The sequence below is a fragment of the Grammomys surdaster genome, unplaced genomic scaffold, assembly GCF_004785775.1.
Source record: "Grammomys surdaster isolate TR1022 unplaced genomic scaffold, NIH_TR_1.0 126013, whole genome shotgun sequence".
NCBI classification, from domain to species: domain Eukaryota; kingdom Metazoa; phylum Chordata; class Mammalia; order Rodentia; family Muridae; genus Grammomys; species Grammomys surdaster.
In genome coordinates this window covers 187330-259418 of record NW_021620828.1, presented here as the reverse complement: position 1 = coordinate 259418, position 72089 = coordinate 187330, and the positions used below count along the sequence as shown (strand labels likewise).

The following is a 72089-nucleotide window of genomic DNA, read 5'->3' as shown; positions in this document are numbered from 1 at the left end:
GGGTTCCTGTCCTGACTTCCTTTGATGATGTCGTGGAAGCCTAAGACAAGTAAAAGCTTATTTTTATTTCCTTTCCTCTCCAAGTTGCTTTGGTCATGCTGTTGGGTTACAGCAACAGTAACTCAAACCAAGGCAATTACTTTCTGTAAATGAGAGAGAAAGGTGTAATGGGTCTGGTTGTTTTTGTCAAGAGTTCAGAAACTGAATGGGTCTTTCCCCTTTTTGAAGGCTGACTCTACCTGTGGTGACATTTGGAGAATCAATTGTAGACACTAAAGTATTTGCGTTTTTGTGGTGTGTTGTACTTAATCATCACTGTCTTTATTCTTAAGATTTATTTATATTGTGCACCATGTTGGAGGAAGTGTCATGGGGGTAGGCTTTGAGGAGGTTTCAAATGCTCAAGCCAGACCTAGTGGCTCACTGTCTCTTCCTGCTGCCTGCCAATGCAGATGTAGAACTCTCAGCTCCTCCAGCACCATGTTTGCCTGTGCATTGCTATGCTTCCCACCATGATGTTAATGGACTAAATCTGTAAGCCAGCCCCAGTGAAAGAGTTGCTATGGTCATGGTGTCTCTTTGTAGTGATAGAAACCTTAACTATGACAGAACTAGATTCTGGTCTTTTGGGAGAGCAGCACGTGCTCTAAACTGGATCCATCTTTCTTCAAGCTCTGTCTTTAATAATTCAGAATCTCCTTCTCCTCTGAGGCTGAGCCTTACTGCGTGAACCAGGATGACCTTAAACTATAGAGATCTGTCTGCCTGCCGAGTTCTGGGATTAAATGCATGTATCATCCACTGCTAGAATGTATTTTTTTTAAAGAAAAAAAAAAACAAATAGAATGAATTATATATTAGATGCGAGGGAAATATATTCCCCGATTTTTTTCATTCTTTTTCTTCTCCTACCCTCTAGTAAAAATACAAAGTTAAGGACAACAGAAAAAAAGAAGCTCTATCTTTTTTTTTTTTTTTTAATAAAAAAAATTGTATTTACTTAGAAGCATTCAGAATGTCAACAAAACAGCCGCAATTTTTTTTTTTTTTTGCAATTACAGAGTGGTATTCAGTTAACAGAACAACAATTATCTTCGTATAAGCTGCATCAGAGACAACTGAAGATGGAAAAAAAAACCCAAAAATAAAACCAAAAGAAAAGAAAAACAAAAACCAAACTACTGTCCCCATATATAACTAATTTGTGCTGTGCACCAACAAGAACCTGCTTTAAATTTCCATGCCAATTTACAACCCCCAGACTGTACCAGGCAAGGTTAGTGGCTATTGAAAATACCACCAGGACAGGGCTATCTAAAGACACATTCGGTAGTGTGTTAACTATACAAAAAAAGACACTGTACAGTTTAAAAACAAATCTTACACAGCCTTACATTTCAATTTTTTTCTTTAAAAGGAGTGAGTTGTGTACAGGGGGGTTAAATGCTTTATAGACAAGAAAAAAACTGCGCTAGAACCAACTTATTCATCATCATCATCTTCTTCTTCATCTTCATCTTCCTCTTCTTCCTCCTCTTCCTCATCCTCTTCATCTTCCTCATCATCTTCCTCTTCCTTCTTTTTCTTGCTCTTTTCAGCCTTGACTACCCCCTTTTTTGCTGCATCAGGTTTTCCTTTAGCTCTGTAGGCAGCAATATCCTTCTCATACTTCTCCTTCAGCTTGGCAGCCTTCTTCTCGTAGGGCTGCTTGTCATCCGCTGCAGTGTTGTTCCACATCTCTCCTAGCTTCTTTGCAACATCACCAATGGATAAGCCAGGATGTTCGCCTTTGATTTTTGGGCGGTACTCAGAACAGAACAAGAAGAAGGCCGAAGGAGGCCTCTTGGGTGCATTGGGGTCCTTGAACTTCTTTTTGGTCTCCCCTTTGGGAGGGATGTAGGTTTTCATTTCTCTTTCATAACGAGCCTTGTCAGCCTTTGCCATATCTTCAAATTTCCCCTTTTCTTTAGCAGACATAGTCTTCCACCTCTCTGAGCACTTCTTGGAGAACTCTGAGAAGTTGACAGAAGCATCTGGGTGCTTCTTCTTGTGCTCCTCCCGGCAGGTTTGCACAAAGAATGCATATGAGGACATTTTGCCTCTCGGCTTCTTAGGATCTCCTTTGCCCATGTTTAGTTGATTTTCCTCCGCGAGGCACAGAGTCGCCCAGTGCCCGTCCGGCTCTCGCTTGCCCCGGTGCTGTCTCTATGGAGCTCAATGTACTGCAACGGCTGTCAGAAGCTCTATCTTTTAAGTTATCAAATTTTACAATTCTCTTTTTTCTCTTCAGTAAGATGGGAGTGATTCTGCTGGGGGAATCCTTATTGCTGGATATTAGGTTACCATTCTGATTTGGGGGATAGGCTACCAAGGCTGTGATTATCCACACGGAAACTTTGAGACATCAGAAATGGGTCTCACAGAAAGACTTAGCCTACATTTGTCAGTAACTGACATGGGACTTTATTTGACTTCCTCTCTGTTTCTGGTAAAATCATCCTATTTAAATATTTTGAAGTGAAGTTCTCCATTTTCTGTCTTCATGTATTGTGCAGAGCTCAGTAGCTACCATATTTGGCAGTAATCTCATGTGATGTCGGCCAGATAGCACAACGCCTGTGATGTGGCTTGATTCTAATATAAACATTTTGTGCTTTTCACCGATGTTTGGGAATGTTTGCAACTGGAGTCCTTTGAAACTGTTTGTTTGTTTTTCTGTCATTTTGCTTCACTTGCAGTTGAGCCATATGTCCCTGTGTTTCAGGATGTCTTCTTCAGGCCCCCGGGAAAGAAGCTCCAAGGAGAGAATCAGCTGGTGGGAGAGAAGACAGCTCAGTTCTGGTGAAAATAGTAGGAGACAGGACCCAGGAAGTCTGCCCAATGACACCAGTTTGAGGTGACCACATCTGTGAGGTGTCTTGACGTCCCTGTCACAGAAAAATGCTTCTAGCATCCTCATTTGTACTTAAGAGAATGTGATAATAAAGATTTTGAGCATCTTAGAAATTATCAGTTCTTTGTTGAACTTCTATCCTTTTTTTTCTTCATCCCATGAAATCAAACCCCTAATAACACTCTTGCTGCAGAACATAAAGTCTTATGGAGTGACCTGTTTTGTTTTCCCCCTCAAACAATACTTAGTTTTAAGAACATACCTTTTAAAAAGAAGAGGTACGGTCAACTATACGCTGTGTTTTTTAGTTTTTCCTGGAAGCAAGTTGCAGCTTTGCAGCTGTTAATCAATGAAGGTCTAGCAGAAATGGTTACACTAAATTATGTCACCAGTGGATAGAAGAAAAGCTTTCTTTGTCCTTGGGCTGGAAATGGCTCCAAATGAGATCAACTTAGAAGATCTGCTTGGGAGAAGTGAGGGAAAGACTTTTCTACCCAGGATTCTTAGAATGTCTTGTAGAGCAAAGGCCATAAACTTAACTGCCCCACCCCTATATGGTCCTCTGTAAGTGATTTGTACTTTCTCTCCCCAACACTTTTTAAAAATAATCTAATAGGTAACCCTAAACTGCTGAACAAGAGGTTCAGAAAAAAGTCTTAGCAACAAAATCTTGTACTGTTCACATTGAGGGAGAGAGAGAGAGAGAGAGAGAGAGAGAGAGAGAGAGAGAGAGAGAATGTGTGTTTGGGTGTGGAGGCAGGAGTGGCTGTAGAGAGTTCAGACAACAACCTCAAGTGTCAGTTCTTACCTTCTACTTTTAGTTTAAAATATATAAAATTGTGCGTGTGCATGTGCGTGCATGCATGCGTGCATGTGTGTGTGCACCGGCTTACCACCGATATGAGCATCACATACGTGCAGTTATCCAGACAGGCCAGAAGAGGGCATAAGATCTCCTGGAGTTGGAGTTACAGTTGGTTGTGAGTCACTTAATACCAGCTCTGGGAACAGAACCTCAATTTCCAAAAAAAAATGCTATTGATAGTTGAGTCATCTCCCAAGTGCCCACCATGTTTTAAGACAGGGTGGTTTCCTGTTCACAGCTGCCTATACTCAGCTAGTTGGCCAATGAACTTCCAAGGATTTTCATGTCTCCGTCTCTCTTCTTGTGGTAGGAACACTGGACTTCTGTACATGCTATCCCATGTCTGGACTATGGTGGGTTCTGGTGATCCAAATGGCAAGTGCTTTACTCACTGAGCCATATCCCCAGCCCTACTTCTCTGTAAACAGTAGTCTAATTTGGTAGTGCTAGACAGCAGGTCCCTTATCTCATCTGTTTTAGTGAGGGTTCTCTAGATGAACAGAATAGTATGAATATATTTGGCTTTATTAGAAGGACTTACAGGCTACGGTCCAGCCAGTCTGACATTGGCTGTCTACCAACAGAAGGTCCAAGAATCCAGCAGTTTAGTGTATGAGGCTGGACATCTCAATTGGTCATCAGTATATGTCAAAATCTCAAAGAAGTAGGCTCTAATGCTAGTAAAGAAATGGACTTGCTATCAATATTGAGAACAAACAGGCAAGGGGAGCAAGCTTCCTTCTTCCATGTCCTTTATGTAGGCTGCACAGAAGATGTGGCCCAGATTAGAAGTGGGTCTTCCAGAACACAAAAGATCTGGATTAAAGGTGTGTTTTTCCATGTCAAAGATACAGATTAGAAGTGAATCTTCTGGCTTCAAATGATTTGTGTAAACAAAAATCCCTCACAAGTGTGCCCAGTTCTATTAGGGTTTTAGATGATTCCAGAGACAGTCAAGCAGACCACCAAGAACAGCCATCACGGCATCTGGATTTTCTGCTCCTCCTTTTGCCAATTGTGTGTATCTGTTCCAGAGAACAACAAAGAACATGACTGTGTTGGGAAGTAGCCACATCTTGATTGTTTGCTGGTGACAGCAATCATGTGCTTACACTTAGCTGTAAGGAATGCAAGGGATGTAGAGGATGTAGATGACTAAAAAGATGGCTCCTTGCAAGAATAGGATAGACTATTAATAAGGTAAAATAATCTTATCAATAAGGAAGGGAGAACATCTACGTGTACAACACTGGATTTCCTAGGCTGTAGGTCTGTCACATCTTGCCCATTTGTGGTCATCCTTGGTTTAGGTTGTAATGTGGTATTTAGTGTATTTTGCTAATGAGTCAAACTGTCTGCATTTCAGACTCTGTTCTTTGTTGATAAGCCTGGAGACCGCCAAATTATTTTTCTGAGCCGTGTATTTCAGTTACTAAAAGTGAGAATTCTAACTCTGCCTTCTTCATAGAGTTACTGACTTTTATGTAAAGTGGAGTCTACAAAGAACTTGGGAACAGGATTGCAGTAGTTTGGATGGAAGACTGAGATTTGGATATCTGCTCCCCGGTGGGTGGCACTGTTTAGTGAGTTTAAGAGCTGTGGCCCTGATGGAAGTAGTTATTGGGGGTATAATGGGAGCAGGCTTAGGGAATTGAAAGTCTTTCACCAATCCTCGTTCATTCTCTCTGCTTCCTGCTGTGGTTGAGGATTTGAACTCTTGGCTTCCCATTCTGGGCACTGTGCCTGCCCACTGCAATCCTCCCTGCCATGATGGACTCCATAGCACAAAGTTTAATTAAAACTTTCTATGGCAACAGAAACATATTGAATACAAGGACTTTCCATATAATAGAGTTTGGTACTCAGGTTAGAGAAAAGCTTGTGGACCCTCACAAAATGATATAGTCTAGGTCCTTGTTATTGCTTTCTTGTTTTCAAGTAAAATTATATCTTTAGACTTGGCATTTTGAGTCAAAATGTTAAGATTTTAAAGCAATTAATAGCGCAGAGTGTTCCCACATATCTTTCATGTAACTACCTCCAATTTTAACATTTTACATACTCATGCTGTTTCTCTAAAGCAGGTAACACAGGTTTAACATTATCCCAAGCTATAGATATGTTCTTTTCACTTGAAGAATCCATTTATTACCTCGGCTTTCCCTGCATTCTTTATCCATTCTCAGTCTATACAACTTTTTCTAGGGCTATAGATTTGTGTCTTGTACGTTTTGATGAAAAAAAACCACCCTGATATTTGCAGGTTGAATACCAGTTGCCTATGAATTATAAATCCCAAGAACAAATTGTTCTGTCAGAAACAGTGACATATTTGCTCATCTTCGTCATGTTACTAACTAGAGCCCTCAGTTCACCCTTACATAAAGATGCTGTGTTCTGTACTACCAGTGGCATATTGCAGGAGTAACTCGAATGTAATGGATGTTTCTTCAAATTAGCAAGTTTCAAGATATTTCTCCCTAGATATTTATGTTTTTATGTCTTCAATCTTAAAACATTCATGGGCAATGGAAACTCTTAGATGCTTACTGAGATTTGAAAGGCTTTACTGTGAAATAATTTGTAATTTTTCATTACAACAGTTATGTTTGAAAGATGAAGTTGAGGTATTCTGGCAAATTTATAAGGCTGGGTAAAAAAAAATATCAGAAACCTTGGTAATTGGATATGGCTTACACAGTAAGAGTCAGAGGAGGTGGGAGAATGAAAACACCCAGAACTTCCACATTCTCCGAGTCTTGCAGTTTCACGGACGTATATGAGTCACATAGGGAGGGGGAGACACTAACTCATAAGTGTGTTGTTAGCAACTGGCATAGGACACCTGAGCTTCTCTATGGATATGTGTTAAATAAATATTCCATAACAAATTGAAGTAATTAAAATGAAACGCTAAGCTGGGGAGAGGGGCCACACTTTTGAAGCAGTTGGGCTTTTGCTGGATTTCTTCAGAGAAAACATCTCTTCACTGGGGAACGATAGGACCCCACCTCCAGCTGCTCCTATACAGGACGCTGTCAGAGATTCCGATGTAGCTCATCCGTAACCTCTTTTGCCTTTGCTCCTCGCATTCTTTGATGGTCTTAAAACTGCAGATCCCAGGGAAGAACGCTGCTGTATTTTCCTTCTCTCTGTACAGCAGAGGCTGAGTTCTAGTTTGCCTCTCTGTGATTGTGATAAACATAACCAGGAAAAGCTAACTGGGGAGGAAAGGACTTACTTCATGTTACAACTCTCAGGTCACAAACTGTCATTGAGGGAAATCAGAAAATGATCTGGAGGCAGAGATCTGGAAGCAAGAACTGAAGCAGAGGCCACGGAGAAAAGCTACTTACTGGCTTTCTCAGCTTGCTTTCTTTTACAACCCGTGATCTCAGATCCAGGTAACCGGTAGCTCTGATATCAGAGCTGTGAAACCTCTTTCTGGTTGACGTCTTTTTCGTAGACGCGCTCCACCTTTGGCCAACACCAGGGGTCCAACCTTTTCCATCTTCCAATAGGAGACCCCTGTGGAAATTTCAATTTCTTTAGACCCATTGTTTCAATAGTCTGGGAGTCAAAAAGTGGGGGAGCACACAAGTCTCTTTGGACTATCTTCATTTCTGCCAGAAAGATCATGTTGGGGAAAGAAAAGGGTTGAGGCCCTGGTGCCAACCAGGAGACTTTATCACTATTCTGATAGTTCTTTCAGATGAATTCACAAGAGACAATGGAGTCCAGAAGATGATAATGGGTGGAACCACACCTTGACCAGATTTTATGTCTGTTTGGGGCAGTTTAACTTTTTGGAGGTATTTTGTTCTTCTATCTTTGGTCCACACTCCTTCATACCCAGTTTTACTGCATCATCTGCCATCACCTCCCTTTGTCTATACTCATCTACCCAGGAAGAGATACGTGGCAGGTTTGATGCGCTGTTTGACCATAGAGGAATGAACAATATATTCTTGCCCAGCTCTGCCAAGAAGTTGTGGCTGATTTAACAAAGCAAAGCAATCCCTGGCATTGGTTGTGGAATAAATGCTGCCTCTTGGGTTTCTGATGGTTTGCCAAGGCTATCCACTTTTCTCCAGTCTCATTGCCAACTCCTCTTCTTCGGCCTGTCTTTGTAGACTACATCCAGTGGACCCTACACTACATGTGTGAGAGAGAAGGGTCCGTGGAGATGGGCAGAGGCAGCATGCAAGCAAAGGGAATGAGAACCCATCCTAAGAGTAACTTGGAGACTCCAAGGAAGCTGACTTGGTGGAGAAAACTCATGTTTTAGAAGGATAACTTTGGAAACAAATGGAAAGACTAATTCCTAGGGACTCATAGAGGCAATTTTCTGTTTCTTTACACAAGGTTTACAGGAGCAAACGTACATGGGATATTTGAAAATAACACCATCTCTGGAAAAGATGTACTAATTGTAAGAGAACTATGCTAATTGTACTGCTATTTGTATTTTTACAGGCTAGATGAAGTTGAAGTTAAAATGAATGTGCTTAATTCTAGACAATGTAAGCAGAATCCCCAAAGAAGCCATAGAAGAGGAGCTGTGAGGCTACACCAAGCTCACCTTAGCTGAGCAGGGGATGGTCCAGGGGCTATTCTGGGGTGCTCTGGTGGATATGTAATTCTTTTCAGATATTTCGAGATGAAATTCACCAGAGACATGTATTTAAGAATGAATATCCTAAATATCTTATCGATTCTGTTTTATCATCATCATATTTGATTACTAGATTTTCTATTAGATTGGAAACAGAACCAACATTGCTACAATCACTACTATGCCCATGCATGTTAGAAAAATACTCAAAGTCCCTGGAACATCCCTACAGAACCAGAGGTGGGAAAACAAGGGTAGAATGGGCAATTATCGCTCCATTCTCCCTGTTTCTACTGTCACCTAAAACTCCAATTTTTTTGTTACTTTTTATTGTCAATGAGAGACTAGTTACACCGAACCTCACCAATTATCCCAAGAGGCCATTGATTTGCCCAACTTGCTGTAGAAAATTCTGAGAAGCCATCTGTAGCAGTGGTCAGAACTTAGGATGAGCTATGAGGAAGTAATTAGAGAGCTCTGCCACCAACACAGGAAACAATCTCGGGAAACAGAGCCCCGATGCAGTTTAAGGACCAGGGAACTAACCAAGGTATAAGTGGCAGCAGATGGGAATCTCTACAGTTAATACAATCTTGTTGAATACAACTTAGCTTTCTATCACCTCTTCTAATAATCGGATAATCAGATGATGTGCTGAAAGTTAAAAAACAAATCAAAACAGTTACCCTTCATGGAGCATGCTTGCTGCATGAAGGGTGCTCGTGCACGGACCTTTATTAGATAAAACTGTTCATAGCTTGAAAGCTATGGAAAGCCTTTCTCCAAAAGGAACCTTTGAAAACTCCTCAGAACATCTGCTCTGAATTTGTAGAAAATTTCCAGTTTTCAGTCACAGCAGAAAACAAAGTTGGTTTCTCCCAGCGTTACAGTAGGTGTGAAACAGAGTCAGTGGCGTGCCTTCCAATGCCTGGACGCTGTTCAGGCATCAAAACCTCCTCCTGTCCTATGGTCGGTCACAATCCCTTTCCCACTGTTTGTGTACTGTAAGTTTAAAGTCACTACTTGTAAAATTTATCCCCTTTAATTTAACTAATTTTTATACCAATAAAGACACGGGGGTAGTAATCTGAGGTAAAAAATCTGCAAGCTCAGAGAGGTAACTTTATTTTCATAACTATATTCAAAATATCTATTTGCAAGTCTGATTCTACAGATAGCTAGGTCTTCAGAAACCTCTTTCTACCTACCGTGTAAACCTATCTTTCTCTTGAGTTCCTCCAAACCCGAGGCTTCTTTGTTGCAGGATATTTGATCACATTATGAACCTCAAGATTGTGTTATTTACTGGAAAAAACCCCTTTTCTAGTTCTGATGTAGTCTCAGCACACACCTTTTATTCCTCTGGATGGAATATAGACACCTTTAATCCCAAACAATGAATCAGAGAATGAGAAGGAGCCAGAAGATTAGAACAGTTTGCTAGAGTTCATTTGTCATCAAGCAAATCAATTCTTGGCTCCAAGCCAAGTCAATAGGGGCTGAGCCAGTTCACCTTTTGGGGTAGTTCAAGGGTACCCAACTGACTTTGCCTTGGGTTATAGAGCAAAGACCACAAGACCTTTCCCAAGCAACTTGTCTTAAAATAGGCAGTAACTTTCCATTTTTTATTACTCTTATCTATGGAGGCTTTTAGAGCCACAACCAAGCTGCATCTCTTCAGGACACACACCTAGCTGCATCTGGTGCCTGTATGTTTTTATATTTTGCTCACAACCAGGTTTTCTATGTATAGTCATCAAATATCCTGCAATGCTACCGTTTCCAGATGTGTGTCCAGTTATCTCTTAACTGGAACAACTTCTTCCATCTTTACTCTTCAGAGATGAGAAATATTTTTTGTTGTTGTTGTTGTTGAGTTTCAGACAAGCAGCTGAGTTGCATATTTAAGATACCAAAGTAGACCTGGCCTTCAAGTTCTCCCAGTATTCCTCAGTCCTTACCTGTTACTGGGCATGGCTGGCATACCCATCCTCTATAGTGAAGTGGGACTGGGCTTCCCCTCCCCAAGAACCTCTTCCTTATATAATCCAGATATTTTGGTTCTCTCTCCACCTTCTGTTTCTCTTTTCTCTGTGTGTGTGTGCACGTTCTCTCTTTCTCTTCCTCCTTCCCTCTGACTCCCTCTGTGTCTTCATTGACACACCCCCCCTTCTGTGTGGTTGGTGAACTCCTCTGCCTCAATAAACCTGTCTTCATATTTTAATTTGGCTTGAATTGGCTTATTTCATCAGTGGAGAGTACCAACAGTTGTTTGGTTTGTTTATTTATTTATCCAAATGTATTTACTTCACTTCCTTACTTACTTTGTAATGGGAAGATTGAGGGTTTGGGTTTAGCTGCTCTTATATTTAACTTACATTTTAGAATTTATTATATAAAGCTACATATATCAACTAGTCTTTAGAAATGCCCATGTTCTGTCCATTAACAGGCACAGTGTTGGACTGGAGAGATGGCTCAGTGGTTAAGAGTATTGGTTGTTCCTCCAGAAAACCCAAGTTCTATTCCTAGTACCTCATGATAGCACACAATTATCCATCCTCTAGTCCTAGGGGATGCAATGACCTTTGTGGATATCAGGCACAGATCTGGTACACAGACAAACTGTAATCCTAAAGAAGGGATGAGAAAGACCACTGATCCAAATCATCATGGCTAAATTAATTAAAGCAAGCAATTCATTAATGCAAGCTTTTAAATTCATGTTCATGGCTGCTTTCCTCTAAGGTAGGGCTAAAGAGGTCAAAAATGGATGTGAGGAAGACAAGGTTTTATTATCTCGGGGTAGGGGCTTTCCAAATGTGGGAAACTAGGTGGAGTTACAGGAGCAGAACATAAATGTAACAAGTTAGTCATAATGACATGATTATGAGATATCATAAGGTAGTCATAACAATGTAGTCATAACAACAGGTAGTCATAACAACCCTTTAAAACAAAGGTAGTGTTCCAAGATGGTTATAAACAATTTCTTGAAACAAAGACATGGTTACTGTTTCCTGAGACAGGTGTTACAGAACTGTTTATAATTAAGGTTAAAGGCAGAGCGTAGCCCAGTCCTTTGGAAACAGAGGTTTAATCATAAACAGGAATGAACCTAGTTTATCTTTACCTTAGGTCGCTTTTAAGCCTAAGATGGAGGCAGGCTGGCTCATTAATATATCCAAGTGAAACACACACACACACACACACACACACACACACACACACACCCCAAAGGTTACACTGAAACTCTACAAAGCATTTCCATCCCAACCACTAAGGAGCAGTCCCTGAGCATCTCATCCCCATCTTTTCATTTTCCTGACTTTGTGTCCTCACAGAACTTCTCATCTCCACATCTTCATCTTTGTTGGCTACTCGCCATTTCCTGTTTTGTAAGTCAAGCTTCCTTGTGGTACTGCTGCTTCTACAAACTCCACGGGCTTTTCAATTTTTTAAAAATATTTCTTCCTATTTCCATTCTTACTGTATAATATTTGTGCTGACCTGTTGTTACACGTATTTCAGCCACAGTCTTCATCTCACAGGTGGCACAGCAAAGTCAGAGCAAATCCTTAGTCATCTACATGCCAAGAGTTCTGAGGTACTAACATCATGGGCTCATCCTGAATTATTAAGTAACTCTAGTGTCCCAGAAGTGCACTCATGAGTCAAAACAGGTCTGTTCCTTGGAAGTGAGAAGAGAAAGACATGGAGTTAGTTGTACCAAGAAGGAGAAGTCATTCCAAAAGCTGAGGCTGTTTTTGCTTGTTTACTTCCTTATGGTGTTAGAATATGGATGTCAGAGGATGTTAAAGAATCTTCCAGGAAAAAAAAATCTTATAGACCAAAGGGAAGAACGTACTGTCTTGAACTTTCAATTTATCTCCCCTGGTTTACAGTTTTGAATTTCTGTCCCATAAATTTCATCTTGTAGTAAGAAAATTTGTAAGACACACATAAAGTCACCAGATTTGTTTTCATGAGCAAACATGTGACATCACTCTGTGTTAAAATGACCAAAGGAATTTCCTACAAGCTTAATATTTCTATGAAAGTTTTGACAATATCAAGACAGGCCTAGATAAGCACGTAGCTGAATGTTCCATGTTTATGGCTTCCATGAGATTCTTTGAAAATGAGCATTTAAACATGATTTACTGAATGTTTGGCTGTGGGTCTCTGTATCAGTTTCCATCAGTTGCTGGGTGAAGACTCTGATGGCAGTTATGCTAGGCTCTGTCTGCAAGTATCGCAGAATATCATTAATAGTGCTAGGAGTGGGTCTTAAGCTGGGCCAATCATTGGTTGGCTTTTCCCTCAAATCCTGCTCCATCTCTTACCCCTGGATATCTTATAGGCAGGACAAAGTGTGGGTTGAAGGTTTTGTGGCTGGCTTTGTGTTCCAATCCTTCCATTAGAAGTATTGTCTGGTCACAGGAGATGGCTGGTTCAGGCTCCATATTCCCCATTGCTAGGAATCTTAGCTAGGTCTCCCTCATTGATTCCCAAGAATTTGCATTGTCCTAGGTTTCAAGCTCATCCCAGAGATCCTCCATCCAATTGTCTCTCCCAGTACTCTCTCCCTCTGTCTAGAAATGTCAGAGCTGCTCTTGTCTTTTTTAAAAAACAGCCCTTCTAGTAAGTGTGAGGTTCCAGCTTACTATGGTTTGAATTTTCATTTCTGTGATGACCCATGTTCTTTCATTTAGTTCTTAGCAAAGCCTATCTCCTTCCCTTCTCTTTGAGAAGTAGGTATTTGAGTCTTTGGACCATGTTTTTATTAGCTCAACCAAAGAATAAAGAAAATATGGTACAGTTACACAACGGAGCATTACTCAACTATTAAAACCAATGATATCATGAAATTTGTCACAAATGGATGGAATTAGACAAGGTTTTCCTGAGTGTAGTAAGCCAGACCTAGAAAGACAATCATGGTATGTGCTTACTCATTAATCGATATTAGCTATAAAGTACTGGATAACCATGCTGTGAGCCACAGACCCAAAGAAGCTATGTAACAAGGAGGACCAAGGTGGAGGATGATGTAATCTCACTGAGAAAGAGAAATAGATTAGACATGAGGACTGGTGGATGGGAAGGAGTTGAGTAATATACCATTGTGTAGATGTTCTACATTTTCTTTATTCTTTGGTTGAGGGTTGAAGTTGTTTCCAGTTTCTGACTATTGCGAATAAAGCTGCTATGAACACAGTTGAACAAGTATGCTTGTGGTATGGTAGAGCATCATTTGTGTATATGGGGGGGGGGAGACTGGGAGGAGAGCAGGGAGGGAAACTTTGATCAGGATGTAAAGTAAATAAATAATTAATAGAAAACGTGTACATGTGTGTGTGTGCGTACACAAATGTATATGTATGTGTATATGTGTGTGTGTGCACATACATGGTATGGGTGTATATGTGTGTGCACATGCTGTTTATGGGCGTGTGTGTATGAGTGTGTGTATGTATGTGTGTGCACATGCATGTGTGTGTGTGTTGCTTTGTGAATATTCAGCAAGCCTTCTACCACTAAGGTACATTTCCAGTTACTTTTGATATCTAAAGTATTTCATCTTTTCATATCAGTTTTAGAGTAATTTTTTTTCATGAGAAACAACATGGGAGAACAGAATTCAAGAAAGAAAATATTATGGCCAACTGATTTTTGACAAAGACACTAAGGATAGACACATAGGGCAGGAAGAAAATTTTCTTTAACTAACATTGGGAAAACTAGACATTCTTAAGCTGAAGAATCATGCTCAAAAATTGACTCAAATGGAAATAGAATTTAGAGGTAAAATTTGAGATTACAAAATTAAGAGAAAACAGCAAAGTAGAAATATCTTATGATATTGACAGAGACAAAGATTTCTTTTAAAGACTATTTTATTTTTAACCATATGTATATGCACAGATATGCATACATACACATGCATATGTGTACTCGTGTGTGTGTGTTTGTGTGTGTGTATGTGTGTTTGTGTGTTTGTGTGTATCCATGAAGTCCAGAAAAGGCACTGGATCCATTTGATGCCCTGTAGCTGCATTTCAGGTCCCTGAGCTGAAAGATGCTCAGAACGGGTGCTGGGAACTCTGCAAGAGCAGTACTTGCTTTTAACTGCTGAGTTCTCTCTCCACCCCATAGACAAAGGATCTGACTTCAAAGTCATGGATCTCAAAAACAGAATAAATAAGGGAATAATGGTAATCAACAAAGACTCCACACAGACAGAAAAATAATAGAACTTTCCACAAGGTTGTGGAAAGTTATTTGTGAAATGCATATCTGATAATACATAAAATATACATGGTGCTAAAAGAACTCAATACTAAGAAAATAAATAAGAATAAAAAATGAGCCCAGGACCAAAATATTCACTTCCCAAAGAGAGGGGGAATAGAGATTGGCAAGAGCTAAATGAGAGAACATGGATCATCACAGAAAAGTCAAACCATAATGAGCTGGGACCTTACGCCTGCTAGAAGGGCTGTTGTAAAAAAGCAGCTCTGACATTTCTAGAAGTCAAACACTCATAGCAAACTTCATGATCCCCTGGGTCTCACAGTCTCTCTGCTTCCTCTTCCGCTCTGATCCCCAAGTCACAGGTGTAGGGATTGCATGACGTAGATCTATCAATTGGGTCTGGGTACCACATGGTCACTTGTTCCCTGTATTTTGAGAAACATGCAGTCTCCTTGGCATGACTGACCAAACAGACATGACACCAGTAGACATGTGAAGTAAAAACTCAAGGGTTCTTTTGAAAGTCAGTTGCGTTAGAAGGTGTTTTTGCTGGGGCAAACACGTGAAGGAGTGTTTTCCTGAAGTGGACATGGGTGAAAGGCTAAGGAACATTTCACTAGAGCAGACACAGGAGAGAGGATGTTCTGCTAAAGCAAGCACATGAAAGGACACGTGAAGGATTCTTTGCTAATGATACACATGTATTAGCCCACCTTACACTGCATAATTGAGCTACATTTGCCATTCTCCATAGGGAGAACCGCACCAAAAAACTTCTGGTGGTGTGCTGCACTTTCTTGCTGCTTCCGCTGACTAGGGTTGATTGGCAGAGTGATGTCAGCTGAGACAGATGCACGTGCTGCGGCAGGACATATGATGAGGCAAGGCCCGTGGAGGGCACTTGTTGGAGAGAGTTTAAGCAGAACTTGATGGACAGTGGTGGAGGCTGACCTAGCTGTGCAATGCTTGTGGGTCTTGCATCTTCTCTGATCTTCACTTCCCTGAGAGAGGCATGGCTGAAAACTTCTGGTGTCCCTGCTGGTCCCTCCTGCTGACTCAAGCAGAGGCTGAAGCTTGAAGCCAGCTTGCTAGGTCGTGCCACTGCTGCTGATTCGTGTTTGCTATCCGGACTCTATCAAACTGTTCTGCTGGAGCATCTGTAAAGTGTCTGCAAGTGGACTGAGCTGCCACTGCTAACCTGTGAACTGAACTGTCAATTTCCAGACAACACAGATGGGAGTTGCTCCAGAGAACCTTTCTAAGCAGGTCCACTCCCCCAACTCCTCCCCCCATACCCTTTCTTTTCCACTACTTTTGGTGGGTGGTGGGCTAAAAGGGAGGTTAAAATGTTTAAGAACCATCATTAAAAATAGGGCTTGAAAAAATTAAAGTTACAGGCATGTTAACACAGAAGGGGGAAATCTCACCGGGCCTCAACGTTAGACAACGAACTACAAGCAGCTTAGGAATGATGAGAGCTAGGGAAAGAGACTTCTTCCAGGAAACCGAAGTTGGTTATGGAATACCAAGCAGTCATCTATGCGTGCAAACAGCTAACTTTATATAGACTGAGCAGGTTGCACTTATTTTAGGAACACACACACACACACACACACACACACACACACAGATAATAAAAATTAAAGAAATAGTGGTCATGAATTTGAGAGAGAGAGATAGATCAAGGAGGGCTACATGAGAAAGATTGGAGGGAGGCTAGGGAAAGGGAAAATTATATCATTATATTTTAATTAAAAAAATATCAAGAGAAAAAACCCAAAAGCCAACAGACCAAAGTGTTTGTGGAGGTGGGAAAGCAAACTAATGCAGCGATGACAGGAAAATGGGCAGGGCTTTCTCAGAGCTGTGGGATGGCCGTGTGACGTCACCGTTCCTCTTCTGGTTTAGTATGTTGAGGAGATAGCTCCACATCCATTGTCCCTGCAGCATTACTTACAATAACCACAATGCAGAACCAACCTAAACAAAGTAATATTTATTCACAGGGCACTACGGTTCGTCAGTCTTTAAAAGCAATGGAACTTTTCACTTGCATCACGGATGATGCTGGAGGAAATTATATAGCAAGCGAGATAAACCTGGCAAGGAAAGACACCACACCAAACACAGTCTCATGTCAGAGGAGAATGTAAAAATATTGAACTCAGAAGAGAGAAGAGTGCTGGCTACCAGCTTCCTTAAATGTGTTGGGATGTGACTCAGTTAGGGTTATTATTGCTGAGATGAAACGCCATGTGAAAAGCAGGTTGCATGGGGGCTAAGGGAAGGGTTTATTTGACTTACACTTCTGTAGCACTTTTCATCATTGAAGGAAGTCAGGAGAGGAAGTCAAACAGCAGGAACCTGGAGGCTGGAGCCTCTAGGCCGCCTACTGACTTGCTTGCATAGCCTGCTTTATTTTAGAACCCAGGACTACCAACCCACAGACAGCTCTTCTATAGTGGGTGGGGACCTCCTTGTCAGTCAATTAGGAAAACGCCCTACAGCTGGATCTTATGGAGGCATTTTTCTCAATTGTGGCTCTCACAGGTAACTCTAGCTTGTGTCTACTTGACATAAAACTAGTCAGAACAGGATGCCAGTAAAAAGGTACAAAATTTCAGCCAGGTAAGAGGAATACATTCAAGAAATACGTTGTTTAACATGTGGCTGTGGTTCATAACAATTTACGGAGCCTTGAACATAGATGAGAAGTGTTCCAGAGACAACTTGACCCCCAGGAGTTCTGAAACCCCAAGGCTCACAGGTGAGTCCACCACTACTGCCCCAATACCTGGCCTAACTGGGACCCCTCAGGCCCAGGGGACTCAGCAACTCCCATCAAGCCAGTGATGCATGTTCCTCTTGGTTCACATCTGCACCCAGGAGTGGATCCTATGCTCCAGCCTCCTCCCCACCCCACCCACACCCAGAGACTGCTTGACTCCAAGGAGTCCTTACACAGACAGGCTCACAGATCAGGCTCCCCACACCCACCTCCATTCTCATAGATAGCCTGACCCAAGGAGGCCCAACATAACCAGGCTCACAGAAAGGACAGTTTCCAGTCAGAGACAGTAAGGTTAGTTAACACTAGAGATAATCAGATGGCAAGAGGCAAGCGCAAGAACATAAGAACAGAAACCAATGCTACTTGAAGTTATCAAAACCCAGTTCTTCCACCATGAAAAGTCCTGGATCCCACAAACACACCTGAAAAGCAAGATTCTGATCTAAAATCCCATCTCATAAAGATGATAGAGGACTTTAAGAAGGACATAAATAACTCCCTTAAAGAAATACAGGAGAACACAGGTAAACAGGTAGAAGTCCTTAAAGAGGAAACATAAATCTCTTAAAGAAATACAGGAAAGCACAATCACACAGGTGAAGGAATTGAATAAAAATCTCCAGGATCTAAAAATGGAAATAGAAACAATAAAGGAATCACAAAGGGAGGCAACCCTGTAGATGAAAAACCTAGGAAAGAGAGCAGGAGTCACAGATGCAAGCATCACCAACAGAATACAAGAAAAAGAAGAGAGAATCTCAGCTGTAGAAGATATCATAGGAGACATTGACACAACAGTCAAAGAAGATACAAAAAGCAAAAAACTCCTAACCCAAAACATCCAAGAAATTCAGGACATAATGAAAAGACCAAACCTAAGAATAATAGGTATAGAAGACTGAAGATTCCCAACTTAAAGGGACAGTAAACATCTTCAACAAAATTATAGAATAAAACTTTCCTAACCTAAAGAAAGAGATGCCTATAAATGTACAAGAAGCCTACAAAACACCACATAGATTAGAACAGAATAGAAAGTCCTCCCATCACATAATAATCAAAACACCAAATGCACAGAACAAAGAAAGAATATTAAAGGCACTAAGGGAAAAAGGTCAAGTAACATATAAAGGCAGACCTAACAGAATTGCACCAGACTTCTCAACAGAGATTCTAAAAGCCAGAAGATCTTGGGCAGATGTCATATAGACCCTAAGAGAACAAAAATGCCAGCCCAGGCTAATATATCCAGAAAGACTAGCAATTATTATAGATGGAGAATACAAAATATTCTATGACAAAACCAAATTTACACAATACCTTTCCAATAATCCAGCCCTACAGAGGATAATAGAAGGAAAAGTCCAACACTAAGAGGGAAACTACACCTAAGAAAAAGCAAGAAATTAATCTTCTCACAACAAACCCAAAGGAAGAGAAGCACACAAACACAACTCCACCGCTAACAACAAAAATAACAGGAAGCAGCAACCATTGTTCCGTAATATGATATCTCTCAATATCAATGGACTCAATTCCCCAATAAAAAGACATAAGTTAACAGACTGGATGCACAAACAGGATCCAGCATTATGCTGCATACAGGAAACACATCTCATTGACAAAGAAGGACAATACCTCATAGCAAAAGGCTGGAAATAAATTTTCCAAGCAAATGGTCCCAAGAAACAGGTTGGAATAGTCATACTAATAGCCAGTAAAGTAGACTTTCAACCAAAAGTTATCAAAAAAGATAGAAAGGGCACTTCATACTCATGAAAGGAAAAAGTCCACCAAAATGAACTCTCAATTCTGAACATCTATGCATCAAATGCTAGGGCATACACATTTGAAAAAGAAATGTTACTAAAGCTCAAAGCACATATTGAACTGTACACAATAATAGTGGGAGACTTCAACACTTCACTTTCAGCAATGGGCAGTTCATGGAAACAGAAACTAGACACAGAGACAATGAAACTAACACAAGTTAAGAACCAAATGAATTTAACAGACATCTACAGAACATTTCACTCTAAAACAAAAGAATATACTCTTTTCTCAGAACCTCATGGTACCTTCTCCAAAACTGACCATATAATCAGACACAAAACAGGCCTCCACAGATATAAGAAGACTGAATTAATTCCATGCATTCTATTGGACCACCACAAACTAAGGCTGGTTTTCAATAACAACAAAAACAACAGAAAGCCCATATATACATGGAGGCTGAACAACTCTCTACTCAATGATAACTTGTTCAGGGAAAAAATAAATAAAGACATTAAAGATATCTTAGAATTTAATGAAAATGAAGACACAACATATCCAAACTTAGCTCGGAATGCCTTCATAAGGAAATTGGAGGGACCATGCACTAACAGCTTAACAGCACACCTGAAAGCTCTAGAACAAAAAGAAACAAATAAACACAGGAGGAGTAGAAGGCAGGAAATAATCAAACTCAGGGCTGAGATCAACCAAATAGAAACAATGAGAACTATACAAAAAAGCAACAAAACCAGGAACTGGTTTTTTGAGAAAATCAGCAAGAGAAATAAATCCTTAGCTAAATTAACTAGAGGGCACAGAGACAGTATCCAAATTAACAAAATGTTCAATGAAAAGTGAGACATAATACCAGAAACTGAAGAAATCAAAAAATCATCAGATCCTACTACAGAAGCCTAAACTCAATAAAACTGGAAAATCTAGATGAAAGGGATGATTTCCTAGACAGATACCAGATAACCAAAATTAAATCTGAATCAGATAAATGATCGAAATAGTCCCATAACCCCTAAGGAAATAGAAGCAATCATTAAGAGTCTCCCAAGCAAAAAAATCACAGTGCAGAATTCTATCAGGCCTTCAAAGAAGACCTAGTACCAATACTTCTCAAACTATTCCACAAAACAGAAACAGAAGGAACTACCTAATTCATTCTATGAAGTTACACTTATGGTGATACCTAAACCACACAAAGACCCAACAACGAAAGAGAACTTTAGACCAATTTCACTTATGAATATCGATGCAAAAATACTCAATAAAATTCTCACAAACCAAATCCAAGAACACATCAAAATAATCATTCATCATGATCAAGTAGGCTTTATCCCAGGGATGCAGGGATGGTTCAGTTTATCAAAATCCATCAATGTAATCCACTACATAAACAAACTCAAAAAGGAAAAAACACATGATCATTTCATTAGATGCTAAAAAAGCCTTTGACAAAATTCAACATCCCTTCATATTAAACGTCTTGGAAAGATCAGGAATTCGAGGCACATATCTAAACATAATAAAAACGACATACAGCAAACCAATAACCAACATCAAACTAGATGGAGAGAAACTTGAAGCAATCCTACTAAAATCAGGGACAAGACATAGCTGCCCACTCTCTCCCTACTTATTCAATATAGTATTCAAAGTTCTAGCCAGAGAAATTAGACAACAAAAGGATGTCAAAAGGATACAAATTAGAAAGGAAGAAGTCAAGATATCATTATTTTCAGATAATATGATAGCATGTATAAGGGACCCCAAAAATTCCACCAGAGAGCTCCTACCAGGATAAAAAAAACCCAGGATAGCAAAAACTATTGTCAACAATAAAAGAATTTCTCAGATACTCACCATACCTGACCTCAAGTCGCACTATAGAGCAATAATGATAAAAATGGCTTGGTATTGGTACAGTGACATGTAGATCATTGAATAGAATTGAAGACTCAGAAATAAACCCACATACCTATGGTCACTTGATCTTTGACAAAGAAGCCAAAACTATCCAGTGGATAAAAAGAGAGCATTTTAAACAAATGGTGCTGGTTCAACTGGAGGTCAACATGTAGAAGAATGCAAACTGATCCATTCTTATCTTCGTGTACAAAGCTCAAGTCCAAGTAGATCGAAGACCTCACATAAAACCAGATACCCTGAATCTAATAGACGAGAAAATGGGAAAGAGCCTTAAACACATTGGCAAAGGGGAAAATTTCCTGAACAGAACACCAATGGCTCAGGGTAAGATCAACAATTGAAAAATGGGACCTCATTAAATTGAAAAGCTTCTGTAAGGCAAAGAAAGCTCTCAATAGGACAAAACAGCAACCCACAGATTGAGAAAAGATCTTTACCAACCTTACATCTGATAGTGGGGTAACATCCAAAATATACAAAGAACTCAAGAAGTTAGACCCCAGTGAACCAAATAGCCCTATTAAAAATGGGATACAGAGCTAAACAAAGAATTCTCAACTGAGGAATCTTGAATGGTCAAGTAGCACCTAAAGAAATATTCAACATCCTTTGTCATCACAGAACTGCAAATCAGAATGAGCCTGAGATTCCACCTCATACCAGTCAGAATGACTAAGATCAAAACCACAGGTAGCAGCAGATGCTGGTGAGGATGTGAAGAAAGAGGAATACTCCCCCATTGTTGGTGGGATTGCAAGCTGGTATAACCACTTTGGAAAACAGTCTGGAGGTTCCTTAAAAAATTGGAAATATTTCTACCTGAAGTCCCAGCTGTATTATTCTTGGGCATATACCCAAAAGATGCTCCAACATATAACAAGGACACATGCTCCTCTATGTTTATAGCAGCCTTATTTATAATAGCCAGAATCTGGAAACAACGCAGATGTCCCTCAATGGAAGAATGGATACAGAAAATGTGGTACATTTTATACAATGGAGTACTACTCAGCTATTAAAAACAATGATTTCATGAAATTTGCAGGCAAATGAATGGAACTAGAACATCTCATTCTGAGTAAGGTAATCCAGACACAAAAGAACACATGGTATGTACTTACTTTTAAGTGGATATTAGCCCGAAATCTCAGAATACCCATGATACAATCCACAGACCATAATGAATCGTAAGAAGAAGGAAGACTAAAGTATGAAAGTTTCAATCCTACTTAGAAGGGGAAACAAAATAATCACAGGATGTAGAGGGAGGGAGGGACCTGAGAAGGATGGAGGAGGGGAAGGGAAAAAAGTGAGGGAGGATCAGGTATGAGAAGGAACAGGAGAGAAATACAGAAGGTCAGGAAATTGAATAGAAATATGTAGCAGTGTGGGATGGGGAACTGGTGGTAGCCACTAGAACATCCTATATCCCAGGGAAGCTAAAGGTTCCCAAGACCCAGTGGGGATGACATTAGCTGAAATACTCAATAAATAGGAGATAAAGCTTGTAGAGTCTATCTCCAGTAGATAGGCATGGCCCCCAGTTGAGGGATGAGGCCACCACCCATCTCAAAAAATTTTAACCCAAAATTGTTCCTGTCAAAAAGAAATGCAGGGACAAAAAATGGGGCAGAGACTGAAGGAAAGGCCATCCAGAGACTGTCCCACCTTGGGATCCATCCCATCCACAGACACCAAACCCTGTCAGTACTGCTGATGTCAAGAAATGCTTGCTCATAGGAGCCTGGTATGGCAACCCCTGAGAGACTCTGCCAGCACTTGACTAATTCAGATGCAGATACTCACAGCCAACCATTGGACAGAGCCTGGGGACCCCAATGGAAGAATAAAAGGAAGGACTGAAGGAGTTAAGGGGATTGCAACCCCATAGGAAGAACAATATCAACTAACTGGATTACCCAGAGCTCCCAGGGACTAAACTAACAACCAAAGAATACACATGGAGGGATCCATTGCTCCAGATACATATGTAGCAGAGGATGGCCTTATCTGACATCAGTGGGAGGGGAGGCCATTGGTCTTGGGAAGGGTTGATGCGCCAGCATAGGGGGATGCTAGAGAGGTGAGGCAGGAGTGGGTGAGTGGGTGGAGGAGCACCCTCATAGAGGCAAAGGGGAGGGGGGTGGGATGGGAAGTTTGTGGAGGAGAAACCAGGAAGGAGAACACCATTTGAAATGTAAGTAAATGAAATAATCAATAACAAAAAAAGAAAACAGCTGAGAAGTAGGTTTTAACATGTTTGCAGGACAGAAAAGCATGCTTAAAGAAATGTGTATTAATTAGCTTGAGCTAAGCCATCTCACTACATATGACTTTGAAAATGTCAATTTTTCATGATAGGTATGTATTTATAATTTCTAATATAATTAATCAAAAAATAAGTTGTTCAAGAGACTGGAATATTCAACAAATTTGTAGATGCTAAGCAGCTTAGTATTGAATTGAATTAAGCATTACTGTCTTTGTGTTAAGATTTATCATTATATTTATGTTAATATGGTTTCTCATAATATTTGAGCTTAATTTACACTAGTTGTACTTGTAAAGAATCCTCATAGTTTATGTGTGGATTTAGTGTCTGTGATATTTTCCTGAGGACTGGATAACTAAACCACTGAGTCTTTTTCCTTATCAAGTACGTTTATGCATTTCATGTCAGCTAGCAGAATTATAGCCACAAAAAGGATTGGCCACAGGACAGCTTGCTTTCCATTCCTTCCTTATTAACATTTTTGGACATGTCCTATTTGGACACGATGCACTGTGACCACATGAGTCTCCTACTTAGCCTTTCATCCCCCTCCACTTCCTCCAAGCCTCTTCTCAATCAGTCCCCACTCCTACTTTCATGCCCCTCCCCCTTCTTCTATTTTATTTTTAAAACATTTTTTTGAAGGCCTCATACTGGTCACAGCTGCTGTGTGTGTGGTCACAATGACCATATCCCTTTATTAAAAAATCCAAAGTGAAAATGAAGTTACTTGACTTGGTTATAAGGAAATTATTCTTAAACTCAACTATAAGGAAGTTTATAATATTTGAAAATTAGAATGACAAATGAAAAGACATCATTTACATTCACGAAACCCTAAAAAAGTCAGAAAAACCCAACCAGAAATTTGTAAAATCAAGACAAAATGGTTAAACCACATGTGATGGTACACATAGTTAATCCCAGCACTTGGGAAGAGACAAGCAGATCTCTGTGAATTCTAGGCTTGCTTGCCCTCTATAGCCATCTCCAGGGGAGCCAGGGCTACATAATGAGACCCTATCTCAAACAAGCAAACAAAACAAAGAAACCATGGAATAGCAATATTGTTTATTTAATTCCCTCAAAAGTCTTCCATCTCTATTAAGTGGTCACATTCACAAATATGGTTTCTGTAGGTTCAGTAGAATACCAGGTCACAAAGGACAGCATGAAGATGCAGCTGTGGTCATCTGTGCTGGATGGGCTCTTGTTCCTTTTAGCTGGCTGTCATGTCAAGGTTTCTTAAATGCCAACCTAATCCGTAAGTAGAAAAAGGTCATTTCTGTTTTTACGTAGAAGAATGCATCATATCATCCCATATATGTCCAAATTATTTGTACGAGAATACATAGTACCTTTGCTGAGGAGAGAATTAAATGCAAAGAAGTTTGAGCCTTGGTGTGTGTGAAAATCACTTTTGTTCCATGGTGGGACAGTAAGATCAAGAAATGACATTCAAAATGTCAGACACTGTGGTGCCACCTGTGAGCCTACAATTCATGAAGTTGAGACAGAAGGATTGTTCTGAGTGTGAAACCAGCCTGGTCTACGTTTTGAGTGTGAATCTAGCCTAGGCTACAGTGTAAGTCCTTGCCTCAAAAGAAACAAACAAAACAAAGTGAAACACACACACACACACACACACACACACACACACACACACACAAAACCCAAGAAGATAAAAAAAAATGCCATTCCAAAAGGCCACACCCCTGTGATCCTGCAGCAGCTGTCTCACAGTGATCGCTGTGTAAGAAGGAGCTGTCACCCCAGGAAATGTTAATGTACTTTGAGGGTAAAGGTCAGATTTTTAGAGTCTCTGTCTATAACATAGTTCAAATTGTAACAATTTCTACCTATACAGAAATGTATTCAGTCACCGATACAAACATTTTACTTAATGTGTGAGCAGGATCATATTTAACAGTTGGGCGATTGCCCTCTTTAGAGTTAAACCAGAGGTTTTCCAGTCATTGGGCTGTCAGTTGACATTTGCTTTATTTTTATTTATTTACTTTTTGGCCATGAGTGACAATGTTAAATGACAGCCTCTGACAAAGGTCTTTATATTCGTGACTTGACTTGTATGGGCAGAGTGCTCACAGGTTCATAGGTGGACCGAAAGGATTTATAAAGCTCTCCGTCATTTCACTGTCTAACGGGGTCAGTAGATTGTGCTCTTGAGGGCTCTGTGTCTCTTCTGGCAGCAGTGGTTTAAATGGCTTAAATGGTTTAAATGGCTCCTCTCAGTTCTCACCGGCAATAGGTCTTGGTGCTGTTTTAAATGTTTATTAGTCTGAGTTACATGAAGATCTCATTACAAAGTAGTTTCCTACTCATTCTATTCATCTGCTTACTTTTTATCAGTTGTGTCACACTTGCTAATGTGGGTGTGTGCATGTGGGTGCACATGTGTGTGGAAACCCAAGACTGATGTCAAGTGTCTTCCCTGTGTCTCTTTCCATCTTAAAGTGTTTTGAGGAAAGGTCTTCCCCTGAATCTGAAGCTCATGGATTTGGCTAGGTCAGTTAGCTATTGAGTCTCAAGGATAGGCCTGTCTCCTCCAGTGCTGGTCTTATGACTTTTAAACATAAATTCTGGGATATGAACTTAAAGATGTCCTCTTGCTGTATGGCAGGAACATTACCTACTGAGTCATCTCTCCAGTGCCTTCAGATTTTTATTTCAATTTATTCTGTGAAAAATACTTTTGCATAGCTTTACTTGACTGTTCCTTAGACACCACACACAGGTGTATATATATGCATAATGAGCATAGATATACCTTAACACTAATCACTGTTTGTGCACCGTAGAAACTTTAAGACCTTCATGTGTCTTAAAGACACACGCGCGCACACACACACACACACACACACACACACATGCACACACACATGCAATTCCTTATATTTTGTGGACATTAACACTTCACAGTATAAGCATTTGCCTTTCTTTTCATTATAGAGTTGGTGTTAAACTCGGAACCTGGTACAGACCAGACAAGTGCTCTACCCCTAAATGACACCCCAGCCCAACACCTTATATTTTATAAATGTTCCAAGAGTTCTACCTGTTACTCTTTGTCTCCATTTAAATTTCTCACAAGTCATATGATATTTATATAAAACTATATTCCTTAATTACTTAAATTAGAAAAAAACCAGAAAACTGTATCTACTAACTCATTTCATCAATCTTTTAAAAATGTAAATCTCAACAAAACTTCTATTTTTTAAATTTTTTTCCATGTTTTTATTTTTTTATTTTATTTTTTTATAATTTATTTTTTTTCTCAAATCGTAATTCATTCACACAGGGGTTATAAACACAGAAAGGCAGGATGTGGGGAAGGGGATGACAGAAAGGCAGGATGTGGGGAAGGGGATGACAGAAAGGCAGGATGTGGGGAAGGGGATGACAATGGAGTGTGGGTGTTCAGGGGGAATACAGACATCTTCAGAACTGGGTATTGGCTGGGTGAAGGTTCAGGGGACAAGTCACTATGACTCTGCCTATGACTCGCTTGTCCTCATCTAAGTTGGTATTGTCTGCCAAGGCTACCTATTTACAAGGTCTATGACTACTCAGGCTTGTAAATTTCCACAAAAGCTGCCTGTTTACATTAGCTTATAGCCATCTGTTTCAATGTTTTTCCACTGAGACCCAAGACTTGGTGTTAGTATACATGTATGACAGGCCTATTGCTGATTTTAGGCCTATGGCTGATTTTAGGCCTTCAGTCAACAAAACTTCTAGTCTTTTTACTTTTTAAGTTTTTATAATTTTGATTGAACTCTCTTTATGGAAGACAATTTGTAAAATGTGAATTCAAACATGTCTTGCTTAAGCATAGATATAAATGTGTATAATGTGTTCATTTGAGTGGAAGCCTGTTTCCTCAAAGTGCGACTATCATCTCTGTCTCTATGGTTTGTACATATTATACCCTTTCCTGGGAAAGATTTATGTTTCACCTGTGATTAAGATTTAACTTAAATATCACATCTTCTTATAATCTCTTGAAACCTTCTAAATGGATTTTCTGTCATTTGGAGTGTCTTGTATAATCTTTATCATAGCATAAATTATACAAATGTTTTAATTGCCTGACAGGATCCCTGTAACATTTCAAAATATTTACTTACCCTGCTTTTCCTTAGCCTTATAGATGTTCTTGATAAGCACACACACACACATACATACACACACACACACACACACACATCTTAGCAATGGCTGAGTCATATTTACAAAGAGTGGATCTATATCTGAACACAGATACGTATGTATAGACATATACACATTTGCATATTCATCTGGAAACACATTTATATGCAGTCTTTTCTTTCTAAATCAAGAGGAGTTGTCTGTCTCCAGAGGAGTGTGACTGCTTTGAATAATGATGAATAAATTCTCACTCACCTCAGTGGATTACAAGTGATCATTTTCCTTTTCAGTGTGCCTCTGAATGGCCCCTTTTTTATTCCAGAAATAGGAAGATATTTAGACAAAGACGTTAGTCCATCAGCATTAAAATCATACGAATCATTGGAATTTTCTGGAAGGAAGAAGGTAATTACTGGGAATATATGCCAGCCCTGGCCTCAAGTGTCTGAGAAGCCCTTTAAAGCATATAAATATTGCCTGTCATCAGGCAGCCAAAAGGTGTGAGCTAAGAGGCCCAGCACCATTCCTGCTCCTTAAATACACATCTGACATAGCAGCAGCAACAGACTGAAGAACCAAGGCAAGTCCCTCTCAGAAGGCTCCCGAGGAGCGAGGACAGTGAATATTAGGGCATTTCTTCTGGAATGAAAGCCAAGGCTGGTCCTGGGGGCAGCTATGGTGTCTTGCTAGATGGACTATGGAAAGTTTGAACTTTTAAACTTTAAAATCAAATTCAAGGACAGATATAACAGGGAGTGGGAGTGGATTCTGGAAGGAAAAGACACAGGTGGCGGGATGCAAACAAAATGAGCACTGGAGAGTGGATGTAGGCGCTCCCGTGCAGCACATGCGCAGTAGCGATAACACGGTGCCGTGTGTAGGATTCCTATGAGACTATGGAAATGCTTGCTTGCTTTTGTTTAGTAACTTTTATAGCGCCTCTGTGTTCTCCATAACATCGTGTTGCAGACCTTAAGTATACACAGTCGAATTATTTTTAAAAAGAGAAAGAAAAGAAAATTTAAACAGTCATCATAGCAGTGTTTTAGAAAATGGATGTCTGTTTCAGCAAAATGAGGTCCAAGGCATAGTATGCTGCTTGGTTGGTGCAACCCTCTCAGGGATCGGCTTCTCAGGCTAGATAGACTTCCTTGTGGTTACAATTTATGTTCTCTAAAAAGAATTTTCAGCTCGCGGCTGCCTTTCTTGATGTTCTGGTTGTGAGACATTTATCCCGCCCCTCCTTTTTTTTTTAAAATTTCCTATGCATCACAAACTTCCCATTACAGGGTTCTAGAACTTTCTCAACTAGTAATCGAAGTAGGATGCTCAGCCTCAATTGCGGGCACTTGTTTAAGTGCCAAGCTTTAGACTTTTACACAGTTCACTGACCCGAGGATTTCAGCAAGTCCAGATCATCCGTCTTCGAATCCATTTCTTGGTACTGAACTTGATGTATCAAGACCTCTCCTCTTGAGGAAACTGATAACAGAGTTAGGGATCAGTAGGCACCCATGAAACCATTCTTTCTTCATCCGAGCCTCTTACCAGCAACGTAAACATACCCAGTCATTACCTACGCTGTTGTTTTCAACCAGCCTACTTGCATGAGATAGGAAATTGTCTACATCAAGGTGTAATGACTCGTTCTCCTACCAAGGAAGTCAACACTGCTCTGTGACTGACTGAAAGTGCATCCTCTTCCCCTCATTCTTATTCTAAAGCCTTTTCCTGTTCCACGGGGCTGCTTCTGTCAACGCTGTGGGCCTTCTCCAACCTTTCACTCATGCGCTTGCTCAAAGTTCTTTCGAAAGCACAGCTTGATCCCTTCGCTTCCCTCACAGGTACTCCTAACGAACAGGCAATGTTGGCCCCTCAGATACAAGGGTTTCATAACTTGTTCCTTCCTTCTTCTCTAGCTTGGCAGACAGCGTCTTTACTTGATCCTCACTTCTCTTGACGAGAACAACTGTGTCATCTTTTATACTTTCCTGTACGTGCTCGTATCCTCTTTCTCTGGAATGTTTCTTGCTCAATTATCTGAACTCTCTTTAAAATCTGTCTCCAAGAGGCTTCTCAGAAGCCCCCCATCCTCCTTTCTACTGCAGATAACCTCTCTCTTCTTGTCACTTTATTCCTCATTCATATTAATAGAGCACTGCACTGCCATACATCAATACTCTCCTAAACCAGAAGTTCCATGAAACAAAAATATTTTATTATTTTATCATCCCCCTTCTCACCTTTAGATCCTAGCACATGGCTTGATAGAATAATTCAATTTTACATTAAGGTTGTTATGGTTGGAGAAAATTAAATATGGGCAAATCTTCACCTTAAAGCATAAATTGTATATTGATTCTAAACTACCAGTTCTGTTAATTAACTACACCAATTAAACATATAGAATGCAGAGTCCATTATTGTAGCCAGAGCTTCTCTCTCTGCTTCCCCCCCGAAGGAAATTTTGCTCCTTGTATTCCAAAAATCTCTTCAAACCTCTCGTAGCCTCCTGCTTTCTAGTCACTTCATACGTGAGTAATTTGCTTATTTATAATTATTCGAAGAATCCCTTTATCCCATGGATATGTTAGAGAGCTCATCACTGGCTCAGACCTGTAAGCCGTTGAATCTGTCGTCGCTTCAGAGTCCACAGGAGGAAGGCAATGAGAAGGACCAACAGGATGGCGCCACAAACCAAGAGCGCAGTGAGAGTGGAGTGACCTAAGCAGGGCAAATATTTAGAACGATGATAAAATCTCAGCTTTTTTTTCCGTGGCCCTGAATTAAGCTCTAATCCTCAGGATTCCTTCTGACCCAAAGTTTTCTAAGCAAGAGGGATTCTATTTTTATTAATTATTAATCATTATTGTTATTTTCACTTATTATTATTATTATTACTACTACTTATTCACCTTACATCCTGCTCACTGCCCCCTCCTGGTTATACCCTCCCACAACTCTTCCCCCTCTACCTTCCCTTCTTCTCTGAGCAGGTAGGACCCCTCCTGGGTATCTCCCTTCCCCTGAACAAGAGGGATTCTAAATCGCACAGTCCCATGCTTATAAATTAATTCCACATTTATAAATGTCATTGACATACCTGTGCCATGCTGTGATTCTAAAGTCATTCCTGCAGGGGAAGAGAGAATGGTACTCAATTCTGGGGGCCATGAACGAAGCAAATATCAATCTCTTTGTATGAACCTTCACAGCCGCTTAAGCAAGTGAAGCTCACTTTCCCACCTTCAAGCCTGCGACTCCCAGTATCTCTTCTGCACACAGATACATAGGTTATCTGCCTGTCTTCTGTGACAGCCACTGTATAACAGTAAATGTTTTCTCACCCTTCCTTTAGATCACAATCTGGGGGCCACATATCAGATATCCTGCATATCAGATATTTACATTACGACTCACAACAGTAGCGAGCTACAGTCATGAAGCAGCAACAAAATGATGTTATGGTTGGGGGCGGTCGCCACAGCATGAGGAAGTGTGTTAAAGGGTTGCAGCATTGGGAAGGTTGGGAACCTCCGCTTTAGGTAGAAACATCACAATTGTCCTCCCATCAGATCCTCTTGTTGTCGGATCAACCATTCATACACCACACTTTAAAGCCTGACTCATCCCTGCTACTAAAGAGTCCAGCTCAAAGCAGGTTGTGGACACTCACTTGGGAGGCACTGCACAGAAGCGTCTTCTTTGTGCCCACAGTCGCTGTGACTCCACGGTCTGGCAGGACAATCCCACAGGGAAGACTCATTCCCTCTACACTTCACTTCATTGAGCCATATGGGTCCAGTCCCTGGACCAAACGCTGCTTCTTTTAGAGCCTTCACAGCTTTGCCACAGCCCAGCTGCTTACATACAACTTTAGCATCATTAAGATCCCAGGAGTCATCACACACTGTCCCCCAGGAACCTTTGTGCCAGATCTCCACACGTCCAGAACAGTCTGTATGCCCTCCCTGTAGTCTTATTTTGTCTAAAAAAAAAAAAAAAAAAAAAATCAGAGACATCTGGCTTATTCCTGAGGAGCTGAAAGCTTCTGAAAAGCTATAAAATAGGAAGATTTGAGTGCTTTAAAAACTATTTAATGTGCACTGGTCAAAGTGCAGAGAGTGACAGCCATACATGAGACATCGATATTATACTCCTCTCTTCCAAAGCTTGGGGAACATCTTAGGAAGAGAGGTAGAAGGATTGTAAGGTCCAGAGGTTGAGAAAGACAGAGGCAAAGCAATCTTTTCTGGATATGGCAGGGCCACTGAATCCACAGTAGCTGTGGCTACTGCAGAATATCAAGCCAGTCAACATTACAGTGTGGGGCAGGGAAGTCATGTGCCCACTCTAACTGAGGAAGTGTTGGCAGCTGACAGCTGTTGGAGGCCTGTAAGTAAGTTTTCTTTGGGAATGTGATCCCTGGTAGGTTAACTTTGTTTCAATAGATGGATCTACACCCATGAGTACATGGGCAGCAGACTGGACTCAGTGGGTTGATAAAAAAAAAATTAAAGATGACATGAAGTTGGAAGGGGAGTTATGGAGCTGGATCTGAGAGGAGTTGGAGGAGGAATGGAAGGGGTGAACATAATCCAAATATACTGTATACATGCATGAAAATCTCCAAGAATTAATAAAATGTATAAAAAGTAACGCAGGGTTTAAAAATCACACTGTTTATAAAATTTCTCTTTTATAAAAGTACATGTCCTTTCATCAAACTGGATGACAAATGGGACCACACAAAACAGAAAACTTCTGTACAACCAAGTAGGCCATTATTATGGTGAAAATGGAGCCAGCAGCAGAGGAAACAATCTTTACCAGCTATAAACCTGACAATGGACTAGTATCTAGAATACACAAAAAAACCCAGAAAATTAATGTCAACAAAACAAATGACCCAATTTAAAAAACAGGGGAAGGGACAAAACAGAGAATTCTCAAAAGATGAAACACAAATAGTTGAGAAATATTTTGAAAAGATTTAACATCTCAAGTCATTAGGGGAATGTAAATAAAAAAATGACATTAAGATTTCATCTTACTCCAGTCAGAACAGCTAAAATAAAAAATAGAATGAATGACAGCAGAGGCTGGTGTGGGTTTAGGGAAAGGAGAGCACGTTTTTCACTGCTGGTAGGAGAGAAAACTGGTGCAGACACTATGAAAATCAATGTGGACATTCCTCAAAGGCTAGGAATAGATCTGCCAGAAAATATAGTTATACCACTTTTGGGCATACGCCCAAAGGCCCCCTATATCTTATAAAGATACTTGGTCATCCATGGTCATTGCTACTCTAGTCATGATGACCAGGAAATAGAACCAACTGATATGTCCATCACTTGATGAACAGAAAATGAAAAGGTGGTACATTTACACCATGGGATATTCTTCAGCTGTTAAGAAAAATAAAATTAGGACCATTTCAGACGAACAGTAGAAGTGGGAAACAACCATCTGTGTGAGCTAACAACCCACAGATAAATGCCACATGCTTAGTTCCATCTGTAGGTGCTAGCTTTGAGTCTTTGGGCATGTGTATCTCAATTGGGAAATCCATAGAGGTCAGGAAACTAGAATAGGACCATGAGGAGGGAGAATATTTCCCTGGGTGGGGAGATAGAATGCAGTGATATAGAAGGATAAACGGAAATAGTGGAAAAGGAAGGGTTAAATGGGGTGGCAAATGGGAGGACAGGGTAGAGGAAAGAGTGGAGGGAGGGTAACTGAGAGCTACAACTTGTCAGGGATTTTTGCCAAAGATGGGGTGCAAAGATTGTAAGATCTAGACATGGTGGGTGACTACAAGGAGACAGTATATTCTGGATACCTGCATATGTGAACTCAGCATTTGTGACAGCATACATCAGACCTGTGGAAGCTCAAGCCAGACAACAATACCAACATGGAGAAGACAGGTGGGGGAGAAGTCTCATCCCAGCTGAGGAGCTATCAGCAATCAATAGGTTCTGGGAGAGGGACGATCATTGTCTTTAAGGGTATAAACCCTGGTAAGACCAAGCTCCAAGGTTGAACCCACGCCTACGAGTATTTAGGCAGCATCAACTGGCTATAAAAATAAAAGAGGAGACAAAGTTGGGTATGAAGAGTGATAGGGTAGATCTGGTAGGAGTTGAGAGATGGGTGGATACGATCAAAACACACAGCATGAAATTTTCAAAGAACTATTAAGATATTACTTTAAAAGAATCATAGCGTGACTCAAGAAACTGCAGGTGAATGAAGTTAATATGAATCACGTGGAAAGTTAAATTTCCTCACGTGGACAAAAGTGATGTGGACAGAAATATCAGTCTCCTAGCTTAAGGAGGTGCATAATGAAAAGATAGTTCAGGACTGACCCTTCTGAGCTTTGTCTTATACCAGTGTAGCAAGGTTAAATATTTGGAAGAAATGTGGGGAAAGGACAGTAGGCCTTTTAATGATCTATTTATTAACCAGGTGTTCTTTGTTTCTTGGTTTTCTTAGCGAATTCAATCAAATAGAACTTTCAGGCAATTGAATGAAGATCTGGAATAATGATCACTGATCTTGTATATACATATAACGATTACATAAATCCAGCTATTCCAATCCTGACTATTATCTGGAAGCTACCCATCTCTGTCTAGTGAGACCTAACAAATCAAGCAAGGATTTGAACAGGGAAATAAAATCTCACGCTTTCTCAGAAAGTGATGTAAGAAGGAGCCAAACTGAAGCCATTTTGTATAAAATAAATTTTGAATAGGGGTCAAATAAAGTTTAAGTTCCCAAGACCTCCCTGGGTAACTGACATCCTGCTTGACAGAAGAGATATGTACATGGGTGACTGACATCGTGGTTGACAAGTTGAGACATGAATGCTAGGCAAGTTGCCATGGTTAAGTAATCCAGCTAATGGGAACCGTATAAAATGTACCACAAAGACATGTTCCTAAGGCAGTCCCCTATCCCTAAATCCTTATTGGTGGGATAACTTGGCACAGATGTTTGTGGTTTTGGAGCTTAAAAACGTTGTAACATTCTGGCCAAACACCAACCGGAAGTAAGCTTATATCTGTTTTCTGGTTTCTGGTTGGAACCTGTCTGGGACCCAAGAAAGGAAAAATTGGACATAGGGTCAGAAATGGACCTGAGACGTCCTGCCCCACACTGGTTCCCATTGGGGTAGCACTTGGTTCTGGTTCTGGGCACGCCGGATTGTCCATGTCAGTCAGTTTGTGTCTGTAGTTTCGTTTAGCTTGACTGTTGCTCTGTTTCATATTTGGAAAAAAAAAGGGCTACACTTCATCTGCTGACCATTCACCCCTTGACTTAGTATTAACCCATTTCAAGAATTTTCAAAAAAAGAAGCTAAATCGAGACAACAAAAACTGATTAAACTGATAATGAATGCTCTTGGAGCCCTGCACCCACAGCTAGGAGCTGAGCGCCACAGGGATAGCCCCACCTTCTTCCCCTGGATCAAGCTGACAGCGAAGTTGGGGGTGGTGTGTGGGGGTGTTGGCATCTGTACAAGCTGCTCTTAAAGCCGAACTAGCAGCTCGCCAGCTCTCTCCTGTCAGGAAGCCGGTGCCTGCTCCCGCTACACAACCTCTGTGCCTATGAGAATTGGATTCAGCAGGTAACAAGGCGCTCCTTTCTTGAAATTATAGCTGCAGAAAGTAAGAAAAGCTTTATCTGTTTCAAATGTATAATGTATGTGGCCACTATGTGTTTGTTTCTGCCTGCTCTTAAATGTTGGAGATTACTATGTTCTTTATATTGATTATAGCTATTGGGTATGGTTAAAAATCTGTAACATTTGTAACAAAAGTTAACTGAAAATCCTTAACTCAGGGTTGGAATCATTCTGGGCAGCAACACATGGCAAGAGGCAACCAAGGGAACAGGTATCCAAAGATATTTTTAAATTGGGATAAGATTTTAATATAATTTCTACGCTGTCTTTGTTTTTTTTTTTTAAAATAAATAAGAGGCATTAAAAGTTGCACCTCCATGTGTTCATATACAAGAACTTTTCTTCTGGGCAGCTAATCTTTGTAACATAAAAGGAAGCCACCTGGTATTGATTTTGGAAACAATAAATAGTTTATATTGTTAAAAGTTGGTTTTCCCTTGCAAAAATTACGGTTATGTTCTCTGTCTTCACTCTTAATAAAGGTGCTTTATTTTGATATTCCAAATAAATTGAGGAATTTTAAGATTCTTAAAGAAAGCTTTACAGAAAAATTAAAAAAACCTGACATTTAAAAAATAACTTTAAAAAATGTTTTAATTTATAAAGCTATGGAACATTTTGAAGTTTTCCAGATATTTTATTGTAATGTCACTATTAATATATGATCTTGATGACTAGATAAATACAAGACTAAAAATTAGGACCACAGCTAAACACCAGAGAATGTCTGTGGGTTGGGGGATAGTGAGACTAGAACGGAAGTTTCCTATTGAAAATGAATACTCACTGTCACAGACGATCCAGGACTCCTGGGAGGGGCTGGCCTGTCTCTGTTTCCAAGGTGATGAGGGGCACTGCCACAAAGTGTCAACTCCTTTTGGACACTGCACACTATCTACCCACATGGGCCTGGATGGTGTCTTGTCTGAAGATGTAGGTTTCACCATCCCGTTGTCTGCACAACCCAGCTGGCGGCACACCACTCCCACAGTGGTTGGAGACATATTGGCGCTGCCAATACTGCCCCATGTACCATTGTAAAACACTTCCAGGCGACCTGCACAGGTCTTTTCGTGGGCTTCATTGGTCAGCCTCAGAGACATGAAGTCTGGGGGAAAAGAACAACAACTTCTCTGAAAAAAATATTTCTTTTTCTCTAACTTAGAAATGGCTGTAATGGCTAGGCGGTGGTGGCACACGCCTTTAATCCCAGAACTTGGGAGGCAGAGGCAGGCAGATTTCTGAGTTAGAGGCCAGCCTGGTCTACAGAGTGAGTTCCAGGACAGCCAGGGCTACACAGAGAAACCCTGTCTTGAAAAAACCAAAAAAAAAAAAAAAAGTTTAGAAATGGCTGTAATGGATTCAATGTGCCAACTCCTAATAACTCATTAGTAACTTCTGAACAGACCAAAAGATCTTAGTAAAATGTAGTATCAGTTTTTACATACCACCTGGCTCTCTAATCTGGAGTTTTGTACACAGCGATCTCTTTTGAAGACTGTCAGTACTTGAAGACACTTATGAGATTCAATCAAAGCCTCTGAACTCCTTTCAGTGATGTAATTCTCCCTAAATTAATTTTAACTCAAGGAGTCTTATTCCATTCTCGCTTGGTTTTAATTAACATGTAAACTATGTATTTCAGGACTATGGCAGTGAAGAATCAGTGCCTGTACATTCATTCTATGATCAAGTGAGGTCTTAGGTGGATGAATCCTCTCGGACGCTCAGTGTGGATGTGGGTTTTGGGTCAATGTCTTTGATACTTAACATTTAGCGAGACACAGGTGCTAAAACCAATGTTTTGTGAGCATTAAGATGAAACATTTCCTCTTTTGACACACCGCTTCGCCACAGATGCCCTCTAGCAGATTTAGGTCATTAAATAGGGATTGGTTGCTTCCAGTATAGAATCGCTCCACTTCACTCGTCCAGTGAGTCCCACTCCTGCTTTCCCTAACACACTGCAACTAGGGGCGTTTTTCTGGTTCACGAAGATCTCTGAAGCTTGTTTTGTGTACAAAGCAAAGGCAACGAATGACCTCTTTACGGTAAATTTTGCTCCATTGGCAAATAGAATGCATTTATCTGCTTTTAAGATTTATTTTAATATGGTAATTATCTCCTTTGTAAATATTATATAGAATTTATTTACATTTGTTCTTCTTAATCTACCATATCTATATTGTAACTATCAAGTGTGCCATTGAATCCAACATATAGTTGTACATATATTTATAAAAAGCAGTTCAGTGTTAACAATGTTATGATATCCAGGCCTGTTTCTGTATTTTCTCTTTACAGTATACTAGCCAACACATGAGATTGTACCAACACACTGAATAAATGCTTTGGGGCTCCCAGCTCTGGAAATGATTGAGCAGAGTGTCGGGGGAATATTTCAGGTTGATATTCACTACCCTTTGTTCCTTAGTCATTTTAAACGCAGTTGTGACCAGGAGTTATGTGCAGAACTTACCCGAGCAGATAACGCCGGCATCTTCCTTGTGCCTGCAGTTGTGGCGTCCCCAGCCATGGGAATGACACTTCCAGATATGAGACTCTTTCCCAATGCAGTTGAGTTCGTCCAGCCAGATAGCTCCTGCTCCTTCCCCGAAGTAAGCAGAACCAGTGGCGTTGATAGCCACGCCGCAGTCCAGCTGCTTGCACACGACACTGGCATCAGTCAGATCCCAGCTGTCATCACAGACGGTGCCCCAAGAGCCCTCGTGGTAGACCTCTACTCTCCCAGCGCAGCGACCATGTCCACCTACTAAGCGAAGCTGGCCACTTGCTGGAAAGAGAAATGAAGATAAGGATAAAGTGCATTTTGGAAAGGTTTGAGGTCATTCTCACAGATCCATCCTGGGTTCTCACCTATGCAGGGGACGTCACTGTCCTTTGGAATGGTAGAGCTTGTTGTTTGGACCGAAGATGATGAGCTACATGGCAACAGTGTCTGGGATTGGTTTCCTGAAAACACCCAAAGTTTCAGGAATGTTAGATACAAAGGGTGAAGAGCAAGGACCGGATGGAGAGTTCCGTAGGTGAGTTGAGGACAAGCATAGCTTGAGAAAGAGGAAGGAGGAAGATGGAGGGGTGAGGTGGATGGGCCCCCAGAAGTCGGCTACAGTAAGCCAGTAGTTCTCAACCTGTGGGTCGCGACCCCCAGAGAGAGGACCAGCACTTCCACAGGAGATGGAATATCAGATATCCTGCACATCATATCTTTACATTATGATTCAGAACCAGCAAAATCACAGTTATAAAGTAGTAAAGAGAATAATTTAATGGTTGGAGGGGGTCACCACACATGAGGAACTGTACTAATGGGACACAGCATTAGGAAGGTTGAGAACCACTGCAGTAAGCACTGGACAGCAATAAGGTTGATGAAAATGAAGGACATGTGCTTTCTAATAAGACAAAGTTACTATTCTAGCACAGGTCTCATGAACTTCCCAGACATACTTTCTTTTTCTTTTGCTTCATCCCTGACTCAGGCTCATCTGATTCTAAAGCACACCGCTGTGGAGAGGCTCATCACTGGCTCTGCCCTTCATCCTCTTACCTGAGCATTTTACAGAGGCCACCTGTCCTTCGGCACAGGTCGGCGCACCTAGAGCAGTCATGAAGCAATCCCCGATGTGCTCCTCAGTTCCTGTGCAGTGGAACATGTGTCTCCAGACCTGACCAGCCCCTTTCCCAAAATGCGCTCCTCCTGGAGTAGAAAGGGCGACTCCACATTTAAGCTGCTGACATAAGACATGAGCATCTTCCATGTCCCAGTGAGAGCTGCACAGGGGACCCCAGGCTCCGAGTGTCTTGAGCTCCACTCTTCCCTCACAGGAGGACTTGCCATCTGCCAGACGGATATCTATGTATCCTGAAAGGAGACCGGGATTTAGAAAAGATATCCATGACTCCCTAACCCTCTCTCTTTCACAGCCTAGGGGCAAATTGAAGATATTCTTTGTCTTACGTGAGCAGACGATGCTGACATCCCTGCTGTGGTTACAAGTTCTGTCTAACGGGGGCGCCACTGAGCACAGTGAAAGATGGGACTCATGCCCACTACACTGGAATTCTTCACCCCAGATCTGTCCACTTCCTTCTCCAAAATGTGCTCCCCCTAGGATAGAGACGACTGTCCCACACTGTAATTCCCTGCACACCACACTGGCTGCTTCCAGAGACAAGTCAAAATCACAGACGGAGCCCCACACGTCTCCGTGTTTCACTTCCAAACGACCGGAGCATGGAATATCTCCTCCAACCAGTCTGGGTTCCCTGTGGCCTGAAAAACAATAGTATTTGGGTGAGAGGTACAGTTTCCACATTTCTGCTCATCATGGGACTAGGAGCCAGGGTTCTCTGTAGTTTCACACTGCACCTCCTGGGTTTTGTCTAGACTGAGCAATAGCAAATTGTGGCTCTTGACTTTTTCACCGGGCCCGTCCTTCTAAGAGCCAAAATCTCGAGGCTTTTGAAGAAAAGTAAGATCAGAACTTCTCTTTTCTTCTAGCATTTCACTTGCATTTATTCATAAAGCACAGTTTGTTCCCAGTTTGGGCTCTGTCAGCCGGCCCAGCCCTTGCTGCAGTCAGAAGTCGACAGCAGCTTTATCAACATCTACATGTAGGTTTTCAACATATCTTTGTTTGGAGCATTGAATGAACACCAGACTTTAAAAAGTGGAACACTTGATATCTGTGACTTTCCTGTCCTCTTCCCATTCCTTTCTGACAGGCCTTTATCACAGTGGTCCATAGACAAACAGGCCTGTGCATGCAGGCTCTTTCCGCCTTGCCAGCCCCACACTGTATTCTGTGCTCCATTCGATCTGTCAGCAGGAAGGGCAGAGCTACATCGGGCTCCTAGATCTTGTGTCTCCAGGACCAAGAGAGAAAACAAACCTATAGCCACTTAGTGTAGCTGGGCTTTAAAATGTAAACAAAAGAGATGCCAAGTAGTAAGATATGGAACTCAGATTGGGATGTGCTCCTCGTTAGGCTGGGGTGTGCTCCTGGTCAGGCTGGGGCATACTCCTCGTCATACCATGAAGTTTAACCATCAAGACAAGCAGGGCTTCCTTTAATACCAGAAACCACTGAGTGTCTTGAAAACACGAACTACTTCAAATTCACTTCCTTTAAAAACCAGAAGTTCATCTGAGGTTGGACCTTCTAAAGAGCAAACATCCTTCACAGATGCCTGTGCAAACCTTTGATGCCGTCCTCACTGTGGTACAGATGGACAGACAGCCCTTCAGCCCCTGCGGTGCTTGTACTCTCTGTGTACACTTCAGATCACGTGTCTTTTACCTTACACTAAAATATCTCTGAAAAAGTTCCAGATATGACTACTTTCTGCATTATAAATAGAATGTCTCATCCTGATGGCATTTTACGAATAAAGTGAATTCTTATCCAAGTATGAGATGAGGAACCCATGATTTCTAAATGCAGACCAAGTTGAAAGCAAACAATACTATATACAAATAACTGATGATTATTGAACTGGAAAGTTCTTAATTTGAATTGGGTGAGCATAAAATCCCCCTAAGATGTCACTGGCTAGTATGCATACAGTTCTCTTCTTTCCCCCACCCCATTAATTTATTTATTCACTTTATATCCCAAATGCAGCCCCTCTTTCCTCCTAGCCCCCATAATCCCTCCCCACCCCTCTTCCCCTTCTCCTTTGAGAAGATAGAGCAACCCCCTGGTACCAACCCTGGCACATCAAGTCACTGCAGGACTAGGCACATCCTCTCCCATTGAGGCCAGACAAGACAACCCAGTTAGGATAACAGGACCCACAGACAGGCCACAGAGTCAGGAACAGCCCCTGCTCCAGTTGTTTGGGGACCCATATGAAGACCAAACTGTATATCTGCTACATATGTGTGTGGGGGTTCTAGGTCCAGCCCATGTATGCTCTTTGGTTAGTGGTTCAGTCTCTGGGAGCCCCTAAGGGACCAGTTTAGTAGACTTCACTGGTCTTCTTGTAGAGTCCCTATTCCCTCTGTGTCCCTCAGTTCTTCCCCCAACTCTTCCATAAGACTTCCTGATCTCTGTCCAGTATTTGGCTGTGGGTCTCTGCATCTGTTTCCATCAGCTGCTGGATGGAGCCTCTCAGAGGACAGTTATGCTAGGCTCCTGTCTGCAAGCATAACATAGTGTCATTAATAGTGTGAGGGATTGGTTCTTGCCCATGGGATGGGTCTCACTTTGGGGCAGTGGTTGGTTGGCCATTCCCTCAGTCTCTGCTCTATCTTTGTCCCTGCACTTCTTATAGGCAGGACACATTTTAGGTCAAAAGTTTTGTGAGTGTGTTGGTATCAGACTTAATCTTTAAGTCAAGGCAATTTCTGAGATCAGGTCAAACTAAATTTTTAGGTTTCTGGAGTATTCACATGTAGCCTTTCAAATGAAATAAATTAGAATCAGAGAAAAGCAAAACCAAACCAAATGAGCTTCCTTTCTCTGTGAAAATGTGTAATGTGCTTGAAAGCAAATTCTTTCTGTACACATTCTTTCTGTTCCCCAATCCTAAAACATTTGAATCTAAGTCCAAAATCTTCCATCCAAACAGGGTACTTTGGGACGCCATCTTTTCAGCTTTGATTTTGCGAATCTGTTAACATGCACCCACCAACACCTTTAGATCACAGTATATATATGGTCAGAATGCTGGAGTCTTAGCTTTTTAAAGGTTCTTTCTTCCCAACAAACATATGACTTCATTGATTTTTATATAAGAGCCAATAAATAGAATTTTGTGCATAGATTCTTTTGAATAACAAGTTTTAACCTGTCAATGACACTAAATCAACATTTATTCTTTCTCTAAAGAACCTGAATGAAGAGTAGCTAGGACTTCCTCTTTTTGTTCAGTAACAAAGTATATGATATACACAAAGATGAATACATTGTCATCATTTGAAACATCTCGAGTGTCTTGTTTCTTAGCTGAGTTGATCATAAAATGCAGCCAAAGCAGAAGATAAAATTGGTACTGCACAACAGAAGTAGCAAGCACCCTAGCAAAGTAACCTTCTGGTCCTTGCTTTCATTTAGCCATAGGTTTCAAATGTCCTTACATCTGAGATTAACAATGGCAGGGAGAGGTTGACATCAGTACCTACCAGTGTTTGTCAGTGGGCCCTTTGACCTCATTACTGGATAGCATTCTTTTGCCAACTTTGAGAATAACTGTGATCAGACACAAGTACTGAGCTTACAAGTGTGCACTGTGACACCCAGAATTTGATGTGTGCTGTCAGTCTGAACTCAGGTTTTTATGAGTGTGTGGTAAGAGCTTTACCTACTGAGCCATCTCTCCATACCCCGATAGACTGTTAGTTGAAGAATAATTATTTATGTCCGTCAATATGTCACATATGCATAATACAGATGCATAATGATATGTGTCAAGTACATTACTATTCTCAGGGAAATAGCGCAATCAGATTTATTTTAAAAATAAACCCTAGGGGCTGGAGAGGTGACTCCATGGTTAAGAGCACTGGCTATACTTCCAGAGGTCCTGAGTTCAATTCTTAGCAACCTCATGGTGGCTCCCAACCACTTATAATGAGATCTAGTGTCCTCTTATGGTATGCAGGCACACATATAGGTAGAATATTGTATATATACTAAATAAATAACTCTTTAAACAATTCAAAGGAAGAGGCTAAAAAAATCCCAATTCTATCATTAGTACAAGCAATGCACCTGCATATTCTGACTCATAAGGTTGAAACAGGAGCATAAGAAGTGAACCATGACCACAGTGTCTATAGTACCCTTGGAATTAAGTTGCTTCTTAACAAGTGGATTGAAAGTATCACCTGAGCAGGTAACTTGGGCTTCTTCGAAATGATCACAGGAAAGGCCGCCCCACTGCCAGTTTTTGCATTGCCAAAGAGAAGTTTCATTTCCACTACAAGAGCCAGGAAATAGCCTCGTATTTGTCTCCCTGGTTTTAGAGTAGATCTTAGCCTGGGTCTGAAGTGCAGATCCACATCCAAGCTGTCTGCAAACCACATCAGCATCTGCCAGTGTCCAGCCTCGGTTACACACCTTCCCAGTCAGCTTCTGAATCTCCACCTCCACAATCCCAGCACAGCGACTGCCTCCACCTACAAGTCTTAGTTCCAGATCTGCTCCATCTGCAGAGGAAACATAAACAGAGGGAACCTGGGCAGGGTAGCTCCCGAAAGACTTTCTACTCCCCTCCTTTGCAGACACTGGGAACTATGATCTACCCAGCGCCTATTGTTTGCTTGTTTCTTGATAATACTGTGGCTCAAACCTAGTCCCTTTTATAAGCTAGAGGATTGTATTCCCGATACCTCTTTATAATTTTGTTTTAAGTCTTACTGAGATGGATCTCACTAAGTGGCCCAGAATGTATTTACCTTTGCCACCCTCTGCTCTAGTTTCTCTCCTAAGTAGCTTGGATTACAGGCCTATACCGCCATATCTAATTTTGGCTTACCTATTTACTGAGGCCTTAATAAACAAATGTTGACTGTGAATTCCATATAGAAATGGTACATAGTTCTTAAGGACTAAAAATATTAATTATACACACACACACACACACACACACACACACACACACACTTCATTCCTGAAATACTAACTCTCTGAGTTCCATATAGATTTAGAATTTAAGATGTGTTTCCAAACAGTACTCCTAATAATACAAAAAAAGGGGCCAAGTGGCCCTCCTCTGAAGAGCATGTCAAATTCTTCCCAGCTATGAAGGAATTCCCAACAACGAATTAATGATTTTCACTTGTCACACTAGTCATACCTCTTTGTCTTGCTTTTTGTTCTAACTTACCAGAACATGTCACACCAGCATCTTCTTTGTGATTACAGTAATGCTTTCCCCATTCTTGGTGTTTACACTCCCAAAGAGTTGGCTCATGTCCTTCACAGGCAATATTGTCAAGCCAGATCGGTCCAGATCCCTCACTGGCATTAACTCGACCAATGGCAGTGATGGCAGTCGGACATCCCAGTTGCTTACACACCACGGAAGCGTCACGGCGATCCCAGCTATCATCACACACGGTCCCCCATTCTCCTTGGAATCTCACTTCCAATCTTCCTGAACATCTGGATACTCCATCCACCAATCGCAGGCTCAGATCTGCTCCCTCTATAACAACAACAAACAACAAATTGGCAGAAGGGAAATGAAAATGAGGTGTTTAAAAACCAGTCCTAGTGGAGTTAAAGAAGGGGAGGCAGGATGGTTTGAGGCAGCTGTTCTACAGCTCCATTGCAAGTCACTAAAGATAGGTGTGTAGCAGCAAGGATGTTTTAATACGCAGTTCTTACTTTGGGAAGTGTCTCAGAGATTTGTCCAGAGTCAGTTTTGTTTGGTCACCACTGTAGGTGCTAGAACTGCTTACTCTAATTTGCTAAAGTACATTTCCCCGTGTTTAGGTTTTTCACCTCTTACTCCAGTTTGGGTAAATATCCACCATTTGCTTCCGTTGTTAATGTCATGATCTGGCTACATTACCCAGCTTGTGCTGTGTACCTGGCCCTTCAGTGAGTATCTGTAGTGATTTGAGTGAGAATGTTCCCTCATGGGCTCAGGTGTTTGAACACTTGGTCCCCAGTTGGTGACACTGTTTGGGGATGTTTAGGAGGTGTGGCCTTTCTGGAGGAAGTATGCCCCTGGGGGAAGGCTTTAAAAGCATTGTACTATTCGTAGTCATTGCTCTGCTCCACTCTTGTGTTTTAAGGTGTGGGTGTTCACCTTGATGCTCCACTCACCAGGTCTGCCTGTTGTCATGCTTCCTCACTGTGATGGTGATGGACACCTACCTATCCCTCTAGACCCTGGAGCCCAAATAAAAGATTCCCTCTTTAAGTTGTCATGATCATGGCATATTACCACAGCAATAGAAAAATAACCACCAGAATACTCTAAGTTTAAAGGCAGAGCAGAGGGAGAAGGAACTGCCTAACCCACTCATCTCACCGTCTGTATTCCACATCCGCTACAATACCTTCCTTGGTTCTGAAGAGTATCCTGTGACAAACACAAGCCTACAGCCTGGGACTCTGTGTGGAATATTAAAGTCAGCGAAGCAGTACCTGCTCATGGATAGCCTGAGCCTTTGTGGGGTGCTAATGTATTGGCACTTTTGCTTTTATTATTTAAGTCCATGGGTTTGAGCTGATGCTTTGAGAAGGAGTAGGTCATTGTGGCTAAAGTGGAGGGTGACAGAGGGTGATGAGGACAGTGGTTTGCTTTTAAGCAATCTCAGAAAGGCAAATAGCAGATGTTGTTTCAATGGTGGTTCAGAGACTTTTACATAGACATAGACAATTATGTTTCTGATATTTCTATATTTGTACCTCTATCTATCTATCTATCTATCTATCTATCTATCTATCTATCTATCTATCATCTATCTACTTTCCTATCATCTATCTATCATCTATCTATCTATCTATTTATCTATCTATCTGTCTATGTATCTATCTATCTATCTATCTATCTATCTATCTATCTACCTATGTATCTAAGTATCTATTTATCTACCTACCTATCTATCACCTATGTATCTATCTGTCTGTCTATACCTGCCTATCAATCTCTCTCTCATTTATATCATTCATCTACTTATTTAGAAGTGACTTGGGTGTAGAAATAAAAGTCTAAAAGCAACAGTGACTTCTAACAGGAGGGAGAAAGACAAGGAAAGGATAAGAGATTATGAGGGGGAAATGTGCTCAGAATATAATTTTCACATGTACAAAAGCCTTAAAAACTTTGCTGATTCCTTTACCCCTGTCTCTCCTTTCTTCACCCCGCCACTCAGTCCCCTCTTGCCCCTTCTCACTCCATCTTCAATCCCTATCAAGCCTTGCCTAAACATTCTCCTTATGATAGAAATAAATTTCGTTACTTTTAACTTTTCTAATCACTACGTTGTTTATTATTTTAAAAAATTTACATGTATATGTGTGTGCCTGAGCAAATGTACACATAGCATGTGCAGTGCCCTTGGAGATCAAGGAAGGGATCAGATTTTGTGGAATTGGAGTTACGGGTGGTCGTGTATCATAGGTGGCTGCTGAGAACTGAATCCCAGTCCTCTGCAAGAGCTTTAAGGACTATCAATTAATGAGCCATCGCTCCAGTTCCTCCCTGGCCCCCCTACGACTATTGCAGTCTTCTGATTTCAGTTAGTGAACCCACAAGTATCAGAGCTGGGGCCACAACTTAGACAACAGTGAAGTGACAGAGGCTGACTTCATTATGTTCTCAAAAGCTTATACTTCTGGTACCTTTTTGTTTTGTCTATCACAGAGAGCAGAAAGTCCGGAGCTGTCCTTACCTAAGCAAATCACACCAACATCCTCAGCGTGGTCACAGTTATGCTTTCCCCATCCCCGGTGTTTGCAGTCCCAGAGAGCTGACTCATTTCCATTGCAGAACAGATCATCAAGCCAGATTGGTCCAGAACCAGCTCCTAATTTAGCTGAGCCAGAGAAACTAATGGCACTTCCACATCCGAGTTGTTTACAAATCACAGAAGCATGATTTTTGCTGAAGCTGTCGTCACACACCGTCCCCCATTTTCCCTGGAACTTGACTTCTACTCTTCCTGAGCATCGGTTGCCCCTGCTGTTCACCAGTCTCATCTCCAAATTAGATCCATCTAGAGAGGACACCGAGGTTAGGAAGTGAAATTCATTCATAAGCAGCTAATCGCTTAGGGTTTCCTGGATACTTGGAATTTAAAAATTAGTGTTTGGCTTTTAGATATTGCCCATCTCCACATATCAGAGAATTTTAGCATGTGAAAACTCAGTGAGCAATAAGGATTTCTCTCTACATCTGCTTTCCAAGCAAGTTGTATTATAGATCAGAATACTCTTTACTATAGAAAAGATCAATATGACACATTATTCACAAAAAAAGCAGAAAATAGTAAATTGGCCTTCTAATCAAGCTGTTGAAAATGAGAAAAATAGTCATTTACAAGATGCTTAGATTCCTTATTTTAATCTATTCATATTAAAAGAGTTCTAAGAATGAGTAATTGATGTTGAATTTGAAATTAGAAAATAAGAAAAGACTAAAATACCAAAATAAACACAACAGTCTTCAAAACACTGTGTGCTATCAAGTTCTTAAAAGTTGTGAAAAAAATGTAATTTATTTCAATTTTCTGACTCTAAGATTGTTTTTTTCCCAAGGAATTTACTATCATTTTCAGCAAAAAGGGAGTTTTTTATTTCCTTAATTTTTTTTTTTTACAATGAAACTTATTCTTCATGCCATGAATTTCTATGAGGAGTAAAAATATATGAAGAAAGAAGACTTTGGTTGATGTCTGGGGACACTGGAGAGGGTGGAGTTGGATAAAATTTTAGAAGCATCTTCTTGAACAAGAAATTAAATTTTATGAGCTCTAAACTCCAATCAAAGACCACAAGTTAGCAAGGCTTGTTTTCATCATGGGCAGTGAGTCATAATAATTGATAATTATAACAGGTCACAATCAATGTACATATAAGTGTATCACATATAGTATTGTTCAATCCTTACGAGTTTAAGCACTATATACTATCATTGTTAGCCCACTTCACAGATCAACAACCTGAGGCTCAGTTGCTGGACAGAGCATTTTTGAGAACCTAGAAAGATGGCAAAGCCAAGACATGAGTGGCAGAGCCGTAGAGGGAATAGCCCAGAATCAGTTTCCTGTTGATTAGTGTGCCAAGGGGTGAACTCGCTGAAGATTAAGCAAGAGCTAGGTGAAGGATCTCACAAATACAGACAGCAGATCTCTATGAAACTAGCAAGCCCATGAGTAGCTATCAGTTCTTTTTCTCTTATCAGGTTCTGGTTGGACCTTTAAGTTTATAAACTTCAAAAAGTAAGTTTAACTTCACTCTTCATTATGTAAGAAAATCAGAACACAGGGTGCCACACTTAAGCTACAGCTAAATATCAGTCCTATTTACAGGTAAGGACTGCAAGGATTTCTTATAGTTTTGAAATTTGTTATGAATGCTACGTTTGTTACCTCATCGTAATGATTAATAATAAAATAAACGAAGAGGAAGAAGTGAAGATGGCTGAGTCTACTTGGTAATGAAAGATGGAATCCATGAAGAAACTAATGTTTTCAGCACTTGTTATACACCAGAGAGTGTGCAGAGAGGTTGGCATGTGTCTTATTATTGAGTTACCAGAAGCTTAGAAACATTACATGATTTGCGTGAAGTTTTAGCATCAGTGAATAACTGCACTGGAATTCAATGGGACATTGAATCCAAGAGACACTGTAAGCTGAATTAGACATATGTGTATGGGGTTTGCAAGCCTTACCTGAGCAGGTCACTCCAGCATCTTTTTCATGGGTACAGTTATGCTTTCCCCACCCCTCATGTTTGCAGTCCCAAAGAGCTGACTCATTCCCTGTACAAGAAACCTTGTCCATCCAGATGTCCCCAGAGCCTGCGCTGGAGTTAGCCCACCCAAGGGCTTTAATAGATGTTGGGCATCCCAGCTGCTGGCAAACCACAGACACCTCGTTCATGCTCCAGCCGTTACTGCATACTGTGCCCCACTTCTCATGGATCTTAAGTTCCACTCTCCCACTACAGTTGTTTTCACCACCGGCCAGTCTCAGTTCCTTTTTCATTCCTCCTGCAGTAACAAGTCAACACAGTAACAAGTAACAAACAAGTAACAAGTAACAAGTAACAAGTAACAAGTAACAAGTAACAAGTAACAAGCAACAAGCAACAAGCAACAAGCAACAAGCAACAAGCAACAAGTTAACACAGCAAATTGTCAGAAAGACCAGATGACCACTTTTTAGATTACTTACATATAACTTAGAATCAGAGTTGGGACCCATTCTGATCCCACCATGGTACAATAGAAGAAGGCCATTTTATAGCTTCCAGATGGAACTATTAGTACCACATGCTTCAAGTGGAGCAATAGTAAACCTGGGAGAGCTAACGGCATGGTGCTACCTAGGATTTTAGTTGTATGGCTGGGTAGCCTAAGCAGTGACAATTTATACCATCTAAAATAAGGCGCACAGAGTCCTTCAGGATGAACTATGTATGTTTCTTCCTATCACAAACTCAATAGAAATCGAGTTGATAGTAACTTTATGTGGATGGAGAAAATAGTTGAAGGGAATTAAATAACCATTTTGTATATTTATGTAAAATTGCATGGATTTTTACTCATAAAAAATCTACTAAAACTAGTCTTTTAAAACTGAAGTTGAGAGAGTTGTTTTCCTATTATCTATGATTATAAACAACAACAACAATAACAATAAACAACAACAACAACAGCAACAACATTTCTCCTCCCTCCCCCCTTTCTCAGACTGTTTCAGCTGCTTTTTTGCTATTATTTTGGCTTAACCGAGGAACCTGGTGGCCAGGCTTCCTGCAACACTTTTTTTTTTAAATGTCATGTTTAGGTTTTAAATTTATTGAAGTGTTTCCGGAACTCCCTTTTGTCCAAACAACTCTGAGCTTTCTTCTCCTTTCTTTCAGTCTGCTATACACTGCTTTTAGTCTTTATGTAACACGGGGTTGTTTTATATGAGGGAAGAGCATGCTAATCATTTCAGGTTCGGTTAGAATATAATTGTGTAGTTTTGATATTTGGTTCTTTAGCTCTGCAGAGGATGGATTATTAGATGCTGTTTACCATACAGGGGAATTGTGATTTAGTCTGACAGTTCATATCAGGGTAAGATAAGGCCCAAAAGTAAGTTGTGGACAGAATACTTACCAGGAGTGTTAGTGACAGCAGAGGCGCTGAGAAGCGAGCTCACGGCCACAACGAAGAAACCTAGACGGACAAACCTTTTACAACCTGTGAAACAAGGGGCAGGAGTGAAGTTTACTAACAAGAGACTTTGGAGAAAAGGAGGTCCAGAGTTTGGGATCTGGCAAAGACTAAATCAATACAAAGAAAGACCCTTCCTTCAGAATGGAAGGCCAATGGGAAAGATCCAGATCAAGAATGATAGGGCTGGTGGAATAGCTTCGGAAATAAACACAATTGCTTTTGTGCAGCCCAGGAGTGAGGATTTGTGAATACACCGGGCAAGGAAGCAAATTTTAAAGGCAGGTCTTAAGCCTGCACTACTGAAAGAGGCATCAACAAAACTAGCTCTCGACCATGTCCTCTGTAGACTATAGGACAGGTTTCAGAGCTCTCTGTCCCTCTACCTTCTTGGCATCAATTAAACATGCTGCCCCCACCTGCATGCCTATCTGGTTCACACGGCTTCCTAACCACCTCATGGAAGAATGGCTGGTATTTCTTATATCACAACCATTCCACCAACAGGACCTGCTACATAACATTCTCATTTGTGTGACAAATAGTCTACTTTACATCCAAAAATACCCAAATGTTAATCTTATCATCCCCACATACAGCATAAAAAAAAAGTGCCATACAGCTCTGAGCTCCACAGTGACCACAATTCAGGACTCATGTGAAACTGCAGAATGATTTTAGCTGGTCTGTGCACGTCATGAAGTAGAATTTTGCACTGAGTTGGTTTTCCAAATTTCCTATTGGAAATCAACTTTTAGTCAGTATCAATTCCTACACTTTATCTCTCCTAACAAACCTTGCTTCATACCCAGGACAGGTCTGCTTACTTCAGATTCTGACTTGGTTTCACATCAGCAGTTTCATAAGATTCATGAAAACACTGCCTCCTTCTTTACGATTTCAGTTTGGGAACTATGGCTGATGAAAAGCATGTCCACAGGACCCGGCTGCCCCTTGCTATTCTTTGCTCTCCTATGCCAGCCACATTCATTCACTGCCAGAACATCTCATAACTCAAATAAAGGATAAATAGAAATAAGACACTTTTACCAGGAGATCCAGCACCTCCAAGAACCATTCTGTGCCTGCCCATTCCAAAGTTTGATGATTTTGATGGCTCGTGTGTCTCCTGGTACTATTTCATAGGCGTGTTCTCTGTAGAGCGTGGACGACCACGGAGGGAGAGAATCATCTCACTCTTAAGACTAGAAAGGCTCCAGAAGGAGGGAGGAGCCAATCTTAAAGGGAGAGTCTTTGTTTCCTTTATCCTCTTTCCCCTCCCACTTTGGGACACAGAACAACCAAAGGAAAGTTTAACAGTTTCCACAGATTTACAAAAACTAGAGAATGTATCCATTAATTCAAATGTTGCTCTTGATTGACTATTTTAATTAATGGATGATCAATCTGACCTTAGAGATGTTGCAGGTATGGCTGCTGGGTCACACCTGCATTAGTTGGTGGCAGAGAGGAGAGATGCTATGACTACACTCAGTGTTCTGATCTGTACACACATGAATGCTGAGTAGCCTAGCAGGTCTTGATAAAAGAAAGCCTGAGACAACCACCAGTCTGGTGCCTTGGAGGCCTGGATGAGCTCCCAGAGTAGGGAGTGAGCTAGGGACCATAAGCACCCTACCTGGGACCACGGGTTTTGTTGGGAGCCGCGTACGCCATTCAACAATGGCGCGGCTCCGTGTGGGAGCCGCATACGCCAACTGTCAATGGCGCGGCTCCGTCAGCGGTGCGGCTCCGTCAAGAAGCCGCATTCAAAGGCGCCGCTCTGTGAGGGAGCCGCATTCAGCGGTGCAGCTCCGTGAGGGAGCTGCACTCAAAGGCACGGCTCAGTCAGGGAGCCGTGAAGCAAAGCGCGCTGGCTCCCTGCCTCTCAGCCCGTGAGGGAGCCGTGAGGTAAAGCGCGCCTGAGTAAGGCGCGCCGGCTCCCTGCTTCTCGGCTCTGACAGAGCCATGAATGGGAGCGCGCATGCGCAGAGCACGCAGGCTTCCCGCGCTCTGGTTCCAGTCAGAGCCCAGCCGAATGTGCGCATGCGCAAAGGACAAAAAATGAATATGCTAATTAAGCCTTACTCTAAGAGCACTCCAAGAGCCAATAAGAAACTGGTATGCTAATTAGGCATCATTAAGGAGCCAATGAGCATGCAGTAAGTTCTCCCAGGATCCTATATAAGCAGTGGGTTCTGGGGCTCGGGTGTCCTTCGCCACTACCATCTAAGAGCTGTAACACCATCTAAGAGCTGTAACACCATCTAAGAGCTGTAACATCATCTGAAATTGCTGTAACCAGTAAATTGCTGTCAGAAGAATCCTGAAGTGTGGCGTGTTCTCCTTTTCGGCGAGGCGGCGCGTCGCAGGGTTTGGGGGGGTTCGGGGTGGGGGTGGGGAGAGAGTGAGCCCAAGACAGCTGACCCTTCCATGGGGCCCGCTCAGGTGGGCCTAGGCATTATGACCTCCAGTCCAGCTCCATGGAGCCTGAACATGGATCTAGCCTGAGATGACCACTAGTCATTGCAGCATAGGCCTAGGGGCAGACCATGCCCGAGATGACCCCTGACCAGCGTCCTAATGGACAGGTGGAACATAGCACTCTTGAGACGACTCCTGAAATGAACCCACACACTCAGAGACCCCGGGCACCACTAAAAGAAGCAAGTAAGTGGTGGAGAAATGGAAAAGAAAGAGAAATAGAAGAAACACGGTGGAGAGAGGCAGAACTGGAGACTTGAGAGGAACGGAGCTGGTGATACCACCTGAGAACATGCAGGGGTACTGGCCTGTGCTACCACCAGGGGCCACATCTGGGTCTGTGGCCCTGAAACAGTAGGGGTCTGTTACTATCAAAAGCTAGACAGACAGACACCCCTGGTCTGGCCTGCTGCCTGGGGCCACGTTGATGTCTGAGGGCTGTGTGGAACTAGCCCCACCCTTCTCCTGGGCGTCATGGGAGAGCTGATCCTGGGGCCATGAGAACAGGAGAGCAGACCCCACCCTTAGCCAGCTGCAGAACTCAGGGAAGCCTTGTATGGGCTGTCCAGTAGGGCTGGCCTTGAATGTGAGGATTGCAGGTAAGTCAGCCCATAGGGCAAAAAGCACGGGAGACTCGGCTCTACCTCTTGTTTGCTGTGTGGTGGTGGCAGCAAGGGAGGAGCCTCTTATCCCCCAACGGCAGATGGAAGTCTTGAGAGCTGGGGAGCTGTCTCTGACCTTTACCTGTTGCAGCATTTGGGTGAGCAAGTCCTGTACCTTGTCTACACAGCACAGTAGAACTGCCCCTGGACGTGTGAATTGTGAGTGAGCTGATCCTGAGGGTGTGAGTATGGGAGAGCTGGCTCTGGGTCTTGCCTGTTTTGTGGCACAGATGAGGGAGAGATGCTCCCCTCCCCATGTTCTTGTTCCTCACCACCTGTGGCACGCAGGAGCTCTGGCTCCGGGGTCATGAAAATGAAAGAATTATCCCTGTCCCTCACTGGCCTCAACAATCAGGAGAGTGGGCCCTGCAACTCACCTGGGAAGTAAGGTAGAGCTTGCTTTGGTTGTGGAGGTTGTGGGAGAGCCAGTCTCAAGGACACGAGAGCAGGACAGCTAGCCTAGCCCCTTGGCTACTGCAGCACTCAGGAGAGTGGGTCCCGTATCTTGCCTGTGCAGCACTGTAGAGCTGACCTCTATGGCGTGGGAGCGGGAGAGCCTGCTCTGCCCCTTGCTGGCTGCAGCATTGGATGGGCTAGCCAGGGCAGGTAGGAGAGCGCGCCCGATGGTGTGGGTACGGGAGAGCTGGCAGACTGACCAACTCAGATACCTTTCAGGCTCAGAACCAGGGCTTTGAGTTTGCCTACCCCAATATCTATCCCATGATGTACTGCTGAAGTGTGTGAAGGGGCAGTCCTACAGATCCAGAACTAAAGGATTTCCACGACACAGGGCAACAACAGGATGTCTGATAAGAGTCCCAATGAGGACCCAGTATGGATAGTGTAGCAGAAGCCACAGGCCTCAAACCAAACCGATGACTCATTGTAATGACCATTTGCCAGCAAAGACGTGTAGACTAGAGTATTCTGTGGGACACATTGGCATACTACAACTTCCACAATGAGATGTTTTTCTCTGTTGTAGGAGAGGTTCTAAGGATATAGGGAGGGTATGTGTGGGACTGTAGAATCCTGGGTGTTCGGCCATGCCCCCAGAACCCAGAGACCTGACACGGTGTCCCCTTGCTAGGTCACGAGACTAACAGGTCTCTGCCTCAAAATTTACGTATTACCTGAAGCCCCGCCCACTTCCAATATATAAACAAACCCCTTCCGACATGTTTTGGGAAAGCTCTACACCATCCAAACTGCCTTCGTGTTAATCAGCGCATCTTAAATCTCCACGTGTCTCTTGAAACCCTGGACTCATTGCGTAAGCCAAAACCCATGCGGAGGGGTGGGAGTGGGAGAGAGCTAGTGAGCCACGGTTCCCAGAACGTCTCCAATGCGGCGCCCGGGACAGTTTCCATCGGCTTCTGTTCGCGCCCGGTGTCCCACCTGACATCTGCGTGCAGGCGCATGGGCGCCGGCCCGGCCCCGCCCAGGCCGGCCCCCATGCGACCCGGGCGCGAGATTCGCCCGACAGGTATGGTAGGGGTGGGGGAAGAGATGAGTGGGATTGAGTGCTGATGTGAAATTCACAAAGAACCAATAAAAAGTTTAAAAATTTAATTGGTTATGTCTCACTTTTGTTATATGTATCTGCCTGCTTGTATGTTTATATACCACATGTGTGTGGGTAGAAACAGAGTCCAGGAGAGGACACTGGAGCCCTTGGAACTGGAGTTACAGGAGGTTGTGTACCACCATGTGGGTGCTGGGAGCAGAACTTGGTCCTCGACAAAAGTGGCAAATGCTCTTAGTGGCTAAGACATCTTTTATTTTATTTATTCACTTTACGTTCCACTCACTGCCCCTCCTCCTGACCACTCCCTCCCACAATCCTTCCATCCATCCCCTTCTCCTCAGAGAGAATGGAGGCCCCGCCCAAGTATCCTCCCACCAGGGAACATCAAGTCTCTGTAGGGCTAGGCACATCCTTTCCCACTGAGGCCAGACAAGGAAGTACAGCTAGCTACAAGAACATATCCCACAGACAGGCAACAGCTTTTGAGATAGCGTCTCCCCAACTCCAGTTGTTTGTGACCCACATGAAGACCATTCTGCACATCTGTTACATATGTATATGTTGGGGGGAGGGTAGGTCTAGCCTATGTATACTCTTTGGTTGATGGTTCAGTCTCTGAGAGCTCCAGGGGTCCAGGTTAGCTGACTCTGTTGGTCTTCCTCTGGAGTTCCTATCTCCTTCAGAGCCTGCAATCCTACCCCCAACTCTTCCATAAGAGTCTCCAAGTTCCATTCACTGTTTGGTTCTTGGTGTCTGCATTTATCTGAGTCAACTGCTGGGTGGAGCCTCTCAGAGGACAGCCAGGCTAGACTCCTGTCTGCAAGACTAACAGAGTATCATTAATAGTGTCAGGGTTTGGTGCTTGACCATGGGTTAGGTCTTAAATAGGCCTGGTTATTGGTTGGCCATTCCCTCAATCTCTGCTCCATCCCCTATCTCTGCATTTTTTGTATACAGGATAAATTTTGATTCAAAAATTTTGTAAGTGGGTTGGTATCCCTAGTACACCACTGGGATTCCTGCCTGGCACAGGAGGTGGCCTCTTCAGGTTCTATATTCCCAGTGCTGTGAGTCACAGCTGAGGTCACCCTCACTGATTCTTGGGTACTTCCCTTATCCGAAGTCTCTGTCTCTTCCTGGAGATGTCCCCCACTTCCTCACCCCCATCAGTTGCAGTTTTCCATTCATTCTCATGGTCATTGACCATCTCTCCTGTCCCTCCCCATACCTGATCCTGATCTCCCCATTTCCCTCCCCATCCTGTCTCCCATCCAGGTCCTTCCCTCCCTCTGCCTCCTATGACTTCTAAGTGAGATTCAAGCATCCTTGTTTGGGCTTCTTGTTTAGCTTTCTTTGGGTCCATACTCTATTTTTAACATTTGAAGTTTGTTTCCTTTGCTCAATGCTGGGGATCTAACATGGTGGATCTTTAAGTAGATATCAGGCAAGTATTTATTGTTGAATGATTCCTCCAGCCCTTGAGTTTTGGTTTGACTAATACATGAAAAAATAGTACTAGTGACATAATTAAACTATGTGAAAACAGTAAAACACACAAAGGATGGTGTTTTTTCATTATGTGACATTATCTCCAGCGCTGGACGTATCTATTGGGTGATTGTGTGATGTAGCACATAGGAGGCCTTCGTACTTCCTATCTAATGGATAAAGCACAGAAATGTATTGGCCAGGAGTAATAATGGCTCCCCAAATGAAGAGCCAAGGACTCACAGGCACTCAGACTGGCCTGGGACTCAACTATGTATTCTAAGCTGAAGTTGAACTGAGGTGATCCTCCTGCCTCAGCTTCTCCAGTGCTGAAACTGTAGTCACAAGTCACATACCCAGCTTTACATTGATAAATTTTGCTTACAAATTTAAACTAATAGAAGCTGTTGACTTCCACCACTTTCTCAAAATGTCCTTAATAAAGGACAAGACCGAAGAAGTTGTATACTTTGCAACCCTTGAGATCACTATCTTGGCACTGGAGTCCCTGGCCAGTAAGGTGTCTGTCCTAACTTCTCCATTACTATAAACCACTGAGCCATTGCCTAAAAGTTTCCCTTCACAGGAAACTCTTCTAGGAGTCTCTTATGTCAAAGATATTAAAAAAATGAGTGGCAGTCATATGAATCTCCACACATAGCAAAACCAAAGCAGAAGGCCTTGCCAGGATATCCTATTCCCTACTGAACTATAATATTGGAAATAACCTAATGTCACACATTTTACTGAGAATATCCCAGGCTGGATCTTTAGAAGATGGACTCGGTAGAACGTTCATATCTCATGATAGTGTCTATATAACTGGCTGAGTTGGATGACATCTCTTCCTACTCCTTTTCAGATTCTGGTACAACAAATAGCTCCCTAGGACTCTCTATTCTGTTCTGGGCTCTAACGTGCTCTTGCCACATTTTCAGTCTTATACCATATCCCTTAAGAGCTGGAGACCACACTGAGGACACACTCCTACAGGCCAGTTGACCACAGATTGTGCTCCAAACACCTCAACTTCTGTTTTGATATGTATCCAGTTTGAACATGTAATATTCCAAACTGTCAGGTACCTCTGAGCCACATCCTGGTGACAATTACAGTTTATTTGTGTCTTTGCTTGGCTTATGATTTAGGGGCTCATATAACATTAAGTTGGTTCCCTGACTGAAAATGATATGCCAGCCCTGCATTGTAGGTGACATCACACTGTACCAGATGTCACTACTGAGTGATGACAGTTCCTCAGGCAACATCACCCCAGCCAAAGGCCTTGTCCTTGAAAATGCTTCACCTTCTATGTCAGAGTTGACTTTCCTCAGACACTAAAACTGTCATGCATGGACATGTTTTTCTCTCTTCCTTTGATTTTAGAATTACATTTTATAATCTTATTCATTTAATTTCCTGGGCATAATTTTTATTCTGTGATAAAACATATACCTTATGTTGCCATGCTCAGAGGGGACTCTGATAGAGTTTATTAAAATTAATGGAGATTACGGTTCTCCTCTGGAGTCCTCTCCTCACATCAGCCGCTATCCTGACTCCTTAGAGAAGAGTCTCATGCTGACCTGGCTTCCCTTCAGCTTTCTATGACCACCAGACCATGCTTTCACCTTGTTCAAATACACCTCCTCAGTGTAATGGGCACATTCTCCTCCAAATAATGGCCACAAGCTGTGGCAGAAATTTCCCTGTCCCATCTATTTGCAGCGGGAAGCCTACGATTGGATAGGGAAAAGGAAGGCAGAGCTAAGGGTGGCAGAGACAGAAAAGCAGCGACAAACAAGAGAGAAAGGTGGTGGAAAACGGCACTGGTCATGAACCCGAGTGACTTTTGTAATCTCAGGTAGTAATGTGTATCAAAATGATATATTAAATCCATTGATTAACTATAAGCGTTAAGAGTCTTGATTTTGCCGGGTGATGTGGTTGCTGATCGAGGGGTGGACGGGCTCTTGCATGGGGTTGGCGTGGCTGCGAAGGGAACTCTTGTGGCTCGAGATGAGGACACCTGGATGAGGCTAGGTGGCCCTCTGGTAACCGGCATTAGTGCAGGAACTTGGTGGCTAAGCCAGGAGCCAGCCAGACGCATTCTTTTCTAATACCTCCCGCTACAACAAGCAACGTATATAGTTTTCCTTATTGCCTCCTCTGTCTGCTTACTGTACTGAAACCATACTCCAGTTCACACTGTTCATATTAGAATTTCTCATATTGGCAATCCACTGGGAACTAGTTAAATTATATCTAAGAACTCTGGGAAAATGAATAGTATTTAGTATTTTGTCGTATCAATAAGGCTTTCTAAAGACGTAGAAGTTAGCAGCATTGTCCTACACAGAGGAACCTTTGCCCACTGAAAGCACAACTACCCACTTAGCACCTGGTAGTCCCTTCAGATCATGTTCAAAGGCTGAATAATGTGTTACTTTTAATGAAACAAGCGTACAACTAGTCCAAATGGTAAAGGGTAACAGATTGATTTTTATTTGTTTCCAAGCCATGAAAACATGGCTTTGTGCTATCCAGGATATCACATACTGTGTGTATACAGGAATAGCCATGATGTTTCCAAGAGAACAGAATAAGGTGACAACGGCCAACACAAAGGCATTGAAAATAAGTGATCAGCCTGACAATTCAAAAACAACTGCTTATGCAAAGGTTGATGAGCTTCAAGAAATCACAGATGATTCAGAAAATTATCGGGGACATTTAATAGAGGCTGATACAACTTTAAATAGTTAAACAGATGCTAACTAATGGTGTCCATACCTCGGCTTCTTCAGTGATGGGATTATTCTATTTCCTGATCTGTGCTTTCTTTTTTTTCTTTTCTTTTCTTTCTTTTTTAGGCTCAACTACTGAATAAACTGTCCCTGTAGCTCTCAAGCTTTCTGTTCAGTTGCAGTCCGGGGAGAATAGGCAGTAGACCTGGTTATCCCACGTGGAGGAAGATCAGAGCTCCTTTGTTTCAACTTTATTAACAAATTATTTCTTCATCATTTTTGAGATTTCCTCATCCCTGTATCTAATTTCTCCACAGAAGATACTCCAGAGCAATGCCTCCATCCCCAGTTAGTTCAATGTTGACTTTTTATCTCAGGCTATTTCCCTTTACTACTCTAGCATGTTGAATTTAAGTTTATGCTGAGTATTTGCAAATTTAGCTATTTACATAGGATCTATAAAGTGCAAATACTGACATATATAACATATGCTTATTACATATAAAGTTTTGGTTACTAGCTGCTTCCTGACAGAAAGCTGGCTTTGATTCCTGAACTTGAGGATGGTTTTCGCCTGATTCTAGTAGCTGAGTTCTGCTTTGTCAAGTACCAGTTCCAGGAATTGTTCTACCATATGATCTGCTTGCATTCCGTTTGCTGATTTGATTGTCTGTATTGATGCCTGCTTCCAGATTGGAGACCCTCCCTTCCAACAATTATTTGTACGTAAAGAATATAAAATGACAAGGGAGATACTGAAAATAAATATGACATGCACAAAATTCTTTCAACAGTGACTGTGGCTATAGTATGGGAAAGCGCAAATGTTCAAAAGTAGATATACTACCACTGTTTAAACAACTTAACTTCTCAATAAATGAGAACAGTGGTCAATAAACTCACGCAGGGTTTAGTGAGAAATGAAATGTGGTAGAGATGAGGGGATATACTTGATAGCTTCACCAATGCTATTTATTATAGGAAATAAATTATTAAATCAATAAAGTATAAGCATGTGTCAATAATGACTAATATGTTGTACCCTTAACTGACTCAATTATACAGACTTGAAATAGAGGAATGGGATGTGTGGATAACGCAAAATGTATATTTTTTCTTTCTTTCTTTTTTATTCAATATTTTAATTACATTTCAGATGCCATCCCCCTTCCCCATTCCCCCACCCATTAATCCCCTATCCCATTCCTCCTCCTCCTCCTCCTTTTTTGCCTTTATACTGTTTAAATTACATGCAAGTATTAAGGTCAGTTCTAGGTTGAGGAACTAGCGATACATTAGATGCAAATAGTCCAGGAACAATAAAGACAATACATTCAAATAATCAAAGAACACACACGATAATAAACAGAGTCCAATGATCACTCCTGTGATCACTATTTCTAAGGGTTTATAGGATGATCAAAATATCTGAGCCTACTTCCCTGTCTTAGCCCAAAGTCATTTTCATGCCTGAAGCTTATTTCTTTGTTCTAGCTTAAGGTTTAGATTTCTGCCTATAACTATTTCTTTGTTCTGGCCTAAGATTTAGATTCCTGCCTGAAATTTCTTTGTTTCAGCCCAATGTCAGATTCCTTCCAAGCAGCCTATTTTCTTGTCCTTGGCCAATGACAGATTCCTGCCAGGCAGCCCCAAAAGCTCTCTACATCTCCCTCTTTTTATTGCATAAATGAGACTGAGTCTGTCTTAGGTTGTTCTGACAAGAAAGCCTTCCTTACCCATTGTGGAATATGCATTATCATAAGCAATGCACTTCTGCCTTAGGTTGTCAAGGCTCTGAGCAGAATCTTACCCGTCCTTGGCTTTCCAGCCTGTTAAATTAATAACTCTGTCTGGGGGTCCAATATCAGTTTCAAGTCATGTACTTTGGCTGCCAGTCTGTTGGTGTAGTTAGAGACAAAGCTTTAACACCTTTGGCAGGAATAAAAGTATTCCCAGGACAAGAAGGGCTAGCCTGATCAAGCTATATATACCATTCCTGAGGTTTGACCAAAATGGAAATACTGACCTCAGGCCATGGATAATTTTATTGGCATTATCTGCAGCATCAAAGTTCAACAGAGCAGCATTATTTAAATTCATAATCTCACTATGCAAAGTTAACACACCCAGAGAGGTGTTAGGATTGTGCCAAATATCCTACAGGTGTCTTTAAACTTTTTTCTAATTATGATGACAATCATTGTAAATTTTAGAAGTAATACTACTCCAATGATATTTGTCATGGCACTTGGGATGGCTCCTAACTCTTGAACCCTGAACCTCCTTCAGATAATTTGAATAGGTTATAGAGTATCACCCATTGTTTTAGATACCTATATAAATCCTCTTGTATAGTCAATACATTAGTAACATATTTCTTTTTTGCTAGATGGTTAACAAAAATAGTTGTCTTAACTCTTTGTGTCAATGCTACTGCAGAAGCAGTGGTGCTAGCAATTAATGAAATTAAAGCTGTTATACCAGCAATAGTCAAGCTCACTTACCCTCTTGCTTCTGCTTAAAGCCTAACTCACTTCTTCCAGCACTTTCAAGCTTTTTTTCTTTTTTTTCTAGAGAATCAAGTTTTCTAATACTCAGGGCAGTAAGACAAAAGCTGGTTGATAGACCCTTATAACAGACATGCCAGGTTTCAACACACTAACACAATTGGAAATTATACAGTCAATGCAACTTACAATAAATACTGTAGAAGAGACAAAACCAATTTTAGCTTGACAATTAACAGAGCCTTAAAACATGCACTTACACTTGTTTGAAATCCAGATCCTGTCCCAACTTTATCTCTTGCTATCATAACATCATAGTGAACTACAGGTATCTTCCAAATATGTCTCTGAAAATGTCCAGATCCAGCCTTCCAAATGTAGACTGTTATTTCCAATATTGGATTGATTTCTAGACCAGTACATGATTGAATCCAAATAGCTGGTCATCTGTAAGAAAAATACAAGAGATATTATAATTTATCTTTTTTATTCTCTATTCCACAAGATCTAAAAACCTGAGGCAAGGCAGCTTGTCCCATCTGGAATATAGTCAAGCAAAGGTGGGTCAGGAACATATTTTTCAATACAGCTTCCCAGTCAACCTTGTCAGGGTACTTAGCAAGCTCACAGGTTGACATTATTCTTTGTCTCAGAAACAGCATGTCTCACTAATCTTTTTAAAGTTCTATGGGCCTCTCCACAATACCTCATCCTTGAGGATTATGTGGAATCCCCGTAATAAATTGTTGACAAAAATTCTCTACCGCTCGACTACAATGGCCAGATTCATTATCTGTTTTTTTATTGGATATTTTATTTATTTACCTTTCAATGTTATCCCCTTTCCCATTCCCTTTGGAAACCCCTTATCCCGTCCCCCCTCCTCTTACTTCTATGAGGGTGTGCTCCCACCCATCCACCCATTCCCGCCTCCCTGCTCTTGAATTCCCCAACACTAGGGAATCCAAACTTCCTTGGACCCAGGTCCTTCTCTTCTACTGATACCTGACAAGGCCATTCTCAACTACCTATACAGGTAGAGCCATGAGTCCCTCCCTTTGTGTTCCCAGGCTGGAGGTTTAGACCCTGGGAACTCTGGTTGAGTATTTTGATACTCCTTCTGAGAAGGATCAAAGCACCCACACTTTGGTTTTTCTTCTTCTTCTTGAGTTCTGCATTTGATAATGCAAACTGTATCTTGATAGTATAAATACACCAATAAATAATCATTCATCGTTATTGATGAAGACATGAGAGAATTCAAGCATTTAGAATGAACAACTGAGTTTTTATTAACTATGGTAAATGACTTTTACCTTTTCACAATTTAATGTGGTTTCTATCTGCTTAGTTTCGTCCTTTCCCTCAGTAGTGATCACTATGCAGGAAAGAGAGGAGCAGAGGGAAGGGCAATGGTCATCTAAGGTACTCCATTACACAACTTCCCCATCCCTGAGCAACACTTCGTCATTCTCACTAATTCCAAGTTCCCCATCCCTGAACAACACTTCATCATTTCACTAATTACAATTATACTGCAATCTTGATGAGAAATGACTGGTTCCCATTTTCTAACCCACCAGTATGTTTTTCAGCTATGACTCCTGTCTGCAGGCTTTCTATCCTTTCATAAATACTGTAACGGGAATGTTGTAGACGGCAAGTTGTTGTACTGACCACTGCAGTTTCTGGGAATAGAGTGAATAACGAGTAAAGAGCCTGAGTAGAGGGAAAGCCCGTGTTTCTAGGAAGGAAGTAGGATGTGTCTTAAAGGCTGTTAACCACTAGCTTGTTCCAAATTAGAAATTTAAGTAAAGAAAAATAATTGTTTCTTAAAACATTTTTAATTTATTCTTTGACAAGCGCAAACAATGAATGTAATCATATTCCCTCCTAAGCCCTTCCCAATGCTACCAAGACCCCTCAACGTAGCTCTTCCTCTTCCTCTCTCTCTCTCTCTCTCTCACACACACACACACACACACACACACGCACACTGAGTCTAATTAGTGCTGTCTATTAGAATGTTGATTGATCATGCTGCCCTGATCTTGTGCAGGTTATCATAGCAGCAGTGAGCTCATGGGTGTGATGGTCATGCTATGGGTGCTGGGGACTTGAACTTGGGGCCCCATGCTTGTGAACTCTTATCTGCTGAGCCATCAGCAAAGCCTTACTTTTGTGTTTTCTTTGAGGTGAGGCATATAGTCTAGGCTGGCCTTGAACTATCTGTTGAGCCAAGGATATCCTTGAATTCCTGAGATCCTCTTGCCTCCAAATCTGAAATGCTGGGGTTATAGGCATGAACCTTGCTTTATTTCTGTGAAAACACAATTTTAATAATTTTGAGTGGAATTACTTTCAAGTACTGAAACTTTCACCTAAACCCGAGTTTACTTAAAACATTAAATTATATTAACATTTAAATATACTTACAATGTAGTTGATATTTTAAATGTAATTCAAATATTAACCTTTATGTATAAGAATAAAATATGCAAGTTGAGATGTCAATTTGCTATAAATATAAAACTGTTTGAATTATGAAATATTATAGAAAAAGCTAATATTCCAATTCTGAAGTCAACATATAAATATTTCACAGATACTAATATGTAAGCTCATTAATGTATTAATAATTTGACAGATGTTTATTAAATAACTAATTAAAGTCCATGAAACTTTCAGAAATTAAGCAAAAAGGCACACTATTTTAAAGAAGGATACAGGTATAAGTTATATAGGTAAGACTCTGCCATGGAAATTCCTAAGGAGAATCACAAAAGATGTCAACACAAATAAGCATGGAAATATAAATTTATAAAATTATGAAAACAAAATTTATACAAACTAATACTCATTCAATGTAGCCATCATTATAAAGCTGACAACTAGTATTAAGCCTTGAATAAATTTTTAATTAACAAAAAAGAGTGTATGTTAATTTCCAAATCTTTATTTTAAAGGTAATTTTTATTTATTCCCTCATTTGAATCTTGCTCTAGGATGATATCCAAATATGTACAAAAGGAACACATTCCTTTATGGACATATTCATCTACTCATCCATCGGATTAGTTCATATGGGTTACTTAGTTCATATTAACAACGATGAGAAATATAAAATGTAGGACCCAGCCCCCAATGGGCTGAATGTCTTCTCTGGAACTTGGATGATCATAAATAATATATGATATTGATATTCTCCTCAAAATTAAAAACAAGTTCTAGATGAATAATGTTATAGAATCCCATTTTAAGCAATTCCAGAAACAAATAAATTATGTACTTTTTAAAATCTTAGAAATATTTAAAGACATTATGAATTACCCCGATAGTCTTCTGAAGCAGTGGGCTTTCAACACTTTTCTAAAGGGTTTTCTGATCTACATGTTGGCTTTAGCATGAGGTTATTCCATGAACCAACCTGCATACTGGAAACAATTTCCAATTTGTTTATTTGTGGCAATCCAGGCTTGTCTCAAACTCACCACCCTCTTACCCCAGCTCCCTGAGTGCTGAGATTGCATTATACACCAATGGCTCATTTCTGTTCAGTCTATTTTTAATTTAGAAATTGAAGATTTAAATTGAAAGAAGAGAGGAGCTGGATATAAAAATGGCCGTTGAAAGAGTAGACTGAGTAAATACGGAAAGAATGACAAGACTAGCAGATGCAGACGGACAGAGTGAGCTGACCAGATAAGGGACCCCATTCAGAACCTAAAATAAAGGGTAGCTTTGGGCTTTACAATCAGAAATGAGATGTGGATAGGAGGGTCCAGCTGCAGGAATAACGCAAAGTATTAGAGTAGATGGAATACACATCTTGGTTACCAGAGTGAACAGAGAATGGGGGAGGAAAAGAGACCTTTCAGAGGTCTTCTTATTCTTTTCTTTAAAAACTAAGAAAAAGTCAGCTTCTGGAAGGGGTGGTGCTTTCTGGTAAGAGCAAGGTGACCCCAGTTGCCCAGGAGGCCAAGGAAAAGCAGTCACAGACAAGAGGAGCCTGGCTCCCTGTGGATGCCCAGCCTCTGGCTGGTGGAGGGCACACAGAAGGAGATGAGACTCCTGACTGACCGGGGAGCTGTACCACTGCGCCCATTAACTCTTGCAGCTGCTGAAATGCAAGTGTACTGCTCCCTGAGCTTCCTTGTCTGAAGACTTCAGCAGCTTGACAGGGAGAAGGTAGGAAGAAGCTGGGGGAAGAGAGAGAGGACAGGGAGATAGGGAGGTGGGCCCAAAGATGGTTCTCTCTCTCTCTCTCTCTCTCTCTCTCTCTCTCTCTCTCTCTCTCTGTGTGTGTGTGTGTGTGTGACCCACTAGCCTGTCGAACTGTCTGTGAAGTAAAAGTTTCAGACACCTCACTGCCCCTCACCCACCATAAAACAACAACAGATCAAGAGCAACAAAACAGCAGAGTTTGAATGTGTAAAGAAAACGTAGATAGCCCCAGGAACAAAGCTTGTATCCCACATACAACAAAAGGAGTGAAAGGAAAGCTTCTGTGGGACTCAGGTCAACCTGTCAACTGGTCCTTCGCTCAGGGGCGAGCAGCATGCTTTTGAACCCTCCTTTAATCTCGCAGACCACCTTTAGATTGCTCATAATGTGCTTCCTGCAGAACGGAACATTGAAGCTTAAGTAGGTTAAATGTCTTCCGGAGCCCTTTGTATGTAGAAGAAGGGGCATCGAAAGCTTGCCATTTTGATGCCACCATCATTTTCATTTCCATTTAAACATGCCATGTCAGCATCAGAAAAACTGTGTATAAAGATACTCGGAACTTCATCCACGATGGGGCTAATTGCACAATGAATTTCTGGCATGAAGAACGGAAGCCCAGACAAAAAGGCTAGAAACTCTTGGTTAGACCGAAGAAGTCCGGAAGAGTGGAAAGCCCACGTTCCGAGCAATATTGAGATCTTTGAAGCGCCATTACACATGGTCAAATATAACTTGGCAGGGTTTAGAGGTGACTACGTCTTTCATTGCTCCCAGTGCTACAGGCGTTAATGATGCTGCTTCCGAAGTGCATGGGCGAAAGCTTCCTTAGCTTCTTCATCTCCAGGCTTCAGCAGTTTGACTGGGAGAAAGAAGCCCTGGGTATGGAAACATTTTCTATAGCTAAAAGTACAATATGCTAGGTCATGAGCATGTTTAATCTTATACTGAATTCCCAAAGTGGCACATGAACCTCATCCTTAATTTTTTTCCTTATATTTTATCAGCATAGAGATGAATGTTTTAACAAAGAGTTTTTTTTAAAAAAGGATATTTTAAGGATAATGTTCTTCCCCTTTTACAAAGCAGCAGAGGTTTGCAAAATCCAGGACTAAGACATCCAGTTACTTGCTGAAAAGCTCAGCTTTTTTTCTTTTTACTCATAATAAAAAATGAGTACAAAATGTTCACAGCACAGAAACATGTGGTCATATGCTAAAATATAAATATGTACAGTTTTTTACAGCAGTGAAAAATTTGAAACAGCTATGTATTAAAGGAAAGATTTCCATAAAATTTAGGATGGTCATTCAATGGAATGCTATTTTTTTCTTATTTTAAATTTTTGTTTATTTTTTAAAATAATTCCTTTTTATTGGATATTTTCTTTATTTACATTTTAAATGTTATCCCCTTTCCTGTTCCCCCCCAAAATACCCTATCCCATCTCCCCTCCCCTGCTTCTATGAGGATGTTCCCCCACCCAACCACCCACTCCTGCCTCTCTGCCCTCGAATTCCCCTATATTGGCACATCGAGCCTTCACAGGACCAAGGACCTCTCCTCCCATTGATGCCTGATAAGGTCATCTTCTGCTACATATGTAGCTGGAGCCATGGGTCCCTCCATGTGTACTCCTTGATTGGTGGTTTAGTCCCTGGGAGCTCTGGGGCATCTGGTTAGTTGATATTATTGTTATTTCTATCGGGTTGCAAACTCCTTCAGCTCCTTCAGTCCTTTCTCTAACTCCTTCATTGGAGACCCTATGCTCAGTCCAATAGTTGGCTGTGAGCATCCATCTCTGTATTAGTGTATGGAATGGGTTAAAGAAGAGGGAGAAAGATGTATTCATATTTTAATTAAAAAATAAAGAACATACTTTTAAATGTAGATATTTTAAAAAGAAATCTCAAGAATCCCATGGACTTGCTGATCTGAAAATTGGCTAACATTTATGTTCAGAGACCCTCAGAAGAGTCTTCAGTAAAACTAAGATCAAGAGTGTTCAGTCCAATGGTTAGCTGTGAGCATCCGCCTCTGTATATGTCAGGCTCTGGCAGACCTCTAAGGAGACAGCTATATCAGGCTTCTGTCAGCATGAGCTTCCTGACATCCACATCAGTGTCTACCTTTGATGACTGCACATGGGATGGACACCCAGGTGGAACAATCTCCAGATGGCCCCTCCTTCAGTTTCTGTCCCACACTTTGTCTCCATATTTGCTCCCATGAGTATTTTGTTACTTTTCTAAGAAGGACCAAAGCACCCACACTTTGGTCTTCCTTCTTCATGAGCTTCATGTGGTCTGTGAGTTGTATCTTGGGTATTATGAGCTTTTGTGGTAATATCCAATAATCAATGAGTGCATACCATGTGCATTCTTTTGTGATTGGGTTACCCCACTCAGGATGATATTTTCTAGTTCCATCCATTTGCCTAAGAATTTTACAAATTCATTGTTTTTAATAGCTGAGTAGTACTCCATTGTGTAAATGTTCTACATTTTCTGTATCCATTCCTCTGTTGAAAGACATCTGGGTTCTTTCCAGCTTCTGGCTATTATGAACTGATCATAGGGTTCCCAATGGAGGAGTTGAAGACTGAAAGAGCTGAAAGGATTTGTGGCCCAATGAGGAGAGCAACAATACCAACCAACCAGAGCTCTCAGGGTCTAAACCACCAGCTTGGGAGTACATAGGGAGGGACCCATGGCTCCAGCTGTATATGAAGGGGAGGATGGCCTTGTTGGGCATAGGTGGGAGGCGAGATCCTTGGTCCCATGAAGGCTGAATGCCTAGTGTGGGGGAATTCGAGGGTGGGGAGGTAGGAGTAGGTGGGTGGGTGGGGGCACGTCCTCATAGAAGCAGGAGGAGGGGGGATGGGATAGGGGGTTCCTGGGTGGGGGGAAATGGGGAAAGGAGATAACATCTAAATGTATATAAAATATCCAATAAAAAAAGAGTTGTTCAGTTCAGTGTACGGACAATGCCCACCTAGAGGTTCAGGGTATTTGACGATCAGAGAGGAGAGAAGACACAGACTGGAACACTTAGACGAGAGTGGAACAGGTTCATGAGCTATCTGCTTGGTAAGTGTAGCTTTCGTTCCTCATCGAGAAGCTTCTCTTTGCAGCAGATGTAGACCATCATGGAAAACCGCACCTGGTCAAGATGCAGAGGCTAACTGATCGTGGGGTGCCCTGTTCTTAGCTCCTGCTCTTAATGCTCGGCTCGGGGAACATTGTAGAAAAGGAGACAGGAAGATAGTAACAGCCAGGCGACCAGGAAGTGAGAGCGTGTCCTTTAGAAATGACACTCGTGGTACTGGAACAAGCCACTTAAACAAGACCCAGAAAAAACCCGACAAAACCATGACTGAATCAATAGACGGGCCAATGGGGAAGAGGGAAAGCTCTCTGGGCCCCACCTCCAGACAAAGAAGCACCGGCAAACAATGACTCCCGAGGGGGAGAATTAGTCTTCCCAGGGATGAGTTCATTACCCGGTTATCCAAAACCAAGTGGTCAGCCCTGAAGTCGTGTACATACAAGCGACGCCGAAGCTCAGGTGTTTGTACTTATGTATGTACGCATATGCATGAAATAAGAGAAAGAGGGGGTGAGTCTGAGAGGAAGTAAGGGGAGATATGGGAGGGGTTGAAAGGAGAGGACACAGGAGGGGTTGGAGGGGGAAAGGAAAAGGGGAGGGAAATGATGTCGTTATATTTTAATTAAAATACAAAAATTATTAAAGGACAAAACCGAGTGAGGCATACAGGGCATGTGCTGGTTCCTCGTAGTCCGTTGCTTGAGCTTGATTAGCACAGGATCGACAGGAGATCGACGGGATCGACCCCTGGCAATTACACATTTGCCAGAATGAGGATTTTCACTGCAGATAGTTAACACCAGGGTTTGGCACTGGTCTTTATTATGTTCAAAATAGAGATATAGAATCCATGGCATTTTAGATGTAAAGCAGGTCACAAGTATCATAAACATATCTTATAAATAGCTACATATTGCACATATACTATTAGAATATACATGTAACTATATAAATATATAAAGAACAAATGAAGAAAATTTTAGGTTTTAAAAAGTTTAAAATGATAAATTAGGAACTGAATTTTATTTTACAAGTGACATTTACTATACTATCTATCTATCTATCTATCTATCTATCTATCTATCTATCTGTCTATCTGGGACAGGGTTTCTCTATGTAGTCCAGGATATGCTGACAATCAGTCTGTAGGTCAGGTTGGCTCGAACTCATGAAGATCCACCTGCCTCTGTATGTTTGTATGTATGTTTTTAAGGCTGTCCATTTGGTACTGGATAATGAATCGGTGTGCCCTTCCCTGGGGAAGACTATTTTTCCCACTCCCAGGCTTCCTTAGTTGCCTGTAGTTCTTTGTTTACGGTTGAGGTTGTGTGAGTTTTTTACCTACCCATGTTATCATGTCTATAGGTGCCGTTGGTCTTGTTTAGGCAGCCGGGTGAGTCTTCATAGATGCATCTTCTGACATATCTAGTAGACATCATCTCCCAGCAAGTCTACTGTTTCTTTGAGACTTACAACCTTTTTGCCTTCTTTTCTGCATTGATCCCTGAAGCTTAGATGCAGGTATTGGGTTGTAGACGTATACCTTGGGAATGGGCTCTACAACTGCATTTCGATTGGTTGTGGTTTTCTGTAATGGTCTCTATCTGTTTCAAAAAGATTTTTTTTTTGATAAGGCGTGGGGACTACACATATCTGTAGGTATAAAGACAAATATCTAGGATGTAATTAGGGAGTATGCTGTTTTAGTAATGTGGCGTTGTAGGTTGTCTTGCACCCTAACTTCACTAGCCCCGGGTAGTTGGTCAGGCTTCCAGTACCATGCATGATTCCCTTCTTGTTGAGTGAGTTCTTAATTCAACTGAAGAGTTGGTGGTTACTGCTAAGGTATGTGTGCCACTCCTGCATCCTTAGAGTTACTCTAGCGTGCTGGTCATTGATGTGGTTCACAACTGTGTGTCATAACTGATAAGACTGTTGGTTGCTTCCCTCCTTTGGAAGCTTGCCTGGCCCTTCAGGCATCATGAGCCAGTCCTCAGGGACGAGGCTTTCAGGTTAGATTCAGCTTAGTGGGGCTCTGGGCCCTGTGACTGAAGTGCACGGTGGGCGTCTTCAGCAATAGGGACTTAACTTCCATCTCTGGTGGTGGGGGCAGCCAAGGGTATTAGCAATAGCATATAATGATTTGTACAGCCCTAATCAATAACTCAAAGGAGGAATTCTCCTGTGGCATGAGTTTAGTTTCTAATGGCATTGTGTGTAGATAGTTCATGATATATATGTGTGTATATATCATATATATATGTGTGTGTGTGTCTGTGTGTGTGTGTATAGTTGGCTCCATACTGAGCTAAACCTAAAATCAGGTAAATAATGGTTATTTAGAAGAGGGAAGAAATATTTCAGTCATTGTACTAGTTAGATTTTTATTAACTTGACACAAACCTAGACCAACCTGGCAAGAAATTTCAATGACTGGGATAGAATGAGAATTTGAATGTGTACTAACGTAGTAGAACTTTTCTCAGTGTGGGAAAATACATTAAATATGTTAATCGAAAAGAAACTTTTTTACTTTGGGAAATAAGTAACAAATACATACACGTAAAATCTGGATATCTTTTTGAGTATAAGGGGACAGTTCTGGAAGAAAAAAACACCTGTTTATCTCAAGAACAGACAACCTGCGCTTGAAAACATCAAAACTAAGCTGGCCTCGGACTTACTCTCTACACTAAGCAACAAACGGATATAGAGTCATGGGCTGCTCAGTGAGAATACTTCTGACCTGAGCCTTTACTCAACCTGTTTGTCTGTCGTGTGAAAGGATGGTACAACAGCTTGCTATGTAAACTTTCAGGGAAGCCACACCCACACGATGCCCAGCACTGTTTCCTAATGAAGTAAGGAAACAGGGAAGACAGCCCTGGGAGGTGAGAGGAGGGGAGCGTGGGTCAGCAAGATGCAGGCTAGTCCCGTTGGAGTCAGCAGGACTGAGCCTGAGAAGAGTGCTGAGACACTCACTGTTTAGGAGAATCTGTGGTTGATTCTTGCACGCTCCCCTTCCTTCCCCAGGCCGTGTTCACTGGCCTCTCTCTTAGCCAGGACAGGAGAAAGTAGGCATGAAGAGGAAGTATGCTTTGAAGGAATGAGGAAATGAGGGCTGTGACCTCTTCCTAAGCAGGGCCAGGAAATGAATATGGAACTGTGATTTAGGCAGTGGAGGATTCCA

The 72089-nt window shown here is 41.5% G+C and overlaps 2 protein-coding genes, 1 long non-coding RNA gene and 1 other non-coding gene across 7 annotated transcripts in view; 3 read left to right on the top strand and 1 right to left on the bottom strand.

The window, feature by feature from the left end:
• LOC114609965 overlaps window positions 1-3006 on the top strand; it is a 9561-nt gene extending 6555 nt beyond the window's left edge. Inside the window, exon 3 of the mRNA XM_028754366.1 lies at window positions 2765-3006. Within this exon, the coding sequence (XP_028610199.1) occupies window positions 2765-2895 (131 nt within the window). The 3' untranslated portion in view covers window positions 2896-3006. The remainder of the gene's footprint in view (window positions 1-2764) is intronic.
• Window positions 3007-24459: 21453 nt separating this feature from the next.
• Window positions 24460-51356, bottom strand: Cd163 (CD163 molecule). Of its 4 annotated transcripts, none has more exons than XM_028754418.1 (17): window positions 51202-51356; window positions 50095-50178; window positions 48658-48978; window positions 46655-46978; window positions 44134-44454; window positions 43133-43453; window positions 39260-39574; window positions 38849-39163; window positions 38155-38250; window positions 37757-38071; window positions 36065-36385; window positions 31258-31569; window positions 30685-30714; window positions 30198-30305; window positions 28974-29063; window positions 27837-27972; window positions 24460-24665 (listed from the first exon to the last, which is right to left on the bottom strand). In XM_028754418.1, the coding sequence occupies exons 1-17, from the start codon at window positions 51242-51244 to the stop codon at window positions 24644-24646; spliced, it is 3474 nt and encodes a 1157-aa protein (XP_028610251.1). In that variant the 5' UTR covers window positions 51245-51356; the 3' UTR covers window positions 24460-24643. The 4 variants fall into 4 exon arrangements, with proteins under 4 accessions (XP_028610251.1, XP_028610253.1, XP_028610252.1 ...); XM_028754420.1 differs by having other exon boundaries at window positions 27837-27889; XM_028754419.1 differs by having other exon boundaries at window positions 50095-50154.
• On the top strand, window positions 38166-40716 carry LOC114609984. Its single transcript, XR_003709621.1, has 2 exons — window positions 38166-38324; window positions 38781-40716. It is a non-coding gene; the product is annotated as an uncharacterized LOC114609984 (long non-coding RNA).
• Window positions 51357-51557: 201 nt separating the features above from the next.
• On the top strand, window positions 51558-51689 carry LOC114610077. Its single transcript, XR_003709637.1, has one exon. It is a non-coding gene; the product is annotated as a small nucleolar RNA SNORA17 (small nucleolar RNA).
• The last annotated feature ends 20400 nt before the right edge of the window (window positions 51690-72089 follow it).

Coding starts and splice junctions, on each gene's coding strand:
- Cd163 (XM_028754418.1), bottom strand. CDS start 51,244: ATGGGCAGGCACAGAATGGTTCTTGGAGGTGCTGGATCTCCTG. Junction 27,973..28,973: donor GGACTTGCTGAAATCCTCGG/GTCAGTGAACTG, acceptor TCTTCCTTCCAG/AAAATTCCAATGATTCGTAT. Junction 24,666..27,836: donor ATCACTTGTAATCCACTGAG/GTGAGTGAGAAT, acceptor CTTACGGATTAG/GTTGGCATTTAAGAAACCTT.